We start from the raw sequence: 72,089 nt of genomic DNA on the forward strand, positions 1-72,089 counted from the left end.
GTGGCACGTTTTGCATGTGTGGTCTTCAAGATAAAATTTAAAACTTTTTGTTAAGTTCCATTTTCTCTCCCTTTCCATTTTTATTTCCTTGGCCAGAATTCTTGTTCTTCATATTTTTGTGTGTGTGTGTTCATTTCAATCTCAGAATCATTTGCACTTCTGAGCAAGACTCAAGGCTTTTGCTATTTCAAAGAACTACAGGCTCTCAGCTGGGAGGGGCTAGAGGCGTCAAGTATTTAGTTCTACCTCCTCATCAGCGTGTTATCCTCAATCATGAACTTGCTACAAGTCATTCAGATAGCTGGTTAAAGGCAAGTACAGTTGCGTATTGTTTTTATTTTATTTTTTATTAAAAATTTATTTATTTAGTTATGTATTTAATGGTATTTCAGGAAATTGATTTATTAGCATAGGTTTCAGAGCTTAAAGCCGGCATTGCTGAGACAACTCTAAAGAGTGTACCTGCAAACAAAGTCAAGGACTTGGTTCCAGAAGCAGGCAAGTGTATGAAAGCTGATTGGCAAACCCAGACCCAAAGGAACAAGAATCATTTACTTGTGAAATTTAATTGTAGTCAGTTGTTTTGGAATATTTTTGGTTTTTAAAATAATTTTTATTGGAGTATAGGTGATTTGCAATGTTGTGTTAGTTTCAGGTGTACGGTAAAGTTAACCAGTTGTACATATACATGTATCCACTCTTTTTTAGATTCTTTTCCCATATAGGCCATTACAGAGTATTGAGTAGAGTTCCCTGTGCTGTACAGCAAGTCCATATTAGTTATCTATTTTATATATAGTAGTGTGTATATGTCAATCCCAGTCTTCCCATTTATCCCTCCCCACCCTTACTCCCTGGTAACCATAAGTTTGTTTTCTACATCTGTGACTCGGTTTCTGTTTTGTAGATAAGTTCATTTGTACCTTTTAAAACTTGTTTTAATTGAAATGTAGTTGACATACAATATTAGTTTCAGGTGTACTACATAATGACTTGACATTTGCATACATTATGAAATGTTTCCCACAAGATAAGTCTTGTAACCATCTGGACCCATAAAATGTTATTACGATATTATTGACCACGTTCCTTATGCTATATATTCCCTTAACTTATTTATTATATAACTGAGGTTTGTACCTCTTAACCCCCTTCACCTATTTCACTGCTCCCCTTCTGGCAATCACCTGTTTGTTCTCTGTATCTGTGAATCTGTTTTCATTTTGTTTTGTTTGTTTGTTTGATTTTAGATTCCACATATAAGTGAGATCATGCGATACTTGTCTTTCTTTGTCTGACTCATTTCACTGAGCACAATACCCTCTAGATCCATCTAGATTGTCACAAATGGTAAGATTTCTATTGATAGACACTTAGGTTGCTTCCATACCTTGGCTATTGTAAATAGCGCTACAGTAAACATTGCAGTGTTTATATCTTTTTGAATTATATTTTCTTATATCTTCATCAGGTCAATACTCAGAAGTGAAATTGCTGGATCGTATGGCAGTTCTATTTAAATTTTTAAAGGAGGCTCCATACGGTTTTTCATAGTGGCTGCATCAATTTACAGTCCTACCAACAGTACACGAGGGTTCTAATTTCTCCACATCCTTGCCAACACTTGTCATTTGTTGTCTTTTTGATGATGGCCATTCTGACAGGTGTGAGGTTGTATCTCATTGTGGTTTTGATTTGCTGATTAACAGTATTGAGCATCTTTTCATGTACCTGTTGGTTTCTGTATGTTCTCTTTGAAAAAAAATGTCTATTCAGGTCCTCTGCCCATTTTAAAATCAGGTGTTTTTTTTTTTTTATGTTGAGTTGTATGAGTTCTTTGTGTATTTTGGATATTAATCTCTTATCAGATACATCATTTGCAAATATCTTCTTACACTTGGTAGGCTGCCTTTTCACTTGATTGATAGTTTCCTTTGCTGTACAAAAGCTTTCTAGTTTGATGTAGTCCCATTTTTAAAATTTTTGCTTTTGTTTCTCTTGCCTAAGGAGACATATCCAGAAAAATACTGCTAAGGCTGATGTCAAAGAGCTTACTGCCTCTGTTTCCTTCTAGGAGTTTTATGGTTTCAGGTCTTACATTTACAACTTTAATCCATTTTGAGTTCTTGTATATGGTGTGAGGAAGTAGTCTCGTTTAATTCTTTTGCACATAGCTGTTCAGTTTTCCCCAAACCATTTATTAAAGGGGCTGTCTTTTCCTCATCATATATTCTTGTCTCCTTCATTGTAGCTTAATTGACCATATAAGTGTGGTTTATTTCTGGATCCACTATTCTCTGTTCCTTTGATCTATTTTTTGTGCCAGTACCATACTGTTTAGATTACTGTAGCTTTGAAGTGTAGTTTGAAATCAGAGAGTGTGATACCTCCCACTTTGTTCTTCTTTCTCAAATTGCTTTGGCTCTTCAGGGTCTTTTGTGTTTCCATACAAATTTTAGAATTTGTTCTAGTTCTGTGATCAGTGTCTTGTACTTTTCTGAGTACAAGTATTTTCCCTCTTTGGTTAGATTTATTCTTATTTTATCCTTTTTGATGCAATTATAAGTGGAATTGTTTTCTTAATTGTTCTGATAGTTTGTTGTTAGTATATAGAAACATGACATTTCTTTATATTAATTTGTATCCTGCAACTTTATTGAATTCATTTATTAGCTCTAGTTATTTGGTAATGTCTCGAATTTTCTATGTGTAGTATCATGTCATCTGCAAACAGTGATAGTTTTATTTATTCCTTTCCAGTTTGGATTCCTTTTATTTCTTTTTTCTTTGTCTGACTGCTGTGACTAGAACTTCCAATACTATGTTGAATAAAAGTGGCAAGAATAAGCATCCTTGTCTTGTTCCTGATCTTGGAGGGAATGCTTTCAGCTTTTCATGCTTGAGTAAGATGTTGGCCGTAGGCTTGCCTTTATCGTGTAGAGGTATGTTCCCTCTATATCCACTTTGTTAATTCCATACTATTTTTAAAGAGGGGAAAAGTATTTGGTAGCAATCTTCCTTCCTCTTTCTGCTGCACCTTCACAAAAGTGGTTATGCATAACTGACCACTCCCTAAAGGAGGCTTAGCCTTTACCATCCATGACCACTAGAGGTCACAAAAGCACTTATTTTAGTCACTGAAACAACGGAATGCAGTCTGGGGCATTACAGATTACGCAAAAATGAACCCACACAGACTACCTTTAATTAAGGTGCTTCCTCAAAGGGGAATTGCAACTTCTCATAGCAGACCCATTGTCAACCTCACTCCCCTGTCCCCCACCCCTGCCAATACAGATGAACACAGTTAACAACTAGGTAGGTAGTTAAAACGAGGTTTCCATACATGAAACCAGCCTGAGATTCCCCCTAGTCTTTCATGCCCCTCTTTTTCCTTCAATTTCTATCATTATAGTAAACGCCGGGTGCAGAATACACACACACACACCTTCCTTTGGTTGCCCAATTTTTTGTTAAAGGAGGAAAAGTCATCTTTGTTTAAAATAATTTCCCCCCATTTCCATCGCTCAATTATTATGTGTTGAATGGAGAAAACTTAGAAACCAGAGAAACAAATAAACAAAAAGACATCAGTCACTAGTCATTCTGTCACTCGGAGATAGCCACTGCCACAGCCTGGGGCGGATAATATTGTGATGCAGTGTAGTCTGATTTCCTCACTTGGCTATGCCTGAACGTCTTTTCATGTCATCAAGTATTTATCTTCAACATGAATTTTAGTGACTTAGAAGAATCCCATCGTACAGACCCACCAGGGTTTACCTATGCATTGCTCTGTTTTGGGACATACACATTGTTTCTGTGTTTTCCATATTACAAACATTGTGGTATGTTATGAGAGAGCACTTATTCACCACTCCCTGAGGGTTTCTACCATTGTAACAGTCCTGGTCTTTTTCGGGCATACAGTGACTTACCTAATAGCCGTGGTGGGTGTGAGGATCTGGGCCTGTGTGGTTCATGCCTCTTTCTCCTGGGAGCCAGATCGTTACCAGAGAGCAGGGATGCCAGAAGGGGAGGCCTGTGATGCGGCCGTGAAGTCTGTCCACTTCTGGGCTTCAGTTTTAGGAACTGTATTGAGGCTGCATATCTAAGTTTTTTTCTCTAATGGTCCCAGCTGACATTTAGATTCTTATATATATCTGTGTCCTCTTATGACTTCCCCCTTTCTATAAATTTCAGAATTAGGACGTTTGGGGATCAAAGTGTACATCTTACGCCTTTTGTCACAAATGTTCATATTCTTCTCTAGAAAGTTTGTTCCAGTGTTGACTCCAACAAGCAGAATTTACCAGTTGATTGTCTTAAATTTTTTCTCCCAAAGATCTGTACCTTCAGTATTTATATACCTATGTAGGACAAGGTGAGATTATAGATCTATATATTATATCTAAAATATTATATGTATTATTTATGGGACACAGTTATATATCTACATTTAATATATAAAACATATGTTAATTTTATATTAATATTAAATACACATTATGTTCATATTAATATATTAAATACATAGATAAATTATATAAAATATATTTGAAATGTGATTTACGCAGAACAAATATTGGAAATGGAAGTTTGTGATATATTGATAACACGATTTACCTAGTTCCGAACCATCTGGGAAGCTTCATATGAAATAATTTTGGTCACTTTATGTATGGATGAATGTGTGTGTACATATATATGTTTACACTAGGTGATTTGAAAAGGAGTACTTGGTATAAGAAATAAAAATAGAAGTTTTAAAGATACATCATTTCCTTTATAGAATAAAAGAGTGTGTTGGTTAATTAATCAAAAAGGTCAGAATGACCTTCCAGAATATCAGCCAGACGCCCCCTTTTCCCCCTCACCCTAGGTTTAAATGATGACTGGGGGTCATTGTCTTGAGAAGCCGGACTTTTGCTTTCATGGGTCACAGATGTTGAAACTCCAGTGAAGTTTGCGTCATTTATTTTACATTGTGGTTTCCATGTTTTAACCAGGACTATGGTAGCATTGTAAATACCGACTTTTTTGCACAGATTTGAAATGAGGTGAAAAAAAAATTCCAGCCGTCCTCTGGGGACGTTTGATAGAAGCTCAGTCCTTCTCCTCCTTAGTACCGTGTGAAGTTGGCTGTGATGTGCTCGCAGTTGAAGGGTATGTAGTCAGCAACCCCTGGAAACAAGCAGAGAATAACACGAGGTGCCCACGGTGCCCATAACCACGCCACCCTCCCACAGGACCAGCCCATTAAATTGGTTAGAGAGACAAAATCGCCGTAGAGTTGATTAGTGTGAAGGGAGCATGGAACTGAGATTCAGGGGTCCTTGTTTCCAGGCTCTCAGTTGCCATGTGGAGCACGTCTTTGGCCAAGCCCCTTAGATTGTGCCAGCCTCCTTCCCTCATATACACTATTGTACTACTAGTATTTATGCTGAAGAATTATTTTCAGGATTAGAAATAATGATTGCCAAATGCCTCATACAGCATCTGACACATAATAAGTATGCGAGAAAGTAATTACTATTAAAAGGGCTTATGTAAGCCAAATTTAGAGCATTCAAGGTGGGAACTCATGTTCCTTTTAGAAGATTTTGTAAGAAGTGAGGAAGGGCGGTGGGTTGAGAATTCTCGTCTTTCTGGGCAGGAAGCCCAGATGATGACGTAATCGATGATTCGCTCTGAAGTAGCGAGGCATCAGAAAGCATGACAATTCCAGGCCCAGATCGTTCTGGATCTCAGAGGACTTGCTTTTCCCCAGAGTAGAAAAGTAACTGGCAGACATGAGAATTAGACTGATCTAAGTTCCCAGGGCAATTCTTGAGATGAAGGTGGTAAGAGAATTAATAACGATAGTGATTAGCATGTTTGAACAAATAGCATGCAAAAGGCACTGAATTTACTCATTTCAAACACATTATTTCTAATCCTCACAATAACCTAAGAAATGGTTACTGCTCTTTCCATATTATAGCTGTGGGCACTGTGCCTCAGAGAAGATTCATTATTTGCCTAGTGTAGCTAGAAAATAAGGGGTTTCAGGAATTCCCTGGTGGTGCAGTGGTTAGGACTCAGCGCTTTTACTGCCGGGCCCAGGTTTGATCCCTGGTCAGGGAACTAAGATCCTGCAAGCTGGATGGTGTGGGGGAAAAAAAAAAAAAAAGAGACAGAGACATTTATGTGACTCTAAGATCTTTCTTAAATGCTGCGCTGCAATTCCACAAATTCTGACTGGCCAGATTTTTTTGTCAAATCCATGGTAGGCTCTAGGAAAAACGTCTCTCTCATTGTAATCTTGGATAATGAAGCATCTTGACAAAGAAGGGTGACAATGAACATCAGGTTAACTAGGTAACATCATCCTTCGACAAAACCATAGACCAGTACTCTTTTTAAGTTGCAGGATGTTTTAGTATTTGTGCAAACATTTTAAAGATTGTTAAGGTTTTGCTGAAGTCTGAGTTTTATTCTTCCCACTTTCCCCACACAAACATTCTTCTTGCGATTTTTAACAACACTACAACAAAAGAAGGCGAAGAATGGATTTTGAGTGAAGCTGTGGTCTTGATTATCTGCTCTATCACATACTACATGTATGCCTTGGGCAAGTCCCTTTTTTGTTTGTGAGACTTAGTTTTTTTTTTTGTTGTAAAAAGAGTCACTAATGCCTAGAGTTGATGTATGAAATAAGATAACATTACTACATTAACAGATGTTATCTTATCCCTCTCATTTATTTCCCACTGGCTATGAATTCACTGTTCTTTTGCTTTACACATACGTGTTTAATTTTTTAACCCCAAATTGGCCATCTTCTTAGATCACACACTTAAAAAAAAAAAAATCTTTCTCACATCTGCTTTTTCCTTCTTTAGCTCTTACTACGTTTGGTCAATCCACTTTTCTTGTTCACTGGATATTTTCCCACTGACTCGGGGTGGAGTTAGGATTCTTGATTTTTTCAAAAGCTATTTTAGAGAGCTACCCATCTGTTCTATCTATCCATCTATCTATCTGTCAACACTGTATATATATTCATAATATATCTGTGTATGTACATACGTATGTAACAGCTATATGTACAATTATTGTATACACATAGAGTCTCACAATTATTTATCGATTAAATAAATGAATAAATTAAATATGGAAATGAAAGAATTAGCCTTCAAACGATGGAGAAAATGCCCACATTCCTTTTCTTCTCTCACCTTCATTTAAAGGTGTTTTGCCGCTCAGGAACTGCCAATACGTCTTGTGATTAACATTTTCAGCGATATTGTTAATAGAAGAGACCATAAGTCCCCAGGATGTCATTGTGGTTTCAAATCTGTAAGAATAAAATCATATACGATTAATACCTCACTTTAAGTCAGGCAATAAGAAGTTAAGATGAAGGGACAGAGACCTTCTAAATGCTTTAAAGATCAGAAAAAATCATGTTTCAAAGAGAAAATGCAAATGACTAATGAACATAAAATTACTTCACTTGGAAATAAATAAAAATAAGATGAACAGATTTTTAAAAAACCTATCAATAAGCAGATTTTTAAAATGTAAATGTCCAACAATGGGCAAAAAAATTAGGTGAGAGATGGAATGAATATCCAAGATTGACTCTTTTGCAGTTATGAAAATCATATTTTTCAGTATTTTTCAGTGAAATGGGAAAATGCTTATGCAATAATATTAAGTGAAAATGTGGGATACACATTGTATCAGAAATATCTATCTCGTTAATTATGGATCACAACTATTTGTAATATGCATGGAGAAAATACCTATAAAATTATAAAAAATATCAACAGTGATTATATTACAGATAGACTATACATGTTTTGTTTTCTTCTTTATGCTTCCTCCCCTCAGAATTTCTCCTATGTGTATTTATTACATTTATAGTTAGGAAAAGTTAAATCAGGTAAAATTAAAGCTAAGCTTAGAGAAGAAGTAAAGTACATTCAGCAGGTTGTTGGAAAATTAAGTATTCTCGAAATGCGATCTTTATCTTGACCTGTTCTACAGAAGTTAGGGAAGTGATGGAGCTGGTCTGTGGGCAGCAGACACGTGTACTTATCCTAACCCTGGAGAATAGATCCCACGTCACTCGTCCATTCCTTGGCCTTTGTCAGTCTTTCTCCTGGACAGCTCTCTGCAGAATTTGGATTGGGCCATTTTTCCTTTGAAAGTATCTCCTCTTTTCCTTTCCATGACCTGGCATCTTCCCCCTCCTCCTCCTATAGCTTAGGCTTCTCCATATTTGTCTACTGTTCCCTCGTTTTGCAAACCATAAACATTCCCCAAAGTTTAATGTTCTCCTTTGTGATTTATTTCTATATTTTTCCCTTTCCCAACTGGGTAGTAGAAAGAACATAAGAGTCAGTCAAATCTGTGTTCAGATCTCAATTCCTATAGTTTGCATGTTATGTGATCTTCAGAATATTACTTAACCATTTTGGGCCTACGTGGTTCTGTCTGTAAAATGGGAACAATTATATCTGTCTCATGGTTTTTTGGAAGCATTGTATCTGCCACCTACTACACTGTCCCTAACTTCAGTCATCAACTCTATCAGATGACTACCCAATCTCTTTTTCTTGTCCTGACCTCTTTTTCTAGGACTTCCTTTATACCTCCAAAAGCTTCCTAATGTTTCTGTTTTGAATGCCAACAATTAATCATCTAAAGGAATTAGGTTTTTCTCTGAAGGACATTCTTTCTTCCTGACAGTCCTACCAATACTTTTGAAGCGTCTTGCTCTTGACCCCCACGTGCAGTCACTCATGAGCCCTGGGGCATCTTCCTTGGTATGAGTACATTTCTCCTAGATGAAGTCCTCATCGGTTTACAGCTTCATTTCTGTAGTCACGCCCTAGCTTTCCTCCTTGTCACTCATTCCCCAAACCAATGAACATTTTACAACATGACTTTTCTTACTCAAAAAGTTTCAGTGCTTCTCTGCAACATGACGTTCGAATTCCTTAGCCTGGTATTTCAGGCTTTCTACAATATCACCCAATGTATCCTTCCAGACATCATTCATTTAATTCAGTCCTGTATTCTCTTGTCTAGTCAAGCTGGTCTACTCATTGACCCTAAATTCCTTGCTCAGTCCTGTGTCGAATGCTTTGTCCTCACCATCCCCCTCTTCCTAGAATACCATCCTTCCATATCTTCCTGTATGGTACCTATTCTTTGAATGTGGTCCAAAGCCACCAGCCTTCCTTGACTCTTCTAATCCACACTGTGCTCTCTCTCCTTTGAATTCCTGTTTTAAAAACTCCATCTTATATTGACTTGAATGATTTAATTTTTATGAGAGCCTTGCCTGGTTACTAGATCGCAGGCTCCTCAGGGGGCTGTTAAATAAAGATCTGTTACATGATCAGAAGGGAAAAAAGCAAGAAAATGAAGGAAGAAGAGAGAGAATGGGAATTCAGGTTGGGCTTGGGAGGAATGGTGAATGTCACTTGTAACACTCACTTGAATGTGGGGTTTTTGCGCTGTGCTTCCTCTAGGACAACAAGTAGCACTGATCCTCCTTTTACACTAACATTGATGGTCTCATTGAAGTGAAGCTCCACACCCCTCAGCTGGTTATTTATGGTGTATTTGACGGTGATATTGGATGCTGAGGTGGGAACACGGCTAGGATGGCTAGGTAGAGTTGGTTGCACCTCATGACCTGGGAAGAGCAAAGAGGCCAAATTTGTTAAAGATTATGGGGTTTGTAGTATAGGTACAAAATCTCTGTTATTGGCAGCTTATCCCAGAACACATTTCAAGAGATGACAGTGGTTTTGTGTCCTTTGTGGATTGTTCTGAAGAACTGGTATGACCTATGAAGCTCTCATTTCCATCCTAGAGAATTGATCGTAGCTGAAGAACTGACAGCTAGCTTAATAACGAACGTTTATTTTGTTAAAAGGATTTGTCAACTGAAGGGAGGGTTGTGAGCCCTAAGTCATGTATTTTACATGGTGCTCACTGTTCTCTTGGGGTTTTTTGCTAACCCGAAGAATCTGGAAGCAAAGGTAGTAAGTTTCAGACCATTTAACAAAATACCTGGGCACCTAGTGCAGAATCCTAGGAAGGACTCCATGGCCACCTTGTTCAAGTTGGGAAATCTTTGGGAAGCAGCCTAAGGAGTTAGTGAATGTGGCTATGTTTGGTATGATTGTGGTCAGGTTGCTTAATTGTGGTCTCTATAGATTCTGTACTGAGATAGACAAGGAGCTTACTAATCTCTGCTTATCTCAGGAAGTCCATGCAACATAAGATGAATCATACTTTATGTTAGTATTTGATTAGAAAGAAGAGTTGGAGGAATCTATACCAAAGACACTGGGGTGATAAATTTTTTTGCAGGACTCTACTTTCTAGATGTATATTTCTGCCATGCTTGAATTTTAAGTATCTCTGTATTATATTTGTAAATGGATAAAATAAAGATATTTCAAATAAAAAGGTAACGTGCCAGATTTCCACCCCATCCCTTTGGTGTGCTGTGAGCACATTTTTATATCTCCAAGTCTTGGCTGAAACGTCAACTCTGTTCTTCTCCTAAGGCTCCCAAACTCAATGATTGGTCATATACTTTCTTTGCTTTTGCACTGTATATGGCTTCTATTTCTGTTTAATACTTAGTTCATTCTTCCAAATATTGTAGTTTTTGTCTACATACCATCTCCTGACTCTGTAAAGAGCACATATGATAAGATATTGCCTAGTGTTTGGTGCATTTGTCAAATAAATGAATGATGTCATATGTTACTTGACTGTTAGGACCATGGATCTTCTCTCTCCACAAGCATCCAACAAAATGATTTACCTATAGTAGGTGCTCAGTAAATGTGTGTTGAATGGAGTGGATGTGGGAGCAGAATTCTGAGGACAGGACAGCATGGCTGTGTGCTAACACACAACTCTTGGGAACTGGCCCTGCCTACATGGCAGTCATGTATATAACAAGACCTTATGCCACTTAAAATTGGTCCACGTATCATTCCTGGCATAAGTTGCCACTTTATAGGGAGAGACAGATGTTAAAGAGTTCTTACCAGGGCTGCAAGACACGTGGGGCACATCTAGGTATGTCTTGCCTTTTAGGGAAGGGAGGATTTGGGCAATGGACATGGGGTTGTGGAATTTCCCCTCCTTAATCTCATCCAATACAGAATCCGTGGTCTGCTGGCAGTTCCACTCCTTCTTAGGTGGTTCAGGTGTCACGGAGAGAGCCTGGGGCCGGGGTGGGGGTGGGGGGTGGGTAGAGAGAGAGAGACAGATTAGGTATAGCTGAGAGTTGGCCTTTATTAACCTTATAAGGGACAGACTTGATCACTAATCTTTGTGATCAACCAGAGTCCAAAACCGAAGCTGCACGAGGTTCAGGACAACATCTGTCTTATTCACGGCTGTGTCCCCACTGCTTAGTTCAATGTCTGTCACGTAGCAGTCACACAATAAATATCTGAGCTACACTCAATTTCAGGGAGTGCTATTAGGGCTGCAGTATTTACTAACAGTTCTTGCATGTAGAAGGAGGATGAGAGCTGGCAAAGCAAGCTCCTGGGGAAGCTTTATTGTAGGACAACCTGGCCATCTAACGGTAGTAGACTTCTCTTGTTTTTTGTTGTTCTACACACCCTTTGGTGGACTCTTCCCACATTCTTTGATCATGTCAGTACTGTCAGCTAGAGGCTCCACGATCCTGGCCACAAGGATGGACTCGTGGGCTGGGCTAATCGTAGAGTACTATCCTCTTGGTGACAGTGATTGATGGACACATGCACGAATCAGAGTCCTTCCATGATACACAGACATTGGGAGAGAGAAACATTTCTTCCCCCTTGCTGGGGTTAGTAATCATGGAGGTGCTGGTGACCATCTTTCTCAGCCACTCTGAAGAAGCCATACAGCAGGAGACAGTGAGAAAAACCATGGCTGAGAGATGATGAAACAGTGATCCCTGATGTGATTTGAGCCCTTTATTCTGATTAATCCTGAAATCACCTAATTGAGCCCTGGATCCCCCAGTTTCTGTGAAATAGTAAATCTCCATTTTTTTTTCTTAAGCAAAAATTATTTGGGTTTCTGTTGTTTGCAAAATGAGTCTTGATGAATACACCAAGCAAGTCACTCTACTTTGCTGAGTTTTCTGTCTCACGGGTAAAATAGAAATCATAGCTCCTGCCTACCTTTGGGGCAGTCATTGGAGGTTCAGATGGGATGCTGTGCAAAAGCATTTTGTAATGGTGTGTTGCGGAAGCTGTCCTTAGCACCTCTCTGCCTTTACGGTTGTGCTGACTCATCCACTCATTAGCAACCCCAGAGCATGTTAATGGTCTGGGGTTGCTGATGACCCATTCACTTGAAGCTTTGAATGGGAAATGGGTGAAGGGAGGGGAACCAGAAATGGCTGTGAGCTAGAGGCAGTACTGTGAGCAACTAGGCAGTTTTGACAGGCTCTGTTAACCTCCGTAACCATGACAATGGCTCTTCCCAGAGGCCCCTTTACAGGGCAGTTTGGTTAAAGGGCATCAGTCAGGCTTTCCCAGCAATCATATCTGTATCTTGTCCACTTGCCATATTCATATCCCAAATCCCACTAAGTGAGATGTATCCCCTTGGGATAAAACATCACAGCACCAACTCTTTAGAAAGGAGTAATGCATTAGCCAGTTAGACGTCAATAATAACTTCGCATGAAGAAGTTTATGTCCCCAAGTTAGGTTCTTGTCAGAGGAACCTTGAAAGCGTTGGAATATTTATGGAAGAAAGAGGAGGAAATGCCTCTGGGAAACAATGTGGGTGGCCTAGGTCACTTGAAGGGCACTGACAGCTGGCAGAGGGTGAGTGAAGGCTGCAAAGGAAGCTAAATATCAGGTCTCTTCCACTGGGAGAGATCACAAATAATTATTAAATGCCACATTGCGCCTGTGACTCTTTTTATACCTTTGCTATCATGGGGAAAATGAAATTCCAGGAAATTCAATATTTGCCCAATATTGGCCAATATTGTGGCCAATCTGGGAGGCAAACCCAAGTTGTTACAGCCTTAGAAACCCTTTGTTTTTGACACCAGAACATTTTAGATTAGAAAAAGTTTATATAGTAGATATCTGGTGATTTCAGACCTCGGACTGCCTGGGTAAACTCTGGCATAAGGCGGGTAGGGAGAGGTTATGTATCCTAACTGACAAGTAATCCACGTGGCCTTTGCTATCTGGATATGGGTGAGGTCCTGCCTTTTTCCAAGGAAAAACTTTAATTCCCAGGTACAGCTTTTCACGTGTACTCTGCAGGTGCTAAAATCCCAAATAGAATTCACAAACCAAATTAGCAAAAGCAAACACTTCTCCGTCTGGCTCTAAGGTGAGCAAGGTTATTTTAAGTGAGTCATGAATAAAACTTGCCTTAGATTTCTTCAAGACTTCCTTTGTTCCCCCACAAAGCTTTCTAGACCTGAGGCCTGGGAAAGCTTTTGTATGATTCAGCCATAAAAACAAACAGTGTTTTGCTCTCTGACAAAATTTTATTGACCACGACATGATGTAGAAACTGACTTTATTTTCATTAGTTGGTCCTACGGCACATTGGAGTGGGGACTTTGTATTTACTCTTATGTTTAACGTGAACAAATTTCTAGTCTATTTATGCCTTTTGCTCATTTTTTAATCTTAATTTTAAAAAATATTTTAAAAATTGAGATGTAATTGACATATAACATTATATTTGTTTCAGGTGTAGTAACAAATGATTTGATATTTCTATATATTGTCAAATGATCACAGTAAGTCTAGTTAACATTCATCACCACACATAGTTTCACATTTTTTATATTGTGATGAGAACTTTTAAGATTTACTCTCTTAGTAACTTTCAAATATATAATACAGTATTATTAACAATAGTCACCACGCTGTACATTACGTCACTAATTTTTAATGTATAGAATATCAGACCAGTCTCCAACCCCCTGCACTAGTTCAGAGCTAAATTAGGTTTAGGGTGGGCATTGTAACTCCATGGTTCTGTTTCTTTATTTTTTATTGATGTATAGTTGATTTACAATATTATTTTAGTTTCAGGCATATGGTATAGTGATTCAGTATTTTTGCAGATTATACTCCATTATAGATTATTACAAGATAATGGCTATAATTCTCTGTGCTATACAGTATATCCTCGTTGCTTATCTATTTTATACATAGTAGTTTGTACCTGTTAGTCCCATACCCCTAATTTGTCCCTCCCGCCTTCCCTCTCCCCTTCGGTAACCACAAGTTTGTATATCGGTGATATCATGCAGCATTTATCTTTCTTTGCTTGATTTAATTCACTAAGCATGATATTATGATTCTCTGTTTCTTGGGATTTCCAAGTTGGGAAGGTCATGATGTAGTTTTTCTATTAATCCCATGGGGCATTTTGAGACTCTGGAGCATAAATTTCTTAGTTTGGACTACAGGATTTGGCCACAGATGACCCTTTAATTTTTGATTCTAGTTGGTTCTCTCTCCCCATGATTATTGGTGTGTTTTCCGGTGGAAAGTGTTGCCCTAATCAACAGAAGGGGAGGGGTGTGTGTGTGTGTGTGTGTGTGTGTGTGTGTGTGTGTGTGTGTGTGTGGTTGTATTTGGAGCTATATCAAGCAGCATCTTATAGAGTCCAAGCCTGAGACTCTATACTAGAGAAGCCTAGGACTGAGCATAGATTTGATGACCAGACACATCTGGCGCTGACATATATTAGGGATCTTTGTGAGGTTGAACTGAGACTGAGATAGTAAAAGACCTTGACAAAGATTAGATGTCCAGGCAGTTTTAGATTACTTTCATTAATCATTTTGAATACAATCCCACCTTTTCTTGGATCAAGGTAAAGATCTGATAGAAGAACACTTGACTGGCAGCATGGAATCAGAAGATTCAATATTTTTTGAGGACCTCCTTGAATATCGTTATTTTCTAATACACCAAACTTTCAACTGTCTATAATTATTATGAACAAACTGATCATTATTCATAATAAACCAATACATTTCTTGGATCTATTTATTTATTTATTTCCATGGAAGGGAAAAGAGTTCATGCATATTTGATTTTATACTTTACCTGTGAGGTAGGGATGAATTAACACGTACCTGTATTTCACCAGTAGAGAAACTGAGGCACAGGTGCCGTAAGGAATCTACCTGTAGTCACAGTAGCTGGTCCTCCACAGAGATACTACCAGAAGCCTGGTCTCTTGGTCCTACAATCCAGGCTTAGGGACATGGACCCAGCGAAGGGCATCAATGACGCATTTACCTGCATGGCAAGGCCAGTGCTGTAGATGTTTCCGATGATGCCATCGTCTAGGATCCTCATGCTGATATTCTCCACAGTGTTCTTTAGCACCTGACTGAACAGGGCTCTGTAACCTTCCTCTGAACCTATGGGGATCTTGTTGTACATACAGGTCAGAGCCAAGGTCACCACTGCTCCTGTGTCTGAGAATCACAGCACGGGATAAGACAACCACCACCACCACAATATGAACAGCTAACAGTTGTGTGCTTATTGTGTTCAGGTTCATTATCTCCTTTACCCTTCAGGACAATCTGTGAAATAGGACCCATAATTATCCCCATTTAGGGGATGAGGAAATGGAGGCTCAGAGAGGCTAGGTAACTGCCCAAGGCCACACACCTGAATGCAGATGTGTATGACTCCACAGCTCATGCTTTGAATGAAAGTCGACTAGCAACATTTTCAATCCCACTTCTCTTGTCCCAATGTTTATCTTTCAAGATGTCAGCAGTTGGTGAAGGTCCAGCCATCACCACCTCTCACTGAAGTCCTCTCTGTCAATCCAGAAGAGAGACTACACTACAACAAGTGTAGTCTCTTTTCGGGATTGCTTTAGCATTTGTTGTTTGTACCTGTTTTGCAGTCTCAGCACCGTCTGCTGTTAACTGTGCCCTGTGAGTTCTCAGATGGGGGGAGGGCGGGGATTTTCATCTCCCATAGTACCCAGCACAAGGGCTTTTTTCATTATTTCATTCTTATTATGTGCGAACTGAATGGGCAAAAACTCTGGCATGACGAGACCAGAAGAAATCAAAGACTTGCCAGATGGCATTTTTTTCATCGATCTTTCCCTCCCCACCCTAATCTCCACCCAAAATTTCATCACCTCATTAAGGATGAAAATGTTGGCAAGGAAGCCCCAATTTCCTGAACTGGCAGAGAGGCCCCAGCAATGCATGAGGTCCCAGATGGGAAACAGAGGCCAGTGTGTGTTTGACCCGTGGGGAGGGTACTTGAGTAAATACCTACCTGTGTGCTGGTCTGATAAAGCCTGAAAAGAGAGAGGTTGCTGCTGCGGCACGTATAAGGGGTGAAAACCTGAGATAATCCTGTTGCTTAGACAGTGGTAGAGGAGAAAAGATGACCACCAATGAGGGACATAACAGTGGCCCCCACAGAGGGCATCATACAGAGAAGGGATCGTTATGTGCAGAAGAAGGACATGGTGTGGTAGAGGATAGAGCTTCCATTCACAAGCAGCCACGTGCTTGCAGGATGAAGGAATAAGATGGTTCCAGTGCATCCTTGAAGGGGAGCATTATGGGTTTAGTGTTCAGAGGGTAGCTGTTTAGTATAAAGAGAATATTTGGGGACTTCCCTGGTGGGGCAGTGGTTAAGAATCCGCCTGCCAACGCAGGGAACATGGGTTCAAGCCCTGGTCCGGGAAGACCCCACGTGCCGCGGAGCAACGAAGCCCGTGCACCACAACTACTGAGCCTGTGCTCTAGAGCCCACGAGCCACAACTACTGAAGCCCGCGTGCTGCAACTACCAAAGTCCATGCACCTAGAGCCCATGCTCCAACCCCACTCACCACAACTAGAGAAAGCCCTCAAACAGCAACAAAGACCCAACACAGCCAAAAAGAAAAAGAGAATATTTGGATGTAGTAAGGAGAAGCATCGAGAAGAATAGAGTGTGAAAGCATCAGCAGCGACTAAAGAGGAGGTTCAGGGTGGGACTGAGTCCAGACACTGATTTAATAATTTAATCACTCGTCTGGGAGCAACTCCTGACTTGGGTGACATATTTATTGTTCTCAGTGGAGATTCTGATTTGTCTGTAACTGTCAGACATGGCAAGTATTGTCCTGGTTTCTGTTTTATTTTCTCTCTTTCATTTATACCTTAATTCACATGTCCAACAAATATTTGCCAAGTATCTCTCATCTACAGACATTTTCATGGTCCTCAGCTCCTCTTCCATGGAAAGCTCCCCCCCTCCCACTTTCCCTCCAGCTCTACCCTTCAGTGACCTTGATGTTCCCAGCTCAGGGCACTGTGTGAAAGTGGTAACCTACTCACCCACGTTGAAGGGAGAGGAATTGGCCAGCAGGCTCTTGGCAAAGCGGGCTGCTATGGGTAGGGTCGTTGCCGGGTGTTTCTGGCACAGCGCCAAGATCGCCAGACTGGGCCCATAGAAGGATGAAGCATCGGTATTGAGGCCTTGGAAAGGGATAGAGGGCCTTCATAAGACTAACATTCACCGTAAAGAAGATATTTGTGAAAAAGGAAAAGCCAAACCTTTTAAAGAGACATTGCTAGAACACCTGTCCAAAAGGAAAGATACCATATGGCAAGAGATAACTTCCATGTGTCTCAGAATAAGACTGTCATCTGGCATGAGAACAGAATAAGAGGGATGCTGCTGTCTTCAATGATGGCATAGAACTGTTTCCCTGGGATAGCGGTCTTTTCTGGTTCATTGGATTGGAAGTGGAGATCTCACTTGTGGGATCATCAGAGGTACTTTGTGTCTCTTGCCTAAACTTCCACTCTCCCTTCCTTTTTCTTTATAGATTTAAAATTCTCAGGAAAGGCCATTTGCCTCACTTCCCCCTCCCTTCTGATGAGGTCTTACTGGAAGGTGCCCAGTTCTCCATTTGTCTCTGTAGAATCGATACTTTGTTCCCAGGGTCATGGCAGGAGGAGGTGAGGGCCATAATGGTGAGGGCAAGCTGACCAATGGTAAGGTCTGTAGAAGAGAGAACAATATAGTTAAACAAAGGCGTTCTCAGGGGAGAGCACCAGAGGCCAGGCTGAGCTCTCTGCTTCTTTCCAGATCATTTCGATTTTTTAAATAATGTGATTAGTTTTTTGATCTTTCTCAAGGAAAGAAGTATGGAAAAACATTGAAGAAGTATGGAAAAACATTAAATAGGCCATTAATCTAGTGGCCTCTATGTGACTTGACAACCCCATCATGAATTTCTGGTATCTGTTTAGAAAAGCAGCAAGAATACCCATACAAATTCATATATAAAAAAAATGTATAGTTACAAGATAATTTTAACTTTACTCAAGTTTATCTAATTTGAACCTCAAGGCAACTCCTGTGAGGTAGGCAGAACAGAGATTTTATTATTATTGTTATTGTTGTTATTGCTATTAGTGTTATTGTTATTAGAATTATTTGCATTTCGCAAATGACGACCGTGTGGTTGATGGGGATCTGTGACTAGTTCAAGGTCACAGAATTAGTAAGTGGCAGAGCCAGACCTGGAAATCCGCTCTTTTACATTTAATCTAGAGCTCTTTCTGCTTTGCTGCCCTCCTGTGTGAATGCCCTGACTTCACACATGAGTCCTTCCAGGTATGCAGGGAAAGGTGTTTGGGTGATTCAGGTACCATCACAGGTAGCACTGGGGTGGGGGGACATGGAGGTGGGCCCTGGGGATGGAGATTCAGGGAGCGGGCAGAGGGGCCCTGGCTTCTCACCAGCTGTGTCACTGTCCATGAGCTTGAAAGTCAGGTTCTTCTGGGCCTCCAAGTTGTAGGCTCCGGCCAGGTTCATGGCAATCAGGATGCTGGGGTTTGGGAAGGCAGAGTTGACCACGGAGCTCTCCATGAGCACTTGGATGCCATTAACCAAGGGCTGCTCTGCTAAGGGAACAGCTGCAAGGGACAAAGCCGTTTACCAAACCCCTCATCCTCATTCCCTCTTCTCAGAAACATGTTTCCTGTGTCTCTTAGGAGAAGACAGGATTAGCCTTGGTATCCTCAGGGATGCTCCCTTTGGGCTGATTATTAAAGAGCAATGGAGAAAACACTGGGCTTTTTCTTTGAAGGCCAATTAGTCCCTACATCTTCCCAAATAACCCTTACCTTTAAGAAAGTGATTTTTCACTTAGTAACATCGAGCACTATGGCTCACAGACATTTCATGCTATTTCTAGCATGTTCCTAGAAGTCACTGATTTCCTTGCATCCATTTTTTTCTCCCTCTTACATGAAAAATATGAAAGATTTGGGATATGACCTATCCTCAGCAAGTACCCAACATTCTCACTAATAGTGGTACCTGGTCAGAACAGCCACTGAAGATCTTTCTCTGTATCATCAACCATCATTCCTGCAATGATATTTCAATTTCTCTTAAGGTAAAATGCATAGACTCGCCTCTCAAAGAACTCATGCTGTTAAGTCAGGAAAGATGAACCACACACACTCACACCCTGACTCGCCCGCTTTGGAACTCCTAGAGTGATCACTGTTTTCAGGCACTGTCTCATGAGCAGACTTCAGTGTCTGAGGTTTCTGCCTATCCCCAGGGTAACTGCTTCCCTGACCTTGGAAAAAAATGCTCTACTCACAGCATGAGCTTCGGGTCTGGGTGCTGGTCCCAGTCATAGCCCAGAGAAGGGTCAGGAGTTGGAGGGTGACCCGGGTCATCCCACTGTCTCCTGTCCACATCTCCCGTTCACAAGTCCCAGTGTTTGCAAGTAGAGTATTTCTCTACTCTTTCTTATATATGCTTCTCTTTGTAAAACAGTCTGCTCTCCTCCCCCATCCTCCAGACACTCCTAACCACTTATGCTGACTGCACTCTCCAAGATAAAACTAATTTCCATTTGCTTATCTAAGTTTACCTACTATAGAGCCTCCAAGGTGCCTGAAGGTCACATGTAGGCCGCACAGTCATAGGAGACACTCAGGGCTTAATATGCGGTGAAGGCAGCGATGACCAAGTGTCCTTTACTAAAATCCTGGCAGGCTGGCTAATGTGCGAATTTAACGGAGACCTTCTCCTAAGCCTTTGCACACCCAGACCGCCTCTTGGCTGTTTATCGGCAACCACTTCATTGAGGTTTGGGGGATTCCTAAGGCACCACCTCACAGTCTGAGGCACTTGCTTTACAATAAGCCCTCTTGGCTCTCAGGTGAGCATCAGCCAGGTGAGGTCTGGCTTTATGCAATGAATTAAATTGACATGACCTGGGTTCCGGCCTAGGCTCTTTGAAGTTGTTTGATGTTGGGAAAGCAATGGGCCATAAATGGTTTTGTTTGATTTCTCTTTCCTTATCTGGGGATGAAAGCAGTTTCAAACACCCTGGGCTTTCAGATATTATCTTTGAAAGTAAGTAATTGCAAAACGTGAGCTCAATGAACTATATTAAGTGATATGTATATATTAAAGATGTTTTTAGAATTGTAGCTGTATAATAAAGCAAAGTATATCTCCCCCTCACACAGAGAACTGGAAATAATGAGATTATGAAGGAGGGGGCTACTTTGTTTTCTAACCACCGCATTTTAAGTAGCTCCTTTTAGGAGGCCATTCTCAGTGACTCCCAGCTTAGAGTAACGCAACATTGTAAATCAACTTATACTCCGATAAAAATTGAAAAAATATACCATATGATGAAAAAGCAAAAAAAAAATTCAAATTCCTTTTAACGACCTCCAGGCCCTGTAAGATCTGGCATCTGGTTTCCTTCTGGACTTCACCTCCACCCACTTTCTCCTTTGTTCACTCTGTTCCAGCAGCACTTCTTGTTCCTTGAACCCATCAGCCACCTTTGCTCTTGCTGTCCTCTCTGCCTGGGAAATCCTTACTCCAAATACTCTCATGGTGGCTCCCTCACTTCTTTCATGTCTCTGCTCAAAGGTCAGCTTTTAGAGAAGCCTTCCAGACCATTACATATGAGACAGCCTCACCCCCCTGACACCCACCGTGCCCCTTACCTGCTCTAGCGCCTCACCCTCTGTCATACTCTACGTGTAGTTCACTTACTGTATGTCTCCTTCCCCACTAGCATGTCTGCTCCAAAGGGGCAGGAGCTTAATCTATTTTGTTCACTGCTTTGTCCCAGGTACTTGAGACACTACCCAGCTCACGGTAGGAATCAAATGAATACTTTAAAAATTATTTATTTATTTTTTCATTTCATTTCATTTATTTCATTTCATTTTTTAGTTTCTGGTGTACAGCAGAGTGATTCAGTTATATATTCTTTTTCATATTCTTTTCCATTTTGTTTACTACAGGATATTGAATATAGTTCCCTGTGCTATACAGTAGGACCTTGTTGTTTATCTATTTTATATATAGTAGTTTGTATCTGCTAATCCCCAAATCCTAATTTATCCCTCCCCCACCCCCTTTCCCCTTTGGTAACCATAGTTTGTTTTCTATGTCTGTGAGTCTGTTTCTGTGTTGTAAATCAGTTCATTTGTGTCATATTTTAGATTCCACATGTGAGTATCTTATGGTATTTGTCTCTCTCTGTCTGACTTCATTTAGTATGATAATCTCTAGGTCCATCCATGTTGCTGCAAGTGGCATTATCAAATGAATACTTTTTGAACGAGTGAATTAATGAACAAATATATAGCATGGGTGATAAAAAAAAAGCATTTTTTTTCTTTCTTGGACTAATTTGGTGGTTTCATAGGTGAGAACACAGGATACGTATTGGGGTGTGCTAGACAGCTTCTAACATCGACCCATGTTCCCACCTCCTGGCATTCATGCTCTTATGTAATTAATCCCCTTCTCTAGCGTGTGGGCTGGCCTTGCCTCTAATAAATGTAATACAGCAAAAGTGATGGGATGAGGTTGCAGTAGACTGGCTCCGTCTTGCTTGCAGCCTCTCCGGCTCTTCTTGCTTTTTGCTCTGAGGAAGCAGCTGCCATGCTGTAAGCTGCCTTATGGAGGGGCTGGTGCAGTGAAGAACTGAGAGCAGCTTCTATCCCACAGCCAGGGAGGAAAGAATCCTGCCAAGGGTCACGAGAATGAGCTTGAAAGCGGATCCTTCCTCAGTTGAGCTTTGAGATGTAAGCAGCCCCAGCCGATATCTTGATTGTAGCCTCATGAAAGACCATGAGCTAGAGGACCCAGGTAACCTGTCCCTGGATTCCTCACCCATAGAAACTGTGAGATAATAAGTGTTGTTGTTTTAAGCCATTAAGCTTTAGGGTGACTTGTTATACAGCCATATATCACTAATACACAGCATTTGGTGGGGGATGAAGCCAGAAAGACAGTTTTGGTCTGCATGGTAGAGAGCCTTGTATGCCATATGAAGGAGTAGAATAATTCCCCCACCTCCAAGACGTCCATATCCTAATCTCTGGAATCTGTGAATATGCTAAGTTACATGGTAAAGGTGAGACAGGCTGGGACCTGGGACCCTTTGTGCAGTGCTGCAACGCTTGAACCTGGACAAACGTCTCCTTGAGCAACAAAATACAAAGAAACTATAAGGGTCTAAAAATAACTTCATGAATGTGCAGTTGGGGCAAATTCTGGACAAAAAGACCAAACAAGCTCAACTGGCACCTCTGAAGAGCTGGGAGCAAAAGCAGGGAGTTGGGAGCAAAACCAGGGTACTGTGCATGCCTCCTGTGCACAATACCGCCAAAGGGGTGGGCAGACCACCTAGCCACCCCCCCGGCCCGAGCCCCAGACACATCCCTACCTTCACCCCCACGTAAGGAACCAGCTTGTTCCTGCTCGGGGAGTGAGCTAGCAAGGGAACATGATACTTCTTCTTGCTGCCCCCTGCTGTAGCAGGGGTCCCAATAAAGCCTTGCCTGAATTTCTTGTCTGGCCTCTGATCAATTTCTACTGACTAAGGAGTCCAAAAACCCTGGTCGATAACAAAGGGAATTAAGGTCATTATTAAAATGACTTTAAAATAGGAAGACTATTGTAGATTATCTCGATGGACCCAATATAATCACAGGGGTCCATAAGTGAAAGAGGGAGGCGGGAGACTTAGAGTCAGAGAAGGAGATGTGATGAAGGAAGCAGAGGTCAGCATGATACAATTGCTGGCCTTGAAGGCAGCGGGGCCATGAGCTTAGGAGCGCAGGATTCCTCCAGAAGCTGGAACACACAAGGAAATGGATTCTCCCCCGAGAAGCTCTTGAAGAACACAGCCCTTTCAACACTTTGATTTTAGCCCAGTGAGTCCCAGTTCAGACTGCTGACCTCCAGAAGTGTAGGAGAACCTATCTATCTTTGTTTTAAGCCAGTACATTTGTGCTAATTTGTTAGAGCAGCAGTAAGAATCTAATACAGGATTAGGAACCAGCATGGTGCTGACCTTGGGTTCCAGAGCCTGCTTATAACCATCCTGAGATAACCCGTGCACACCTGGTGTGCCTGCTCTTTGAACATACACTTTCTTGTAAATTACCTTACAGCCATGGTATTGCTTCAAGACTAATGTTGACACAGTTCTTTCCATTAGCAAATAACTTTCAGAACAGGAACCCCAGAGGCTATACTTTCTTTTTTTAAAATTTAATTTAGTTTATTTTTTTATACAGCAGGTTCTTATTAGTCATCCATTTTATGCACATCAGTGTATACATGTCAATGCCAATCGCCCAGTTCATCCCCCCACCCCCCCCACCCCCGCCGCTTTCCCCCCTTGGTGTCCATGTGTTTTCTCTACTTCTGTATCTCAATTTCTGCTCTGCAAACCGGTTCAGCTGTACCATTTTCTAGGTTCCACATATATGCATTAATATACGATATTTGTTTTTCTCTTTCTGACTTACTTCTCTCTGTATGACAGTCTCTAGATGCATCCACGTCTCTACAAATGACCCAGTTTAGTTCCTTTTTATGGCTGAGTAATATTCCATTGTATATGTGTACCACATCTTCTTTATCCATTCGTCTGTCTGTGGACATTTAGGTTACTTCCATGACCTGGCTATTGTAAACAGTGCTGCAATGAACATTGGGGTGCATGTGTCTTTTTGAATTATGGTTTTCTCTGGATATAGGCCCAGTAGTGGGATTGCTGGGTCATATGATAATTCTATTTTTAGTTTTTTAAGGAACCACCATACTGTTCTCCATAGTGGCTGTACAAACTTACATTCCCACCAATAGTGCAAGAGGGTTCCCTTTTCTCCACACGCTCTCCAGCATTTGTTGTTTGTAGATGTTCTGATGAAGCCCATTCTAACTGCTGTGAGGTGGTACCTCATTGTAGGTTTGATTTTCATTTCTCTAATAATTAGTGATGTTGAGCAGCTTTTCATGTGTTTCTTGGCCATCTGTATGTCGTCTTCGGAGAAATGTCTATTTAGGTCTTCTGCCCAATTTTGGATTGGGTTGTTTGTTTTTTTACTATTGAGCTGCATGAGCTGTTTATATATTTTGGAGATTAACCCTTTGTCCATTGATTCATTGGCAAATATTTTCTCCCATTCTGAGGGTTGTCTTTTCGTCTTGTTTATGGTTTCCTTTGCTGTGCAAAAGCTTTGAAGTTTCATTAGGTCCCATTTGTTCATTTTTGTTTTTATTTCCATTACTCTAGGAGACAGATCAAAAAATATCTTGCTGTGATTTATGTCAAAGAGTGTTCCTCCTATGTTTTCCTCTAAGAGTTTTATAGTGCCCAGTCTTACATTTAGGTCTCTAATCCATTTTGAGTTTATTTTTGTGTATGGTGTTAGGGAGTGTTCTAATTTCATTCTTTTACATGCAGCTGTCCAGTTTTCCCATCACCACTTACTGAAGAGACTGTCTTTTCTCCATTGTGTATCCTTGCCTCCTTTGTCATAGATTAGTTGACCATAGGTGCGTGAGTTTATCTCTGGGCTTTCTATCCTGTTCCATTGATCTATATGTCTGTTTTTGTGCCAGTACCATATTCTCTTGATTACTGTAGCTTTGTAGTGTAGTCTAAAGTCAGGGAGTCTGATTCCTCCAGCTCCATTTATTTCCCTCAAGACTGCTTTGGCTATTCAGGGTTTTTTGTGTCTCCATACAAATTTTAAGATTTTCTGTTCTAGTTTTGTAAAAAATGCCATTGGTAATTTGATAAGGATTGCATTGAATCTGTAGATTGCTTTGGGTAGTATAGTCATTTTCACAATGTTGATTCTTCCAAGCCGAGAACATGGTATATCTCTCCATCTGTTGGTATTGTCTTTAATTTCTTTCATCAGTGTCTTATCGTTTTCTGCATACAGGTCTTTTGTTTCCCTAGGTAGGTTTATTCCTTGGTATTTTATTCTTTCTGTTGCAGTGGTAAATGGGAGTGTTTCCTTAATTTCTTTTTCAGATTTTTCCTCATTAGTGTATAGGAATGCAAGAGATTTCTGTGCATTAATTTTGTATCCTGCTACTTTACCAAATTCATTGATTAGCTCTAATAGTTTTCTGGTGGCATCTTTAGGATTCTTTATGTATGGTATCATGTCATCTGCAAACAGTGACAGCTTTACTTCTTCTTTTCCGATTTGTATTCCTTTTATTTCTTTCGCTTCTCTGATTGCCATGACTAGGACTTCCAAAACTATGTTGAATAATGGTGGTGAGAGTGGACATCCTTGTCTTGCTCCTGATCTTAGAGGAAATGCTTTCAGTTTTTCACCATTGAGAATGATGTTTGCTGTGGGTTTGTCATATATGGCCTTTATTATGTTGAGGTAGGTTCCCTGTATGCCCACTTTCTGGAGAGCTTTTATCATAACTGGGTGTTGAATTTTGTCAAAAGCTTTTTCTGCATCTATTGAGATGATCATATGGTTTTTCTTCTTCTATTTGTTAATATGATGTATCACATTGATTGATTTGCGTATATTGAAGAATCCTTGCATCCCTGGGATAAATCCCACGTGATCATGGTGTATGATCCTTTTAATGTGTTGTTGGATTCTGTTTGCTAGTATTTTGTTGAGGATTTTTGCATCTATATTCATCAGTGATATTGGTCTGTAATTTTCTTTTGTTTGTAATTTTCTTTTAGTAACCTTGTCTGATTTTGGCATCAGGGTGTTGGTGGCCTCATACAATGAGTTTGGGAGTGTTCTTTCCTCTGCAATTTTTTGGAAGAGTTTGAGAAGGATGGGTGTTAGCTCTTCTCTAAATGTTTGATAGAATTCATCTGTGAAGCCATCTGGTACTGGACTTTTGTTTGTTGGAAGATTTTTAATCACAGTTTCAGTTTCATTACTTGTGATTGGTCTCTTCATATTTTCTATTTCTTCCTGGTTCAGTCTTGCAAGGTTATACCTTGCTAAGCATTTGTCCATTTCTTCCAGGTTGTCCATTTTATTGGCATAGAGTTGCTTGTAGCAGTCTCTTAGGATGCTTTGTATTTCTGTGCTGTCTGTTGTAACTTCTCCTTTTTCATTTCTAACTTTATTGATTTGAGTCCTCTCCCTCTGTTGCTTGATGAGTCTGGCTAATGGTTTATCAATTTTGTTCATCTACTCAAAGAACCAGCTTTTAGTTTTATTGATCTTTGTTATTGTTTTGTTTCTATTTCATTTATTTCTGCTCAGATCTTTATGATTTCTTTCTTTCTGCTAACTTTGGGTTTTGTTTGTTCTTCTTTCTCTAGTTCCTTTAGGTGTAAGCTTAGATTGTTTATTTGAGATTTTTCTTGTTTCTTGAGGTAGGCTTGTATAGCTATCAACTTCCCTCTTAGAACTGCTTTTGCTGCATCCCATAGGTTTTGGATTGTCGTGTTTTCATTGTCATTTGTCTCGGTATTTTTTGATTTCCTCTTTGATTTCTTCAGTGATCTCTTGGTTATTTAGTAACGTATTGTTTAGCCTCCATGTGTTTGTGTTTTTTTATGTTTTTTTCCCCTGCAATTCATTTCTAATCTCATAGCGTTGTGGTCAGAAAAGATGCTTGATATGATTTCAATTTTCTTAAATTTACTGAGGCTTGATTTGTGACCCAAGATATGATCTATCCTAGAGAATGTTCCATGCACACTTGAGAAGAAAGTATAATTTGCTGTTTTGGGATGGAATGTCCTATAAATATCAATTACATCTATCTGGTCTACTGTGTCATTTAAAGCTTGTGTTTCCTTATTAATTTTCTGTTTGGATGATCTGTCCATTGGTGTAAGTGAGGTGTTAAAGTCCCCCACTATTATTGTGTTATTGTCAATTTCCTCTTTTAGAGCTGTTAGCAGTTGCCTTGTGTATTGAGGTGCTCCTATGTTGGGTATTTATATACTTATAATTGTTATATCTTCTTCTTGGATCGATCCCTTGATCATTATGTAGTGTCCTTCCTTGTCTCTTGTAACAGTCTTTATTTTAAAGTCTATTTTATCTGATATGAGTATTGCTACTCCAGTTTTCTTTTGATTTCCATTTGCATGGAATATCTTTTTCCATCCCCTCACTTTCAGTCTGTATGTGTCCCTAGATCTGAAGTGGGTCTCTTGTAGACAGCATATATATATGGGTCTTGTTTTTGTATCCATTCAGCAAGCCTGTGTCTTTTGGTTGGAGCATTTAATCCATTCAAGTTTAGGGTAATTATCGATATGTATGTTCCTGTGACCACTTTCTTAATTGTTTTGGGTTTGTTTTTGTATGTCCTTTTCTTCTCTTGTGTTTCCCACTTAGAGAAGTTCCTTTAGCATTTGTTGTACAGCTGGTTTGGTGGTGCTGAATTCTCTTAGCTTTTGCTTGTCTGTAAAGCTTTTGATTTCTCCATCAAATCTGAATGAGATCCTTGCCAGGTAGAGTAACCTTGGCTGTAGGTTCCTCCCTTTCATCACTTTAAGTATATTATGCCACACCCTTCTGGCTTGTAGAGTTTCTGCTGAGAAGTCAGCTGTTAACCTTATGGGAGTTCTCTTGTATGTTATTTGTCGTTTTTCCCTAGCTGCTTTCAATAATTTTTCTTTGCCTTTAATATTTGCCAATTTGATTACTATGTGTCTCGGTGTGTTTCTCCTTGGGTTTAACCTGTATGGGACTCTCTGTGCTTCCTGGACTTGCGTGGCTATTTCCTTTCCCACGTTAGGGAAGTTTTCGACTATGATCTCTTCAGATATTTTCTCGGGTCCTTTCTCTCTCTCTTCTCCTTCTGGGACCCCTATAATGTGAATGTTGTTGCATTTAATGTTGTCCCAGAGGTCTCTTAGGCTGTCTTCATTACTTTTCATTCTTTTTTCTTTAGTCTGTTCCACAGCAGTGAATTCCACCATTCTGTCTTCCAGGTCACTTATCCATTCTTCTGCCTCAGTTATTCTGCTATTGATTCCTTCTAGTGTAGTTTTCATTTCAGTTATTGTGTTGTTCATCTCTGTTTGTTTGTTCTTTAATTCTTCTAGGTCCTTTTTAAACATTTCTTGCATCATCTCGATCTTTGCCTCCATTCTTTTTCTGAGGTCCTGGATCATCTTCACTGTCATCATTCTGAACTGTTTTTCTGGAAGATTGCCTATCTCCACTTCATTTAGTTGTTTTTCTGGGGTTTTATCTTGTTCCTTCATCTGGAACGTAGCCCTCTGCCTTTTCATCTTGTCTATCTTTCTGTGAATGTGGTTTTTGTTCCACAGGCTGCAGGATTGTAGTTCTTCTTGCTTCTGCTGTGTGCCCTCTGGTGGATGAGACTATCTAAGAGGGTTGTGGAAGTTTCCTGATGGGAGGGACTGGTGGTGGGTAGAGGTGACTGTTGCTCTGGTGGGCAGAGCTCAGTAAAACTTTAATCCACTTGTCTGCTGATGGGTGGGGCCGGGTTCCCTCTCTGTTGGTTGTTTGGCCTGAGGCGACCCAACACTGGAGTCTAGCGGGGCTCCTTGGTGGAGCTAATGGCGGACTCTGGGAGGGCTCACGCCAAGGAGTACTTCCCAGAACTTCTGCTGCCAGTGTCCTTGTCCCCACGGTGAGGCACAGCCACCCCCCGCCTCTGCAGAAGACCCTCCAACACTAGCAGGTAGGTCTGGTTCAGTCTCCTATGGGGTCACTGCTCCTTCCCCGGGTCCCGATGCACACACTACTTTGTGTGTGCCCTCCAAGAGTGGAGTCTCTGTTACCCCCAGTCCTGTCAAAGTCCTGCAGTCAAATCCCACTAGCCTTCAAAGTCTGATTCTCTAGGACTTCCTCCTCCCGTTGCCGGACCCCCAGGTTCGGTAGCCTGACGTGGGGCTCAGAACCTTCACTCCAGTGGGTGGACTTCTGTGGTATAAGTGTTCTCCAGTTTGTGCGTCACCCACCCAGCAGTTGTGGGATTTGATTTTATTGTGATTGCGCCCCCTGTACCGTCTCACTGCAGCTTCTCCTTTGTCTTTGGATGTGGGGTATCTTTTTTGGTGAGTTCCAGTGTCTTCCTGTCGATGATTGTTCAGCAGTTAGTTGTGATTCCGGTGTTCTTGAAAGAGGGAGTGAGAGCACGTCCTTCTACTCCGCCATCTTGAACCAATCTCCTCTATAGTTTCTTAAAGCGTATGTTTTGATAGTCTTTGGTTAACTCTTGACTGGACTTATTGATTTATTTCCTTGTTTGTTTTTTCCTGTGCCTCATTTTCTGGTATCAAAGCACTGAGATTCTCTCTGGACATCTGAAAGGTTTATTTGTGTTGATTACTTCTTTGCAGCTGTAAGTTTCTCCCCTCAGACTCAGTCTAGGTTCTGACATAATCTCAAGCCATAGGATCTTCTCAGAATGCAAGTGTGGCCAGAGCTAGGTTTCACTGGCCAATGTTAGTGGAATGCTAAAGAAACGTTATTCCATTGACCTTCATATCTGTTTCAGAGATTGAAGGCATTCCTATCAGACTACAGTGTTACTACCTTCTACTTAAAGACCATGGGCTGGGAGAAACTCATCTTTCTCCATCAGAAACGGAGGTTAGCAGTGCTAGAGGGGAGTGTTGGAAAACATAGTGGCATAAAGTGAGGTTTGATATTTAATCCAATCAGAATTAAATGAGAATTGAAAAGAAAATGATTTTAGTGTTGTGATGGCATGTTACTTGACTCCATGTTGGTATACCAATGAGTTTAATTTCTTGTACCACATTTGGGAAAATAGGTCTAACATAAATTGGGTGCTTTACTGGTATTGACTGAATATTACAGAAAATGAGCTAGAATCATTGAGAGAGAGTTAGGGATGTTGGAGAGACCCATTCCAACTTTGTTACATTGAGATTCAGTTTCATTGGTTATTTCAGGGGCAATATTTCCTGTTATTTTGACATATTTGTGTATATATATATATATATATATATTTTTTTTTTTTTTGCAATACGTGGGCCTCTCACTGTTGTGGCCTCTCCCGTTGCGGAGCACAGGCTCTGGACGCGCAGGCTCAGTGGCCATGGCTCACGGACCCAGCCGTTCCATGGCATGTGGGATCCTCCCGGACCGTGGCACGAACCCATGTCCCCTGCATCAGCAGGCAGACTCTCAACCACTGCGCCACCAGGGAAGCCCCTGTGTTTATATTTTTTGCTTGAGCTTCCTTTATGGACAACATTGACCATATGTTCTGGTTTTCCCAGGATAGTCGCAGTTTTTAATCTGTTTTTTTTTTCTGAGTATATTTATTAATAATGTTCACTTTCACTCTTAACAGAGTTATGGTTGGATGATAAACTGTATGGTCACACTGTGATGGACAGCAATGCCAGTCCTAATAGTTTGCATATTTGTGACCTAAACCATTATCCTTCAATTTCACATAGATTGTATAGTCTACAAATAGATCTGACAGCTGGGACTGCATGCTCACAGCACCGTGGAGACCCCCCTGTCTCTAATTTAGCTTTCGAGATGTGACACAGACCCAAGAGGATGGAATCCCTTGCTGTGTAGTTGTGAAGGCATCTGTCACACCCGGTTAATGAAGGCCAGGGCAGAGCTGAACCTGAGAGTTGAAGATCGGTGCCAGAAAGCAGTGTGTAGGAAGAGGGTTACTGTGTGTAGGAATCAAGGTTACTGGTGGAGGGGGAGAAGAGAAGAGTATCATGAAAACACAAGGAGCAATGAGAAAGACATTTTTGAAATAAGTTAACTAATTCTACCTAAAGGGCTCTTTCTTTTGGAGGTGATTTTAAATGGATTACTTTATGCTTTATCTGAAGCACCTTTTGTCCTCCGGCTTCTTAAAGGCACTTCTGGTTCCGGACTGAATGTGCACACATAGCTCAGGTACTCAGTAAGAGGTGTAACCCAGCTCATGCTAAGACACGATTCAACTTTTTCTTTAAAGTGAATTCTGCTGAAATAAACATTGGAGTCATTTTTTTTTACATGTGTATTTTGATGATATGACTATAAGGGTGATTTTTATGGTGAAATGAAAGGAAAATAAATGTGGGAGAACAAGTGGGACCCAGGGGAGGCAGCTGGAGGAGGGGATGAAAGTGTTCCTCAGACGTTGTGGACTGACTTTTATGTGTAAGCCTCGCATTTCTCCCTTTCTCCAGGGCAATATTTTTCTCTCTACCCACTGCCTGTATGAGGCCAATATGTCCACTCAGTTCCTCCCTTGCATCTGGGTCTCAGAAAGCTCAGTCTCCCTATGTATGAACTTTCTCCTTGATCTCATTGGTTGCTGCTGCACCATTAAACCTAGAACTTTATCTCCATTTTCCCCAGTTGCCCAAGGTCACCCAGATAGTTAGCAGGGAAACCTTGAGTAGAACTCAGTTTATTAGACAAGTGGGTCTAATCTCTTTCACTTTGTTTCCTCCTGAGGTAGTCTTCTCTCTAATAGTAATTCCCTTTTGCTATGAAATTATTAGAACATGCTCTTTTTGTATAGTTGTTGATCTTTTATTGAACATGCGAAGTGAGAATTAGAGGTTATTGACTATGCTATTGGGGTCGAGATAAGTGAAAAGGGAGGTGTAAGATCAATTTCCACATGGAATCTCACTACAAATGGGTTAGACCCAGCTGAGGATGGTTTGGGTTTATTAGTATGTGCTCCAACGAACCTCCAAATATTCTCCATTTTTGACAACATAACTCCCAGCTCCTGAAAAGGAAGAAGAAGGAGAAGTGGGTCAAATGATTTGACCACCAAATCATCAGATAATGGATATGGCTCTCCCAGCTCCTTGGCATGTTCCCCGCCAAACCTTACCCCCTCACACCTGAATGCTTTGGGCATCTCACTCTGTAGCGTTGTTTGTCGTACTCTCCCTTACCTTGGCTCAGCGGTTGGCCATTGCTGAGAAGTTGCCAGTAGGTTCTGTCATTATTGTTGGCGCTTATGTTCTGAACAGAGGTGATGTAGGGCCCCCATGGGCTGTCCTCCATTTCGAAACTGTGGGGGACAGTGAATGGGTTACAGGAACTTAGAATGGTCGAAGGCAACTCTCCATGGGCGTTTCTCAAACTTTAACTACTACGAATCACTTGAAGATGCTTCAGAATACGCAGATCTCCTGGCCCTATCCCCAGACACCTTGATTCTGTCTGTCTGGGCTGGGACCAGGAATCTGCACATTTTATAAACATTCCAGGTCATTCTGATGCAGGCCCTCTACAATCCATGCAAAATTAGAGAAGTGATTCCCCTGGTCTCTGCCCCTCCTCCCTGCCATAGTAGATACTTTGCCATCAACAATTTCGAATCTTCTACCCAAGACAGTAACCGATGAAGACACCAAATCAGTACAAGAAAGTGTTAATTGGTTGTCCTAGAGACACTGAGGAAAGAGGAACAGGAAAGGGTAATTTAGTAATTCATACCTGTTTATTAAAAAGTGACATAGTCAATGTCTTTTTCACATTCTTTACTCACATTTCTCTACCTTCCTGGGAACACTTGAAAGCAGGCTTTATGGGGTTATATATATACACATAGACATATATTTTCATATATATACGATTTTCTCTGTCGCATCTTACAGCATGTTATTAAACACAGTAAGCTATTGTCAGTTAGGTTTAAGGAGCCAAATAAGCCATATTTTTCAGAGGCAGAGTCAATATCTTAATTTTAATATTTGAACTCTCTAGGTCAGGGAACCTTAATCTAGGAGTCCATGAACCTCCTGAAAGGTGGGGGAGGCATTTGTAAAACCTCTGATTTAAATAATAAGTTTTGGGGACTTCCCTGCTGGTGCAGTGGTTAAGAATCTGCCTGCCAGTGCAGGGGACACAGGTTCAAGCCCTGGTCCGGGAAGATCCCACATGCCGCGGAGCAACTAAGCCGGTGTGTCACAACTAACGAGCCTGTGCTCTAGAGCCCACGAGCCACAACTGCTGAGCCTACCTGCCACAACTGCTGAAGCCCGCGCACCTAGAGCCCATGCTCCGCAACAAGAGAAGCCACTGCAATGAGAAGCCAGCACACTGCAACGAAGAGAAACCCCCACCTGACGGAACTAGAGAAAGACTGCATGCAGCAATGAAGACCCAACGCAGCCAAAAAAAAAAAAAATTAATTAATTAAAAAAACCGCACATGTAAAAAAACCATAAATGACAAGTTTTGTACTCACAGACTTAGAGAATTAACTTACGGTTACCAGGGGTAAAGGGTAAAGGGTAGCGGGGGTGGGGGATAGATTGGGAGTTTGGGATTGACATGTACACACTACTATATTTAAAATAGATAACCAACAGAGACCTACTGTATAGCACAGGGAACTCAGCTCAATATTCTATAATAACCTAAATGGGAAAACAATTTAAAAGAATGGACACTTTTATGGGTATAACTGAATCACTTTGCTGTACACCTGTAACTAACACATCATTGTTAATCAACTATACTCCAATATAAAATAAAATTTTTTTAAAAATGACACATTTTGTGTGTATATTCCTTTTTCTGGGATGAGAATCCCACTCATCTGACTTTCAAAGGGGTCAGTGATTCAAAAATAGTTAAGAACCACTGTTCCAGACACAAAATGTCTGACTTAAGAGGTTCTATTTATTGAAGGAGTTTAACTGACAGAATAGGGATCCCTGGTTCTTACTTATCTATTCAGTGAGCAATAATTTAATACTTGCTACATGCTAGAGGAGGAAAAATTTCACATCCCTTTTTTTAACCCCGGCTGTGCGATGTTGGTGAACAGCAAAAGTACTCACTGGGAGGTGTTTTAAATGTACATTGTATTCAGGTGAAGATGTATTCTTGCTGAGTAATAATCACATTAAATTCCTTAACCTTAAGTTATGTACAGACATACCAAAATGCAGCCTTATTTTGTTTCTGAGCTGCCATCATCACATCAAGGAAGACAGAACCCTTTCTCACGGTGACTTTGGTGGAATTGAAAATTTTATTGATTTGCACAGAGTAGTTGACTGAAATATTCGAGGGTGAGATAGTAGGTGTCACAGGTACAGGCTTATCAGTGGAGATGTTGAATTTATCTGGCAGAGACAGAAAGGCAGAGAAGAATTATTATAAGGAATAATAAAAATGAGGTTAGAGTCTGCACACCTATCCAAGCCCTATGCAACGATTCTTTCCCTTTATGCAGAGGAAGGTTTGTACAAGGAGCGAGGGTCAGCAATCGAGGGGCAGATCTCTCATATGACTAAAGCACAAATTAAAACCACACACTCACCGGCTTGTGCAGGCTCGTGCCTGCGCCAACTTCCAGCTGTCTCAGCAATCCAATTACCCCATCTCCCATTTCCCACAGAGGCTCCTGTTTTGTTTTGTTTTTTTGCTTTGGTACAGCATACAGCAATGCTTCCCACCCCCTTTTTTTTTTGCCTTTTAATTTTTTTATTGAAGTATAGTTGACATACAATATTATGTTAGTTTCAGGTGTAAAACAATGATTCGACATGTATATTCATTACGAACTGATCACCATGGAAAGTCTAGTAGCCATCTGTCACCATACAAAGTTATTACAATATTATTGACCATATTCTCTATGCTGTACTTTATATTCCCATGAATTATTTATTTTACAACAGGAAGTTTGTATCTCTTAGTGCCCTTCCCCTATTTTTTCCCAATCCCTGGCCTTTTTATTTCTTAACATTTATTGAAAACATTATGTGCCAGGCACTGTACTAATAATTTTACAGGGATTTCCTCCTTCAGTCCTTGCAAATACCTATGTTACATACTATTATCATTTGCATTTCTTATAGTAGAAAACTGAAGCTTAGAAGTTAAACATTTTGTCTAAGATCCCTAAACCTACATGCGCCTGAACCAGAAATGAACAAGATAGATAGAAGGAAAAGTCTTCTTTCTTTGTACCTTGTTGCAAAATCAGTTGTTTGATTAATGATTCATGCTGCAATTTTCTTATAATACTGCCATATTCTTTCCACATTAATGTCTTATGTCTCTGAGGGACCACTCATCGAGCATAATGAAAAGTCAGAGACACCATACTTTTTAGGATGGGAATGATGCTCAGAAAATCTCTGTATCCAGCAGTCAGAAAACATCCCTTTGGAGATAGACGTCCTTTAATAAAGTCTACCTTGTTCCTCAGTGTTTGAACCAAGAACAGCATCTACTACTCTGTTAAGGACAAATCCTCCGGTGGTTATGATCACATATGGAGGACTGAGTTCTATCTGGGAACTGTTATGCTTCAGAGGTTTAACTGGTCACTTTTGGTCCCTGAGGAAACCTAAGTCCCATACACTTTGGGTGTTATGCTGAAAGGCAAAACAGTTTGCTCATTAGTGCTATACCTGGACTGCAGGCACAAGAACAATTTTTGTTGACATCCAAGTAGGTCTTTCCCATCAGGGCAGGTAAGATCTGGGCTGCAGCAATTGGCAGACGGAATGCTCCCTGAAAGATGTTGTGAAGTACTGTGTGCAGAGTTTCTTGGCAATTCCGTTTATTTTTGTAATAGTTTGATGAGACAAACAGAGCCTAACGTGAGAGAGAGAGAGAGAGAGAGAATGAGAATAAATGAGAGAAACTTCACATAACGGGAAAGCCTGCATCTAACTAATTTAGTAAATCTTTATTGGACATTGACTACATAGGAACCACCTTAGACCACTAAAATACCTTTCCCGCCATCAAGAAGCTTATAAGCTAGTTTGGGTGGGGAGGTGGAAATTGTTAAATCACACGAACTCTCATAGCGTCAATGAGAACAGACTTTCTCTACCGTATTTACTCTTGTACCACTGATGCTGAAACAGTACTTGTCATATAGGAGGCAATCCATAAACAGTGTGAACAGATTCTTGTAAAAGAGTCCCTAAGATGAATGCCCTAATAGAAGCATCTAGCGGCATGGCCGTTCCAAAGAGGAAGAGCTCCTAAACATTTAGTGAGACTGAGGAAAGGCTTGGTGGAGAAGGCAGTACTTGAATAGGCTTGGTGGTATGATGGCATTTCAGTAGGTGACATGAGGAGGCAACAACCTGACCAAAGGGGATAAAGTAGGAATGGCCAGAGCCTGGCCTGGCCATGATGAGAGTATATGCGTTTTAGTAAAATCCCCAGAGGATTCCTCCTGGCTTAGGAGAACTGGTGTAGAGGGAACACTCAGGGCAATTGTGGAAGGACAGCCCGGAGAAGGAGGTTGGGACCAGATTGGTAGACTCTTGAATTTCACGGTGCGGTGTCTGCCATCATTTGCTCGACAGTGGGAAGTCTTAACAGGTTCTTGAACAGAAACTATCCAGGCAGCAGATATAAACTGGACTGAAGGGGCAGAATTACAGGGTAGGAAAAATTAAGAGGGTATTAGAGTGAGTGAGACAAGGACTAAAATGGACTAAACTTGAAGATGTTGCTCTGTGGTTTCTCAAGGAAGGACAGTTCTCCTTTTCATTTTTTCTTGAAGTCTCTTAAAGATAACCAAGTAGTCAACCAGCATTTGTGGGATATTAAAAAAAAAAAACTCATCATATTTTATCTTCTCTTATAAACTGTCTGGTAGGTAAGCAGCTCTTGGTCCTGCTGTGAATGAATACCACCTGTAGGGTTTTTAAACAAGACCAAAGCCCATGCTCCACCCCTAAATTTCTGTATTAACTGGTTGGTGTGGGGTGTAAACATTAGTATTTTATAAAAGCTCCTCCAGGTGATTCAGATGTGCAGCCAGAATGGGAAACCACGGTTTTATATTAATTTCCAACTTATCAAGTGTGAACAGTAACAACAGTATGAACACCTCTGTGATTGGACCCTTGCTTACATCATCAGCCTTGTCTTGTAATTTTTCCCGAGCACCTTGTGCTGAACATCTTGATCTCCTAAAATATGGAACGTCCTTTTGTACCTTTGTCCTTGTTGCTTCTCTCCCTTTGAAAGTCCTCTCACCCTGAGTCAGCCTAGCAGACCCGAATTCATACCAAAGACTCGGTGAAATCTTTTTTTTTTTCTATAAACCTTTCTTCATCTCCTCTTGTATAACCCCTTAGAGTTGAGGAGATCAGTGAGTAAATGCAGGAATAAATTCTCAGTCTTCAAGGAACATATACAGGATAGTGTTGGCATTGAGTATGAGTTTTGAAACCAGTTATTTCAGTCCTATCGCGATCTGCATCGCTCTTTGGCTTTGTACTGTTAGGCAAGTTACCGGTACTCCATGATTCACACTCATTATTATTACTTCCTAGGAAATAGAGATAATAATTCTTTCTTCACCGGGTGGTTGTGCATTAATGACTTAATGTCAATAATTACCAGCTGCCACTACCACTTATTATTTCCATACCAGTAAGCTAATTTGGGAGGTAAGGTGAAACGCCAAACAATGGTATATGGTAAAGTGTGAAACTGCATGTGATAAAACAACAAGATAGATTGTAACAGGCTGTAGAATTTCTTAAATGGAGTCAGGAAGAGCTTCATAGAAGCATCGGATATGGAAAGGTAAAGGAGAGGAGAATACATTTCAGGCAGGGGAGGGGAATCACATGAGTAAGGTCAAAGTCAGTATAGGAAACAGAATGGATAATAAGTCTTTAGGAGGCCAGTAAGGGAGGATGAAGACGTTGCTTTTCTCTGTGAATCCCTTCCCTGTCTCCTGGTTTACGCTCTGACTTACCTGCATAGATTCTCCTGTGCTAAATATGTTTCCAAAGAGACCATCATTTTTTGCAGACAGAATCTTATTTACCAGGGATGTTATATAAACATTGGTTTTGTTTAAATCCTTTATATCTGCTTCAATCTCCTCCTTTTCTATTCTCCTCTTCACACAGGTTAGAGCAAGAACAGCCATTGCTCCAGTATCTGTCAGGAAGCAAAACACCGGTGATAGGGTGACTAACCATCCTGGTTCACCCTGGACTGAGTAGTTTCCTGGTATGTGGGACTTTCAGTACTAACAACAGGACAAATCTGGGCAAACTGGGATGGTTGGTCATGCTCGTTAATGATGGGAGAGAAGAATTTCAAGGTACAGCAGTCATCCCTCTGGCACTAGCCTCTCAAATATTGCAAGATTCTTTCCTTATGTTGAATAGCCATGTACCCTGTACTCAGAAACTCACATCTTGGTCATAGAAACACATATGGATTTGTAGGTGCAAACACATGAATGGTCTGCTTTTACATACTGGTTGTTCTCATCTTTTTTTATCTTTTAGCCATATTGGCAAAGAAATTGAGAAAACCCAGGATAATACTCCAAACAAATATGTCTTTGTAAAGTTCCAAGGTTTCCATTAGACTGATTAAGAAATAGCGCTTGAGAGCAGTTTATTCAGTAAACCTTCTTAATGGGGAGGAGGAGGCAAGAGATTGGAAGGATGGAGGATAAGGTCTTTTTTTCCTGGCTCGTTACTTGGTTTCCTCTATGTTCTTTAGGCACGGTGCCTTCCCTCTCTCATAGAAGAAGGAGTATAAGAAGCTCACTTTCTCCTTACTATCCTGAGACACTGAATAGTGGTTTTCTTTGAACTTCGTGGAGAAAAATGAGCTTGTGGATCTGGGCCCCTAGGGCAACAACACTACTTGTCTTAAGGGGACTTCTTTTTGGATGTGTAAGCGGATCCAGTGGGAAATTTCTGGTCCTTCTCCATGGTGGATACGCACTTTATTGATCAAAATATTGGGCCTGACCACTGGAGAGGTTCTATTATTCAAGTAATCCCACACATCCAAATGGTCCCAATAGATGAGAGAAAGGTGCAGGGTTGAGATAAATGAATTCCACTGCATTCCCTTTCTCTAATATTTATACTTCCCAAGATGTCTTATCTGAAGAGTCTCATGATCTATCCTCATTTTAAAGATGGGAAAATTAAACTCAAGAGTTAACATCTGTTGGTTACTCAAAAGTGTGAGTAGGAACCACGTCTTTCTACTATACTGCACATCTATAAAGAGGCTTAAATACTATTCAATATCCATTCTTCTAAACAAAAATTCTCTTCTGAGGAGACTAGGGTAAAGAGGATAGAAAAAATTCAAGTACTTACTGGTAGAAAAATTCAAAGAGCAAGGCCTATTGGTGCCTATGTCCTTGAAACCAAGGGAATTGGGTTTAAATGACTCACCTACTGAGAACTGGCCACCAAAATAATAGTTTTTATTTTCAGGAGTGAAGTAAGGAATAACGTTGGTGATTGAGTGGTTCCCATTGGACAGACACAAGGCCAGGAGGGCCAGGCTGAGCTGGTAATAGTTAGTCAGCGGATTGTCACTGTGTGTTTCTGGCAGAGAGAAAAGAAATACCTTATTCACGGAAGTGGTACCGGAATAGTACATTTTTAACTTATTTCTACTTACTTTATCTCCATTTCTTTACATTTAAAGAGAGGTGAATAACAGAGGGGAGATATTGCTCATAGAATCGGCAAAGTTGAGAAATTTAAAGGTTCTTAAGGGCCACCAAATTCAACTCAACTCGTTTCATTTTATAACCGAGGAGGTTCAGCACTAAAGGTATAAAAAATACTCCCGGCAATCCCACTTCTAGGCATATATCCAGAAAAAAACATAATTTGAAAAGACACATGCACCCCAATGTTCACTGCAGCACTATTTACAATAGCCAGGACAGGGAAGCAGCCTACATGCCCATCAATGGAGGAATGGGAAAAGATGTGGTACATATATATAATGGAATATTACTCAGCCATAAAAAGAACAAAATAATGCCATTTGCAGCAACATGGATGGACCTAGAGATTGTCATACTGAGTGAAGTAAGTCAGACAGAGAAAGACAAATGTCATATGATATCGCTTATATGTGGAATCTAAAAAAAGGGTACAAATGAACTTATTTACAAAACAGAAGTAGAGTCACAGATGTGGAAAACAAACTTATGGCTACCAAGGAATAAGGGGGGGAGGGATAAATTGGGAGATTGGGATTGACATATACACACCACTATATATAAAATAGATAACTAATAAGAACCTACTGTATAGCACAGGGCAATACTCTGTAATGACCTATGTGGGAAAAAAATCTGAAAAAGAGTGGATATATGTATATGTATAACTGATTCACTTTGCTGTACACCTGAAACTAACACAACATTGTAAATCAACTATACTCCAATAAAAATTTAAAAAAAATACTATCCTGATGTTCAGGTGGTTACATAGTTAGGACTAGAATGCACAAATGTACCTCACTAGCAGCTGTGATGGTCAACCTATTTTTCCCAGTGATAAAGTACTTTTTGCCATCTTTAGCCCTTGTAATATTGTAGAATCATATGTATATGCTTTGATACTTATGACACGGTGTCTCGTATTGCTCAGCCGTTTCTGGTGTAATCTGTCTAAACGCCAAGCTTCTGGAGGACTAGAGAACTGTGACCTGTATGTCTGTGTGTTGGTGTGTGCATCCATCATCCTACGTAAGGTCAACGCTCAGTTGAACAGATTGGAAAAGAAAACTCAAGATGCGTGTTGAAAGAAGGAAGAAGGGAAAGTGATCTTCAAAGGTATAGTGGGATGAATGAAGTGAAGAGGAGATGGAAAAAATAGGGGGAAACTTCATACAGTTCTGAATCAGTAGAGGAAAAGACAAGGATGTCCAGGGTCTCTGAACATTTGATTCTCACCCATATTCTCAATTTCTGCTTTGAATTTCTCTCCTAGTTTGCTAACCAGATGAGCATCACGTATAAACACTTCACTAGAGTTTTTACACGCTCCCAAAGCCAGGATAGCCAAGGCAAGCTCTCCTGAGGTTATCTCTGGCTCTGAAAAGAAAAGTATTCAAGTTAAACAAGGTACATGCTTATAATTTTTTTGGCCTCCTGTCTTCCTGGAGACTTATATTGCTGTCACTCCTTTCTCCTGTTCTACTCTTTACTAATATTTTATTGTTCTCTTCTTTATCCCCAAAACAGAGCCTTTTCTAGCAGTACTGTATAAATGCAAGCGAGATCTTAATCTTTCCCATGAAATTATGGGTTCTTTTTGGAATCGTGTAATCCTTATAAAAATGAACAAAGAATAAAAACAGATAAATAATAAAGCCTTGGGATTTTCTCTCCTTGTGGGTGCCGTCTTTCCTGGATAGGAATAATTGACTTGTATGTTCTGCCTTAGAGAGTGTCCAAACTCTCAGGCTGCTCCTAATTCTCACAATAATACTGTTAGGTAGGTGGGGGTGGTGTATTTCCCCCTTATGCTCATTAGAAAGCTAAAGCTCGATATTGAAAAGAAAGGCTCAAAGTGGAATCTGGTCTCAAACCCAGTCCACATCTCTGTTGCTCTGTGGTTGCCTCTCTACTGTCAGCTTTCTTGGTTGTGGTCCACACCCTCTCTGGTCATGAACTCAACTATATCATATAACAGTCTTAATGGATGAGAATCTATAATTTCTTTTGCTTTTCCTTGTAACTTCTTGAAGGAATATGATTTTCAGGGCTCAAAGAAGGAAGGCCTAGCTCTAGAGTAAGTGGCAGGGGATTGATGTTTTGAGGTACCTTTGTGTCATCTCAAATTTTTTTTGAATTTCATGTGAACTTTATCAAAAAAAAACCCACTACATACTTGTGTTAGATTTTTTTTAAATTTAGGTAACATTGGTTTATAACATTAAATAAGTTTCATGTGTACTACATTTTATATCTACCCCTGTTCACCTCAAGTTTTCTACAGCTAAGATTGATGTATCAGGGATGTTTTGGACACACAGTTTTTAGAACTCACTGGAGATCATCTTTATAGATAGGTAAGTCTTTTCCTAACTCTTCTGGGGAATATAGGCACTCACCTCTTTTTTTTATATCTTCTTGAATTTGTTGAGTCAGCTGTTGTTCTAGCCTTTGGTTCTGAATCTGAACAAGTCTGAAGGTCAACAGGATGTTGGCACTTTGGATTCCTTTGGTATAGTTTGCATTTACCATTGTGTTTACTAGAGGATTTAGATAGGAGCAGTTTTCTCTGCTTACCTCTGTGGCAAGGGAGGGAGGAAATAAGAAACACACACTCATGAAATATTAGGGCTAGGAACAGGGATGATATTAAAAGATTTAGTAACAGATATGGCACAGGCATAGACCCTTCCAGTAGTCGCTGGCAGTGTTGCTGTAACAATACAAAGGTGGGTCTGGAGCCCCGCTCTGCCAGGTATTACTTTTTTTGCCAACCAGCATGGAAGTGTTAACTATTTTAACAACTATTCAGCCTTACCATTGTGTCCTGGCAGAATATAAGTCCTGCCTGGTAGATCTAGTACCGTTACCTAATTTGAGGCCTAGAGAAGGTATCCTTAAAGAGACCTTGGTAATTGGAGCCTAGCCCAATCTACTTTCTGGAGTCAGTTGTTTCCTTCTCCATCTTCTTCTAATTCACTTGGGTTAATGCTGAAGGGAAGAAGAGAGAAGAGAAAGAAGGCAAAAATTCTACGTGTCATTGGTGATTGAGTCCAAAGCTGCATTGTCTGATTGCCCAACTGGCCAGGCATCAAGATCGTTATTCAGCATTATGGACCCTTTGGAAAACCTTCTGTTTTTAGCCTAAGACGTGTCCAAATCCCAGGGGCAAGGATGGAGGGAGTCCCATTACATTGTGGAAATAAAAGGAGAATCCGGACCCCCCAGGAACTGGAGAATAAGAAGAGTTAACTATCACTGAAAACATTTCTAAATATTCTTTGACCATAATCTTAAGAAAATCCTACCCATCTCCAGATTATCTCATGGGTTTGTGGAATCGTGAGAAGAATATGAACGCTGAGTTCAGGCAGACCTTGGCTGGATTCTTTGCTCCTTAACTTATAACTGGGGGTAAGTTACGTAACTTTCTTTTGTTTTTTTTTAAATTTATTTATTTTTGGTTGCATTGGGTCTTCGTTTCTGCACGCGGACTTTCTCTAGTTGCGGCGAGCGGGGGCTACTCTTTGTTGCGGTGCACGGGCTTCTCACTGCGGTGGCTTCTCTTGTTGTGGAGCACGGGCTCTAGGCGCGCGGGCTTCAGTAGTTGTGGCGCACGGGCTTAGTTGCTCCGCGGCATGTGGGGTCTTCCCAGACCAGGGCTCGAACCTGTGCCCCCTGCATTGGCAGGAGGATTCTTAACCACTGCGCCGCCAGGGCAGTCCCAAGTTATGTAACTTTCTTGACTTCAGTTGAAATGGTGGATATTAACACCTACTCCATGGATATTGGACAAAAAAAACCCCACTAAGTAAACTATAAAATACTGTACATATTATTACCTCTAGCTCAACTCGAGTTTCTAAGGATCACTATACTTAGAGAGTCAAGGAAATGTTATTTTCCTTGCCCACCTTTCTTCACTTTAAAAGAGAGAGTCGGGAAGATCTGAATGGAGTGATTGTAGAAGGGTCATGGTTTGTTACAGGCACAACTGGACAATTGTGAGTCACCTCTGAGATTTCGTGGAAGCATCCAGTTTAGCGGATTTTCTGGTCCTGAAATAGACTTTTTAGTTCCTGGTCAACAGCTCAAATCAGCTTCCTTAACCACTAAAAACAAAGTTAATTATTTTGTACAATGAATGAAACTCCAAAGCCTCCATGGAGACCCCCTGTTCTTAGGATACAACAGAAGAAATGACAGGCCAGGAAGAACAATTAGAGCTGGCAGATTTGGAACTTTAGTGTTTCTGCCGTGCAATGGATTGCTTCTTGTGGGCTGTAGAGACCAGGAAGATGTAGCCGCAGCTGACACCACATTGTGGCACCATCTTTGGACTGGTTTGAAGCTCAATTCCAGGGTAAAGACTTATAATAGAGAAATCATGCACCTGTGAGCTATACCGGACTTTAAGAAATCACCTGCTTCAACACCTTTCCCTGATTATCCTCCATTTATAGACGAAGCTAAAAAAATTCAGAAACATTGGATCATTTGGCTATTAAGGGGTCAGAGTATACCTGAACCCAGTTTTTCTTTCTCTTAGTATTTTTGAAATAGAATCACATACTCTCTGGAGCCTACATGCAGAGGAGAGATGATGGGTTTCTGCCCACGTCCTGTGGGGAAGAGTTGAAAAGAAGAAGATGTGTAGCTTGGAATATCTGAACTCAATAATGACAAGAGAACAGTCTTCGTTATTTGAAAGAGATTATTAACATTATTTTTTTCTTTGTAGTTAAACAAGGAGTTAACCTAAAACCCATAGGCTGAACTTCAGAAAAATAGATTGCATCTCAGAATCAAAAGACACCTTTCCACGATCTTGAATAATTTCTGGGTCATGAATTTTCTATCACTGAAAATGAACAGGAATAGACAGCTACTGGGCAGGCCTGTTGTGGTAGAAAGGATCTTAGCATAGGAAGAAGGGTTAGGCAAGTTAATGTTGAATCTATGATCCCTCTTAAAACAACGTACATTGTGGAACTTTCCTCACCATCTCCTGCCACCCTTCACATTACTCATGGAGTCCAACAGCATACAGAATTGGAATAGGGTCTTTTCTCAGGTAACTCTACACAAAGCTCCCTGTCAATAGTCTTCAGACTATCATGCTAGAGCGATTTTAGGTCAAACCATACTCACCACAGATCTGGCATAGTTGACTTGGAATAAGAGAAAACAATAGCAACCCCAGTAGGCGCAGCTGGTGTGATGGTCTCATCTCTCCAGCAGTGTACAGGAATGGTGAGGACATGGCTGGCTGTTTACTGGGTGATGGACAGAGGGTAATGAGAGCTGCTCCTTCAGTTTGCCTCAGTCTTTTTCACTCAAGCAAGTATTGAGTAATGTCAGGAGGTGTGGTCAAGTGTGTTTGTCCAAATAACGTAATAAACCAGGAAGAAGACTTGAAAGGTATAGTCAGGGAGAATGAGGAAATAATTTTTCTTTGTTTCCTATCCCCAAACTTTAGGATTCATATTCCCTACTTGCCTTCAGCCCAATGAGAATAAGTTATGTGAATGACTGTTGTCAGTAATGTTCTCTCTTTCCCATTCCACTTTGGTTGTATTTTATTTATGTCTCCTGAGAGATTGGATTTGATGGGGGCAAGGGCTTACAACATATAAAAATGGAAGTAGAAGTTGTAAGTCTGAAGTTGGAACAGGCAGGATGGGGGAGCCTGGCACATGGGAAGGTCTTTGGCATAGTGTTTTTATTTATTTATTATTATTTTTTATTTTAAGCATAGTGGTTTTTGACCTATGATTTTTTCCTAAGATAGATGCCCTGAGAGTTTTCTAGCCCAGGAGGAAAACCATAGAGATATACATCAAATGTGGATTTGGGGTGTGCCAGGAAGGATGCTACATGCTACATGTAGGAAATGTTGTCTATCATAGTTCTTCCAAAAACTATTAGAGAATACTCTGTTTGGCTTTACAATGTTTGCTCTGGGTCAGCAAGATGGTGGAACAGGAGGTCTCTCGTATATAACCCCACAGCAACAGTAATCTTAGCAGCCATCCGTGGACAAAAGTTCCTATGTGGAAACTATGGGTTCCAGGTAGGAGGTTGTAAAACGCCAGTGGAGCCATCAAGCAGGACTGTATTGAGAAAGCAAACCAAAGGAAACAGACTTGTGTTCACAAAGAAGAAGGCAAACATGACACCACCAAATGAAACTAATAAGTAGACCTAACAGACATGTACCAAAAACATAGGGAGGAAGCTCCTTGACATTTGTCTTGGCAATGATTTTTTTTGTATATGAAACTGAGAGCATAAACAGCAAAAGCAAAAATAACAAACGGGACTATATCAAACTGAAAAGCTTCTTCTGCATAGCAAAGGAAACCATCAACAAAATAAAGAGGCAGCCTAGGGAATGGGAAAAAAATATTTATTAGATACCATATACCTGATAGGGTATTAACATCTAAAATACATAAGGAACTCCTACAGATCAATAGCGGAAAACCCAAATAATCCCACTGGAATATAGGCAAAGGACCTGAACAGATATTTTTCAAAGAAGATACACAAATGGCCAGTAAGTACATGCAAAGGTGCTCAACATCACTATCGTCAGGGAAATGCAAATCAAAACCACAGTGAGATGTCACCTCACGCCTGTTAGGATGGCTATTGTCAAAAAGAAAAGAGGTAACAAGTGTTGGTGAGGATTTGAAGGAAAGGGAACCCCTGTGCCATGTTGGTGGGAATGTAAATTGGTACAGTCATTATGAAAACGGTATGGCATTTTCTTAAGAAGTTGAAAACAGAACTATTTTTTGATTCAGCAATCTCAATTCTGGGTATATATCCAAAGGAAGTGAAATCTGTATTGTGATGGAACTCAGTTTCTGTTGCTTGTTGCTCAAGAAACCAACACTGAGAAACATGTGTTGGGTAAAGGAAAAGTAGCTTTATTTTAAGGAAGCAGACAACCTGGGGAGAAAGTGGACTACTGCCTGAAAGAACCAACTCCCAACTCTTCAAGTGTTAGCCAGGATTTATATAAGAAGGGAAGCAGGAAACGGCTGCAGGCTACTTGCTGGGGGTAGGCTGCTCTTCTGTTTTCGGAGATGTGTACACTAATCACGAGGTACCTTGCTGATATTAGAACTTGAATGTGGTCATTACATTGTCCAGATCAGCATATCTGTTCTATGGGTCAGTGGTCATATATTTCTGTAAAAACAAGAACAAAGGCAGAAACAGAGCAAAAACTCAAAGTGAAACAGGAACCAGTCCACCAAACCCCTGAGCTTTAATTATTAACCATTCTTTGGTTGAAAAACAAGCACAGTTACAGTATCTCAGAGATATCTGTACTCCTACATTCTTAGCAGCGTTGTTGCCAACAGCCAGGATTATGGCATCAATCTAAGTGTCCGTCAACTAATGAATGGATAAAGAAGACGTGGTATATATATACAATGTGGTATTATTCAGTCATGAGAAAGAAGGAAATCCTACTATTTGTGACTAAATGGATGGACCTTGAAGGCATTATGCTAAATGAGATAAATTAGAGAAAGACAAATACTGTATGATATCACTTATATGTGGCACCTAAAAAAAGTCAAAGTCATAGAAGCAGATGGTAGAATGGTGGTTGCCAGGGGTTGGGGATTGGGGGAAAAAGGGAAATGTTGGACAAAGGGTACAAACTTTCAGCTATAAGATGAATATATTCTGGGGACCTAATGTACAGCATAGTGCCTATAGTTAATAATGCTGTATTGTATGCTTGAAATTTGCTAAGAGTAGATCTTATGTGTTCTCCCCCCACATACAAAAAAATGGCATTATGTGAGATGATGGAAATGTTAATTAGGTTGATTATGGTGATCATTTCATAATATATATGTATATCAAATCGTCTTGTTGTTCACCTTTATATATATACAATTTTTGTCAGTTATATCTCAATAAAGTTGGGAAAAAAGAGAATATATCACCTTAGCTATGGGCTTAATTATGACATCTTTTCCTCCATTTTTTTTCCTCTGCTAATGCTAATATGTTGATCACTGATGGGTTTACCTCTGTTGTCCATTACAGTCGACAGATCCATTTATTGGTCACATTCTACTACCTCTAATTCATTGTCTGCATTACTTCCACAGTTTTCCAATCTAAGGGGGGGAGGGATAAATTGGGAGTTAGGGATTGACATATACACACTACTATATATAAAATAGATAACTAATAAGGATCTACTGTATAGCACAGGGAACTCTATTCAATACTCTGTAATGACCTATATGGGAAAAGAACCTAAAAAAAGACTGGATATATGTATAGCTGATTCACTTTGCTGTACACCTGAAACTAACACAACATTGTAAATCAACTATACTCCAATAAAAATTAGAAAAATTAAAAAATGTGTCATTTTTTTCCTAGTTATTATATCAGAAGCAATGTCCTGCAGCTAAAAACTGTTTTCTCATTTCTGGCTTAAAACTATTCTATTTAGACTTGAATACCCTCACCCTTTCGCTAAAACTGGTCTTATCAAGATCACAAGTCACTTCCACACTGCTGTTTTCATTGTGAATTTAAAATTCTCATTTACCTCACCTGGTGATTGATTGCTCTTTTCTTCTCAAATACTTACTTTACTTGGCTGGAACACCATCCTTTTATGGAGTTTTTGTTTTTGCGGTACGCGGGCCTCTCACTGTTGTGGCCTCTCCCGTTGCGGAGCACAGGCTCCAGACGCGTAGGCTCAGCGGCCATGGCTCACGGGCCCAGCCGCTCCGCGGCATGTGGGATCTTCCCGGACCGGGGCACGAACCCGCGTCCCCTGCATCGGCAGGCGGACTCTCAACCACTGTGCCACCAGGGAAGCCCTATGGAGTTTTTTTCCTGCCTTTCTGAGTGATCCTCTTTTCGTTTTCTCTTGCTGGTTCCTCGTAACGTGCCTGATTTTCTAAAAGTTGTAATATTCTAGGGTTCAGTTCCTGGATCTCGTTAAATCTCAAGGCTTTATGTGACACCTGTATACTAACATCTGTAAAATTTATATTTCCATACAGGAGATCTCCTTAATCCTAGACTTGACTTTGGGCTTGGTCATGTGACTTACTTGGGTCCATAGGAAGTTAGCAAATATGATGTAAGTGGAAGGTTGAAAGTTGCTTTTGCACTGAGTTCTGTTGTGTGAATCTGGAGACCCACCGTGTGTATGAACATGAGCTAGCCTGCTGGAAGGGCCATATTGTGGAGAACTGAGACAGTCTAGCTGTCAGCCTGCCAACCCCCGCCAAGGAGTGAGGTGATTCTAGATCATTTTGCATTAGTTTAGCCACCAGATGAATAAAATAACATGAATAACCCCAGGCAAAATTAATAGAATAACTATCCAGCTAAATCCAGCCCAAATTGATGACCCATAGATTTGTGAGAAAATGATTGTTAATCCACTAGGTTTTGGAGTGATTAGTTACACAGCAGTCGGTAACTGACATGTGATACTTAGAATTTTTTCCAGTTATATAGTTGAAGCAATACTTTTGTAAGCTGACCATCTATTTCATTTCTAGCTACCTCATTATTCATTAGCTGATGTCTATCAGTCAAAACACTTCTGTTGTCGCTCTGGTTCTCTTACCAGTTATAGTAATTGCTCCAACCTTATCTTTGATGGTTAAGTAGTGTCATCTAATCTTGGCTAATTTAGGATCACATCAGACTGACTGAGATAATTTCAGTGGTCAAGTCTCTCACTACCATTCTCATCCATTTCCCATCACTAGTTCATTTCTTAATGTCATAGTTAGGAGAGTATTCTCTGGACTTTCCCAAGGAAGAGAGAGGCTAGGTGAGTGGGTTGCACATGATATAAATTCTCTTCAACATTCCCATCTCCTTAAGCATTTGACAGTGCATTTCTGGCCTCTCATTCTTCCTAATGTAGGTCACTATTAAGTCCAGATTTCAACCAAGTAAAATGTTGGGGTCACTTCCTATAGCTAAAGTTAGCACAATTCATAGTCTCTGATAACTGCATCTACATTAATATTTCTCATAATCCAATATTATAATCTGTTTTCTTTGATCTAATATGCCAAGAATCCAATTCCAAATATCTTTCCTAGGTTTCTGCAAATGTAAATTAGAAAGATCTCGTAATTATTTTTGTGTTTAAGCTGTCTCCTGTTGGATCAAACTTTGCACTTGTCTTCCTGGGGCATAGTGGGATCTAACCCTAGTGATGGTTCCAGAGACAATGAGTGGTCATAGGTCTAGGGTTTAAGGAGAATAGCCATATCCTTGCAGAAAAACTGCCTCAACTTAGATAATTATAGGGTCTTTAAGCAAAGGAAGCCTAGGCTGTTCAGCCAGGATAGGAGAAGCTAATTCTTTTAACAAGAAAGTTTCAAATTGATTACATGAGTAAGATTCTCAGGTCCTTTCAAGTATATTCAAAATACCTATCTTGATTCTTAGGATCCCACTCCTTCCTAGTCAATGATCAAATCCTTACAACAGAGACTTTGGCGGGCTGTAAGCTATACTTGCATTATAATTCTGCAAGCTGTACAGTTAGCTCTTGGCATTAATTCTCAGCCTCCTCTGGCCTGTGGGTATAAGAAATAATGGCATCTTGTCAGGCTTGTATAGAAGTTCTCTGGTTTTCTGAACATAAGTCAAACAGAGAACTTAAGGTCTTGAACTTAAAATTTTATTCCTGTAAGCTGATCCATGATGTCAGAAGTAGCCATCTCACCCCATATTCTCCTAAATCATTACTGTTGCCATCACAGCCAACTGCAGAAGCTAACTGACCTTCAAAAATCTTGCCTTCAACTGGCTCATCGTAAGAAGCAATGGGTGACAAATTTAGTGTGATGCCACCACATGCCACAGATTATTAATATCTCATTTTCTGCTAATAACGAGGGGTTTTAGAAGAGCTGAAAGAGTAAATAGGAGAAGATGAGGCACCCCAGAGTTTAGCAACTGCAGACTGTCACTACCCTAGACTTGGAGGGGCCAACGGAAGCCATGGAACTGTGGACGGTAGGGCTGTCTGGCAGGGGTACCCTCACTGGAGATGTCTCATGAGGAGAGATTAAGGGGGAGAAATACCCTAGATCCTCCTTTTCTCCCACCCTCCAAACTCCTGCCAGCGATGTCTACTCTGCTCTACCAGCACCAGTGAGGTTGGATACAGATTCATGATCAAACTCATGAGGTACAGTAGGCTTCACCCAGGATCCAGTCTGCCTATAGCCACCTCAGACTGCAAAAGGGAAGGCCACGGTGCATGAAAAGTGCTTCCTTAAAATGGAAAAGGCATTACATTCTTACAATAAGGTATCCTGGGGGAGAGAGACCACATTCACCTACCATTTATTATAGTATGTTGTTATAATTGTTCTATTTTATTACTAGTTATTGTTCTTAATCTCTTATTGTGCCTAATTTATAAATTAAACTTTATTATAGCTATGTACGTATAGGGAAAACAGTATATATAGGGTTTGGTATTATCCTCTGTTTCAGGCATCCCTTGCGGTTAAGGGGAGCTGTACTTCCTCAGGGACACTCTCGTGGCACCTCCAGACTTGGTTATGTTCCTCTGTTATCTACACCCTTGGCACTCTGTACTTTCCTTTGTAGCACATACGAGAAAGGCAATTAGTTATTTGCAGAATTATCAATATTTCTTAACTGTGTTTGTTTATTGTTCGTTTCCCTGCCAGACAGTGAGCTCCTCAAAGGCAAGGGTCAATCTTCCTTGTTCACCATTGTATCTCCTACTGCACCATGCAGAATGCCTGCTACGTGAGAGGTTGTCAAATATTTGCTGAAAGGAACCGCCCCAGATGCTTAAACCAAATAATAAATTAATAACATGTATCGGCCTATAATCACACTGTGATAAATGTTAGAAGTTTACATAGGAAGAAACTAGAAAATAAAAGTAGAAGATTGAGGAGGTTTCCAGCAAGATTGAGAGAGAATTCAGGATTTAAGCATCCAGGGTCTGGAGTCAAGGTCACCCAACTATTAAGTACATTAGAGTCATCTATTATTCAGTATTTCTTTATCTAATCAGGTAAATGCACTATGAGATAATCTGTACTCCTTTTGTTTCACCTCTGTACATGCTGTTAAACACGACTTATGTAATTCCATTTATTTGCTTGATTTACTAGAGGTGAACATTGAGGGGTGAACCAGGAAATCTAGTAAAATCCAGATCCTTCAAGGTCGTTGGCTGAGCTAGACAAGGTCCTAAAAGCTTCCAAGGAGATCAGTAGATATGGCCCAGGACCAGCTACTCTGAGCTGAGCCCAAATGGCCCAGGTCCATTCCTATCCAGCATATATGGGGACAGGAGCAAGGGTACAAGTGGAGGCACATGTTCCAGATATCTTATAAAACTTATAAATCAATCAAAGAAACTGTTAAACAAGATATGTTCTGACCTCCTATTTTGACGAACCAACTTTCATAATGAGGTAGAAAGGCAGATTTTAATTTGGAATTTTCAGAGTCCTCAGAGTTCTGTGTTGGAACATTGCAATGTGGTGAGAGCCACCATCTATCTCCACTCCACTTCACTCTCCCACCCATAGCCTGTGGCCCAATTTCTCCTCTCTTCCCAATCCCACTCCAGTCTGTGTTGTGAGGGGCCCCACACACACGGAGAGCATGGGTGCGGACACTACAAATGACATGTCCAAGTTCTGGTCATATTTCTAGTAGGCAACTACCTTTTGGTCACCCACTGGGCCAAGGGGTACCCACACCAGGGAGGACAGACTCAGGGGAGAGACTCATGTGAGCCTTGGGTGTGAAATGAGGGCCATTTGGGTAGAAAATTCTGGAGGTTTGGGCTCTGGGTGGCTTGTCCTCTTGATCCAACACATCTTCTCCCCCAGGCAAAGGGCACAGTGGAGAAGGCCAGAGTGAAGCCCTCTAGAGCCTGAGTCGTGAGCAGAGGTCCTTCCTTCCCAGATCTGGAGGTGGTACAAAATGGCCTGGTGGCATGCTGATTTATCCCACCCCTTTTTTCCTATTATAATGTGTGGATGTCTAGAAGAAGCTACAGTTGGGAGGAGGGAAGTGCTGCCTTGGGTGAAGGTTTTTCTTCCCTCTTATGGAAAGACTTTGTTCAGATTGCCAATTCTGGAGTTAGGCCCAGTATCATGCTGGTTGGACTGGTCTCTCTGTTTTCTTTTAGATCATTCCAGATCCTCAAAAGAGCACAACTGCTAGCACAAATAACATAAATGTTTTACATTTGTAAATGTATAATTTTATAAATTTATAAAACATTTGTTTTACATTTATAGCATTTATATTATATAGGTGTTGGAAATACCAGGAGAATATATGAAGGGAAGTAGGATTTGGAATCCTACTTTTTTATTCCTCATTGACGTATCAAAGATGACATTTATGGAGCAACCTCTAGTCACATCTAGTGTCTAATTTAATATTAAGATCTTACACTTCAAAGGACATAGAGGATTTATAACGTTGGTGGTTAAAAAAAAAGGCTCTAATGTAAAACAGATGAAATGGAAATCACTGAAGGAGAACTGGAGGCCTCCCTCCCTCCCTCCCTCCCTCCCTCATCAGTAGTCCTGAGGACCTCTGCTCCAGGTTTCTCAAAGTATGAGCCTCCACGAATCACCTGGGGCAATTGTTAAAAATGCAGATTCCTGGGCCTTGTCCCTCTGGTTTAGACTCTAGAAATGTACATTTTTTCAGAAGAACCTGCAGTGATTCAGATGTACTCTAAAGCTTTCAGCTACAATTAGATCCCATTGGACTGGAGTGGAACTAAGACATCTACATTTTTTTTTTTTTTTTGCTGTATGTGGGCCTCTCGCTGTTGTGGCCTCTCCCGTTGCGGAGCACAGGCCGGACGCACAGGCTCAGTGGCCGTGGCTCACGGGCCTAGCCGCTCCGTGGCATGTGGGATCTTCTCAGACCGGGGCATGAACCCGTGTCCCCTGCATCGGCAGGTGGACTCTCAACCACTGCACCACCAGGGAAGCCCGACATGTACACTTTTAAATAACCCTCCTGATAATTTTGATAATTAACCTAAAGTTTGTGAGCCATTGAACTATGTGGTTCTCTAAAGTAATATTATCTGAGTCAGTGGTTCTCAAAGTGTGGTCCTGGGACCAGCACATCAGCATCACCTGGGACTTTCAGAAACATATTCTTAGGCCCCATGGCAGCCTCGAATTAGAATCTGGGGCACAGCCTAGCAATCTGTGTTTTAACAAGCCCTGCAGGTGATTCTGATCCTGCTAAGGTTGGACAACTACTGGCTTAAAATATCTCCCTAAATGTCATTCCCCAACAATTCAATAAACACACATTGACACGCTGATCATCTTCTCCCAGGAACTTCAGAGGGCCTGGAGAAGTCACATTCTCAAAGATTTGTGGTGGTACTTTCTTTGCATTCCTGATTTCTGTACTGGAGTGATCAGGAGAATGTCAAGTTTCAGGTGGTAGAAAGAAGTCTTTCTCTGAATATAAAAAATGGTGGCTTTTATAAAGAGTTTAATTTCGTGCTTTGTGCTTTCCCTATTTTCCAGATATTAAGCAATTTGAATCAGCAAAAACAATCCATATTCCTGGAAAATAAAATCAATCAGCACAAAGTGACTTGTAAATGCAGTCAGCTGGGTGTGGCATTGGCTATAAAAGTATTCAAAACAGGCCAGGTGCTACCGATTTCCTGTGTTTTTCCAGGGTCTTTGGTTGGGAGCTGACATCGTGAAGGCTTCTGTGGGGTTACGATCATCTTTACTTCTCTGCATAATTTCGGCGTTTTCTGAAGAAGAGTCAGGTACTAGAGCAGCCCTCATGTTTTGCTGAAGGTGTAGAGGTTGCTGGGTCTTTTGCTGTGTGCTGTTTTGAGTAGAAGTGATTTGCCATTTTATTTTCCTGACTTCTGTAGTGGTGTTGCTTCCTCTCGTTTGCCCTCTATCTCCGCACCCTCCCAAAGCAAGTGATTTATCTAGTTTATCCTCATGCTTGGGAGAAGAGCTATTTTTTTTTTAATTTTTGAATTTTATTTATTTACTTTTATACAGCAGGTTCTTATTAGTCATCAATTTTATAAACATCAGTGTATACATGTCAATCCCAATCGGCCAATTCAGCCCCCCCCCCGCCCCCCCCCGCGGCTTTCCCCCCTTGGTGTCCATACCTTTGTTCTCTATATGTGTGTCTCAATTTCTGCCCTGCAAACCAGTTCATCTGTACCATTATTCTAGGTTCCACATATATGTGTGTTAATATACAATATTTGTTTTTCTCTTTCTGACTTACTTCACTCTGTATGACAGTCTCTAGATCCATCCACGTCTCAACAAATGACCCAATTTCGTTCCTTTCTATGGCTGAGTAATATTCCATTGTATATATGTGCCACATCTTTATCCATTCGTCTGTTGATGGGCAGGTAGGTTGCTTCCATGACCTGGCTATTGTAAATAGTGCTGCAATGAACATTGGGGTGCATGTGTCTTTTTGAATTACGGTTTTCTCTGGGTATATGCCCAGTAATGGGATTGCTGGATCAGATGGTAATTTTATTTTTAGTTTTTTAAGGACCCTCCATACTGTTCTCCATAGTGGCTGTATTAATTTACATTCCCACCAACAGTGCAAGATGGTTTCCTTTTCTCCACACCCTCTCCAGCATTTGTTGTTTGTAGATTTTCTGATGATGCCCATTCTAACTGGTACTGAGGTGATACCTCATTGTAGTTTTGATTTGCATTTCTCTAATAATTAGTGATGTTGAGCAGCTTTTCATGTGCTTCTTGGCCATCTGTATGTCTTCTTTGGAGAAATGTCTATTTAGGTCTTCTGCCCATATTTGAATTGGGTCGTTTGTTTTTTTACTATTGAGCTGCATGAGCTATTTATATATTTTGGATATTAATCCTTTGTCCATTGATTCATTGGCAAATATTTTCTCCCATTCTGAGGGTTGTCTTTTCGTCTTGTTTATGGTTTCCTTTGCTGTGCAAAAGCTTTGAAGTTTCATTAGGTCCCATTTGTTTATTTTTGTTTTTATTTCCATTACTCTAGGAGATAGATCAAAAAATATCTTGCTGTGATTTATGTCAAAGAGTGTTCTTCCTATGTTTTCCTTTAAGAGTTTAATAGTGCCTGGTCTTACACTTAGGTCTCTAATCCATTTTGAGTTTATTTTTGTGTATGGTGTTAGGGAGTGCTCTAATTACATTCTTTTACATGTAGCTGTCCAGTTTTCCCAGAACCACTTATTGAAGAGACTGTCTTTTCTTCATTGTATATCCTTGCCTCCTTTGTCATAGGTTAGTTGACCATAGGTGCATGGGTTTATCTCTGGGCTTTCTATCCTGTTCCATTGATCTATATTTCTGTTTTTGTGCCAGTACCATATTCTCTTGATTACTGTAGCTTTGTAGTGTAGTCTGAAGTCAGGGAGTCTGATTCCTCCAGCTCCATTTTGTTCCCTCAAGACTGCTTTGGCTATTTGGGGTCTTGTGTGTCTCCATACAAATTTTAAGATTTTCTGTTCTAGTTTTGTAAAAAATGCCATTGGTAATTTGATAAGGATTGCATTGAATCTGTAGATTGCTTTGGGTAGTATAGTCATTTTCACAATGTTGATTCTTCCAATCCGAGAACATGGTATATCTCTCCATCTGTTGGTATCGTCTTTAATTTCTTTCATCAGTGTCTTATCGTTTTCTGCATACAGGTCTTTTGTCTCCCTAGGTAGGTTTATTCCTCGGTATTTTATTCTTTCTGTTGCAATGGTAAATGGGAGTGTTTCCTTAATTTCTTTTTCAGATTTTTCATCATTAGTGTATAGGAATGCAACAGATTTCTGTGCATTAATTTTGTATCCTGCTACTTTACCAAATTCATTGATTAGCTCTAGTAGTTTTCTGGTGGCATCTTTAGGATTCTTTATGTATGGTATCATGTCATCAGCAAACAGTGACTGTTTTATTTCTTCTTTTCCAATTTGTATTCCTTTTATTTCTTTTTTTCCTCTGATTGCCGTGGCTAGGACTTTCAAAACTATGTTGAATAATGGTGGTGAGAGTGGACATCCTTGTCTTGTTCCTGATCTTAGAGGAAATGCTTTCAGTTTTTCACCATTGAGAATGATGTTTGCTGTGGGTTTGTTGTATATGGCCTTTATTATGTTGAGGTAGGTTTCCTCTATGCCAACTTTTTGGAGAGTTTTTATATAAATGGGTGTTGAATTTTGTCAAAAGCTTTTTCTGCATCTATTGAGAGGATCATATGGTTTTTCTTCTTCAATTTGTTAATATGGTGTATCGCATTGATTGATTTGCGTATATTGAAGAATCCTTGCATCCTTGGGATAAATCCCACTGGATCATGGTGTATGATCCTTTTAATGTGTTGTTGGATTCTGTTTGCTAGTATTTTGTTGAGGATTTTTGCATCTATATTCATCAGTGATATTGGCCTGTAGTTTTCTTTTTTTTTAGTATCTTTGGTTTCGGTATAAGGGTGATGGTGGCCTCATAGAATGAGTTTGGGAGTGTTCCTTCTTCTGCAGTTTTTTGGAAGAGTTTGAGAATGATGGATGTTAGCTCGTCTCTAAATGTTTGATAGAATTCACCTGTGAAGCCATCTGGTCCTGGACTTTTGTTTATTGGAAGACTTTTCATCACAGTTTCAATTTCATTACTTGTGATTGGTCTCTTCATATTTTCTATTTCTTCCTGGTTCAGTTTTGGAAGGTTATACCTTGCTAAGCATTTGTCCATTTCTTCCAGGTTGTCCATTTTATTGGCCTAGAGTTGCTTGTAGTAGTCTCTTAGGATGCTTTGTATTTCTGCGGTGTCTGTTGTAACTTCTCCTTTTTCATTTCTGATTTTATTGATTTGAGTCTTCTCCCTCTTTTGCTTGATGTGTCTGGCTAATGGTTTATCAATTTTGGTTATCTTCTCAAAGAACCAGCTTTTAGTTTTATTGACCTTTGCTATTGTTTTCTTTGTTTCTATTTCATTTATTTCTGCTCTGATCTTTATGATTTCTTTCCTTCTGTTAACTTTGGGTTTTGTTTGTTCTTCTTTCTCTAGTTCCTTTAGGTGTAAGCTTAGATTTTTTATTTGGGATTTTTTCTTGTTTCTTGAGGTAGGATTGTATTTCTATAAACTTCCCTCTTAGAACTGCTTTTGCTGCATCCCATAGGTTTTGGATCGTCGTATTTTCATTGTCATTTTTCTCTAGGTATTTTTTGATTTCCTCTTTGATATCTTCAGTGATCTGGGTTATTTAGTAACCTCCATGTGTTGGCCTCCATGTGTTTGTGTTTTTTACATTTTTTCCCTGTAATTCATTTCTAATCTCATAGCGCTGTGGTCAGAATATATTTTTTATATGATTTCTGTTTTCTTAAATTTACTGAGGCTTGATTTGTGACCCAAGATGTGATCTATCCTGGAGAATGTTCCGTGCGCACTTGAGAAGAAAGTGTAATCTTTTGTTTTTGGGTGGAATGTCCTATAAATATCAATGAAATCTATCTGGTCTATTGTGTCATTTAAAGCTCTGTTTCCTTATTTATTTTCATTTTGGATGATCTGTCCATTGGTGAAAGTTGCCTTATGTATTGAGGTGCTCCTATGTTGGGTGCATATATATTTATAATTGTTATATCTTCTTCTTGGATTGATCCCTTGATCATTATGTAGTGTCCTTCCTTGTCTCTTGTAACATTCTTTATTTTAAATTCTATTTTATCTGATATGAGTATTGCTACTCTAGCTTTCTTTTGATTTCCATTATCATGGAATATCTTTTTCCATCCCCTCACTTTCAGTCTGTATGTGTCCCTAGGTCTGAAGTGGGTCTCTTGTAGACTGCATATATATGGGTCTTTTTTTGGTATCCATTCAGCAAGCCTGTGTCTTTTGGTTGGAGCATTTAATCCATTCAAGTTTAGGGTAATTATTGATATGTATGTTCCTGTGACCACTTTCTTAATTGTTTTGGGTTTGTTTTTGTATGTCCTTTTCTTCTCTTGTGTTTCCCACTTAGAGAAGTTCCTTTAGCATTTGTTGTAGAGCTGGTTTGGTGGTGCTGAATTCTCTTAGCTTTTGCTTGTCTGTAAAGCTTTTGATTTCTCCATCAAATCTGAATGAGATCCTTGCCAGGTAGAGTAATCTTGGCTGTAGGTTCCTCCCTTTCATCACTTTAAGTATATCATGCCACTCCCTTCTGGCTTGTAGAGTTTCTGCTGAGAAGTCAGCTGTTAACCTTATGGGAGTTCCCTTGTATGTTATTTGTCGTTTTTCCCTAGCTGCTTTCAATAATTTTTCTTTGTCTTTAATATTTGCCAATTTGATTACTATGTGTCTCAGCATGTTTCTCCTTGGGTTTATCCTGTATGGGACTCTCTGCACTTCCTGGACTTGGGTGGCTATTTCCTTTCCCATGTTAGGGAAGTTTTCGGCTATAATCTCTTCAGATATTTTCTCGGGTCCTTTCTCTCTCTCTTCTCCTTCTGGGACCCCTGTAATGCGAATGTTGGTGTGTTTAGTGTTGTCCCAGAGGTCTCTTAGGCTGTCTTCATTGCTTTTCATTCTTCTTTCTTTATTCTGTTCCGCAGCAGTGAATTCCACCATTCTGTCTTCCAGGTCACTTACCCGTTCTTCTGCCTCAGTTATTCTGCTATTGATTCCTTCTAGTGTAGTTTTCATTTCAGTTATTGTATTGTTCATCTCTGTTTGTTTGTTCTTTAATTCTTCTAGGTCTTTGTTACACATTTCTTGCATCTTCTCGATCTTTGTCTCCATTCTTTTTCTGAGGTCCTGGATCATCTTCACTATCATTATTCTGAATTCATTTTTTGGAAGGTTGCCTATCTCCACTTCATTTAGTTGTTTTTCTGGGGTTTTATCTTGTTCCTTCATCTGGTACATAGCCCTCTGCTTTTTCATCTTGTCTATCTTTCTGTGAATGTGGTTTTTGTTCCACAGCCTGCAGGATTGTAGTTCTTCTTGCTTCTGCTGTCTGCCCTCTGGTGGATGTCAAGAGCTATTTTTTATGTTTCCTTTTAGATGTAGGTATTTTCCACTGCACAGCTCTCCACCTCATTTCCCTGCCTTGCGGAAAAGATTTCCCTGCTTGAAGTTTCAGCTTTCTTTTCCATGTCCCATTCTGATCTACTCATTATCCAGCCCCCTATCTCTGGTCATCCCCTGTCCCCTTGTTTTTATTTATTTATTTATTTAAAAAATTTTTATTGGAGTATAGTTGATTTACAATGTTGTGTTAGTTTCAGGTGTACAGCAAAGTGAATCAGTTATACATATACATGTATCCACTCTTTTTTAGATTCTTTTCCCATATAGTTTATTACAGAGTATTGAGTAGTGTTCCTTGTGATATACAGCAGGTCCTTATTATCTAGTTTATATATAGTAGTGTGTGTATGTCAATCCCAATCTCCCAATTTATCCCCCCCAGCCCCTTACCCCCTGGTAACCATAAATTTGTTTTCTACATATGTAACTCTATTTGAGTGTTTGTGTGTTACTTCTAAATCGAGGCATGGAAACAAAGATCTTCATTTTTCTCTCCTCATTTATTTTTCCTAAGTCATAAAGTTATCTTTTATATCTGCTTAAAAATCTTTTATACTATTTTAAAGGTTACTTTCCATTTAATCAGTTATTATAAAATATTGGCTACATTCCCTGTGTTGTTTAATACAATCTTGAGCTTACTTTACACCCAATAGTTTATACCTCCCACTCTCCCACCCCTATAATGCACCCACCCCCAGTAACCGCTCGTTTGTTCTCTCTACCTGTGAGTCTGCTTCTTTTTGTTATATTCACTAGTTTGTTATATTTTTAGGTTCCACATATAAGTGATATGATACAGTGTTTACCTTTCTCTGTCTGACTTATTTCACTTAGCATAATGTCCTCCAAGTCCATCCATGTTGCTGCAAATGGCAAAATTTCAATCTTTTTTATGGCTGAGTAGTATTCCATTGTATATATGTATATGTGTGTACACACACACACACACACACACACACACACACCATGTCTGTTGATGGACATTTAGGTTGCTTCCATGACTTGGCAATTGTAAATAATGCTGCTATGAACATTGGGGTCCATGTATCTTTTTGAGTTAGTGGGGTTTTTTTCTTTTCTTTTCTTTTTTTTTTTTTTTTGGTAATATCTGTTGTTTTATTTGCAACCCACTTACTTTGTCCATGTGTCAGACCTATGGCTTACTTTACAGTCATTGTTTCTCACCTAAACTATATATCTCTTTCTTTATTAAAAAAGTCACTAGATAAGTTTACTTTCTATGTAGTACTTTAAACATTTTTTTATTTCTAGTATTTCCTTATCATGGAAATATAGTGATGGATAGCTTTATTTGTAAGAATGCCTGTACATCTCTATCTAAAGACTTCCTTAGGATATATTCCTTGTAGTAGAATTAATGAGGGCCCATGGCTGTGGATGATTCCATTTCACAGTCAGACTCACCAGACGCCAATAGGCTTTAATCTAAGACTATCTTCATTTTGCTTTATAGAAGGATACAGGGCAGGAGACACAGCAGGTACAGATCTTCATTACATTGGCAGAACCATATATTGCTCGAATATATGGTTTCCTTTGTCCCTCCACCCACAAAAGGTGTGTTTGGCTGCTTTAGAGGAGGGCCAGAGGCTACAGAGAAGCTGCTGTTTTCGTGTCCCACCCATCATTTACACTGGTTTTGTCATGTGGACCCAAGGCCATCGTACCAGCTTGAGGCTCCTCCAGTCTGGGGCCAATCCCACACAGCAAGTGAAGCGGAGACAGCATCCCACGTTTAGCTTAAGTCTGTAGTTTTTAGGGAAATGGTACTGGGTGAAGGAGATGGAGGATGTCTCCAGATAAGCCTGCAAGTCTGACCTGAGGTTAATTTTCACTCACAACTGTTATGACTTTATCTGAACAATCACACTGCATCTGTCAAGGGTGTTCTAAGGGGTATATATACATATGCATAGATATATATATGTATCTATATATATATTTTTTAATAAGAAGCTCCAATTTTCTTTCAATGTCCTCTAGGACAAAAATTTCTATCTGAATCTTTCTTTTTTGGATTCTTTCAACAGTGTCCATAGGGTGTACTTCTTCTACATTCTGGGCTGTTGTTCCACTGACTCTACTTGATCAAGGCCGCCTCTTGCATTCTGATGAAGTGTCTCTGAGAACTGGCTGTCCTGTCACCAGCCTAACTGAGAAGGGGTATGAGTTTAATTATCTTGTCATTGAGTGTGGGATTCAGAAAGAGGTAAGAGCTGTGACCATTTCACAATAACAAACTATGCCCCCCATCTTACCTTGCAGTGGCTGCTGTGCTTAGCTGCTGCAAGATGGGTGGAGTCAAGGTCAAAGCCAAAGGTGAAGAACCTGCTCATTTTTATGACACTTGAGTTTGATACTTTTAGAATAGAAAGACCAATGGGACCCAGGAATTGGCCTTGAAAAGCTCATGGCCCATTGGGGAGAATACATTGCCATATATTTTATTATGACTTTTCAACCACTCATACATCTTTGGTCCTTAGATCTCCTAAAGTCTAGAAACACTGAAAAGAACATATCATTCCCAGTTTTCATGTTAAGTAACTGAGGCTAAAAAGGCTAACAATTTACCCCAAGTCATGGAGCTGTCCAACAGAGGAAGGACTGAAGCTTAGATACTGGTAAATTGAGATTTACATCCTTCTTTGGAAGAAGGAGGCAATGGAAAATTGTGGATCGAAATGTTTGTCAGAGATAGAAAGCACTAGGGGGATTCAGAAGGAGAGATCTGAGAACGTTTGACGAGAGGTGAACTTGCTAGTACTTTGATAATTTTTACATCTCTGTCCGTGAATGAGTTTGGTCTATAATTGCCCTTTCAAATATACTCCTTGGAGTTATTGGCTAAGATTGTAATTTTTTGATCCTTGGTGGTAAAACCTCCTCTGTTTTTCATTTTTCTTTGTGGTTATATAGCTAGAGTGAAGTCAAGTCCAGGTAACTTGTCTAAGGTAATAGAACTAGGGAGCGGGAGAGCGGGAATGAATCTGGATTTTCTGACAGGAACTTTCAGGCAATTCAACATTGACCTTTGGTGGAGGAAGAAAAAGTGGACTTTGCACTTAACATGCAGTGGTTTTACAACATGAACTAAAAAAATATGTATGTAGAGAAACATTATATGGAGAATAACTCAACTATCTATTGAGAGGTGTGTGGTTTGTGAGTGATATAAACAATTCCAGTTTCCTTCAATTTACTACTTTACATCCACAAAACTTGCTAATTCAGCTTCTTTTTTGAAGTATGCATATTTCTAATTTCTTTTGCCTTCATGTACCTTTCTCATATTTCAAAGCATGACTTATTATGGGCATAAGGGAAAAAACAACAAAGGCTAAAAGATTGATAGCATGGCTTTACAAAGTTTATACAATTAAATAAGAGATAGTAAGAGCGATGCACAGAGATCAACTACAATGTTATTACAGGGACAGAAAACTATGAAATGAAACAATCCATCAGAGCTACAGATTTCTTTAAAGGTTATTTTCTTTTTTTCTTTTTTTTTTTAAAGAACAGGTTGGGGGTAGGAGTTAATTAATTAATTTTGCTGTATTGGGTCTTCGTTTCTGTGCGAGGGCTTTCTCTAGTTATGGCAAGCGGGGGCTACTCTTCATCGCATTGCGCGGGCTTCTCACTATCGCGGCCTCTCTTGTTGCGGGGCACAGGCTCCAGATGCGCAGGCTCAGTAGTTGTGGCTCACGGGCCTAGTTGCTCCACGGCATGTGGGATCTTCCCAGACCAGGGCTCAAACCCATGTCCCCTGCATTAGCAAGCAGACTCTCAACCACTGCGCCACCAGGGAAGCCCTAAAGTTTATTTTCTTAGGGCATGGAAACCATTTTTAAAGTTTTCAGTATTACAAGACCCTTTTGAAATTATACTTTCAAGGATAGATTTGTATGTGTGGAACAATTTGGTTTATGGTTTTGAAAATTCTCAAGTTCCAGGACTGGGTGGAGGGGTGGGGGAGGGGGATTTTGATTTAACACCTTACCAAGTCAGATTCTTTGAACAAGTTATATGGTACAAAGGATCTCTTCCTTGGTGGCTTCATTTCTTTCTCAGGTTTACTTTTATTTATTATGAAGATTTTCCATCAAAGGGTAGCATCTAGAATTCCATTAGTTAGCATTAAAAAAAAAAAAAAAAGCAGGGCTTTATCACTCAGTTTAACTACCTGTCATGGAGTAGGGAAAAATAGTTTATTTAAAAATTTTTAAAGTGTACAATATAGTGGTTTTAGTATATTTACAAAGATGTGCAATCATCATCACTATGTAATTCCAGAGTATTTTAATCACCCCCAAAAGGCACCTCATATCCATTAGCAGTCACTCCCCGGTCTGCTTTCCCCCAGCTCCTGGAAACCACTAATCTAACTTCTCTTTCTATAAATTAGCATATTCTCGACATTGCATATAAATGGAATCATGTAATGTGTAGCCTTCTGTGACTGAATTCTTTCACTTAACATGTTTTCAAAGTTTATCCATATTGTACTATATATCAATACTTAATTCCTTTTCATTGCTGAATAATAGTTCATTGTATGGATATACCACACTTGGGTTGTTTCCACTTTCTGGCTATTATGAATAGTGCTGCTATGCACATTTGTGCACAAGTTTTGAATTATCTTGGGTAAATATGTAGACGTTAAATTGCGGGGTCACGTGGTAACGCTACATTTTTGAGGAACTGCCAGACTTTCCCAAAGTGACTGTCGCATTTTACATGCAGTGTATGAGGGTCCAATTTTTCCACATCCTTGCCAATACTTGCTATTTTCTGTCTTTTGGATTCTGGTAACCTTAGGGGGTGTGAAATGGTATTATTGTAGTTTTGATTTGCATTTCCCTGGTGATTAATGGTATTGCGTATCTTTTAATGTACTTACTGGATGAATTTCTTTTTAAAAATTTTTATTGAGGTATAATTGACATATAACATTACATTAGTTTCAGGTGTACAACACAATGATTCAATATTTATATATAACAAAATGATCACCATGATAAGTCTAGTTAATATGCATCACCACACGTAGCTTCAAACTTTCATTTTTTTGTGATGAGAACTTTCAAGATATACTTAAAAGTATACTGAAAATATGCAATACAGTATTATTAACTAGAGTCACTATGTTGTCCATTACATCTCCATCACTTATTGATTCTGTAACCAGAAGTTTGTACCTTTTGACCCTCTTCGCCCATTTTGCCCACCCCCAATCCCTGCCTCTGGTAATCACCAGTCTGACCAGTCTGTTCTCTGTGTGAGCTTGGGTTTTTTTGTTTGTTTGTTTTTGCTTTTTAAGTATGTTATGTATACTTTCCATATATAAGTGAGATCATGCAGTATTTGTCTTTCTCTATCTGACTTATCTCACTTAGCATAATGCCCTCAAGGTCCATCCATGTTGTCGTGAATGGTGAGATTTTATTTTTTATCCTGGAATAATATTCTATTTGTGTGTGTGTGTGTGTGTGTGTGTGTGTATTTTCTTTATCCATTCATTCATCAGTAGACTCTTAGGTTGTTTCCATGTCTTGGCTATTGTAAACAATGCTGCAGTGAACATGGTGGGGTGCAGAAATTTTTTCGAATTGGTGTTTTCATTTTCTTCATATAAGTACCCAGAAGTGGAATTTCTGGATCATATGGTAACTCTATTTTTAATTTTTTTTGAGGAACTTCCATACTGATTTCCATAGTGGTTGCACCAATTTACATTCCCACCAACAGTGCACAGTTGTTCCCTTTTCTTCACGTCCTCACTGACACTTGTTATTTCTTGCCTTTTTGATAATAGCCATTTTAACAGGTGTGAGATGATATCTCATTGTGGTTTTGATTTGCATTTCCCTGATGATTGGGCATTTTTTCATGTACTTGGTGGCCATCTGCATGTTGTCTTTGGAAAAATGTCTATTCAGATCTTCTGCCTGTTTTTAAAAATTGGATTTTTTTTATTGAATTGTATATGAGTTCTTTACATATTTTGGATATTAACCCCTAATAAGATATATGATTTACAAATACTTTCTCCCATTCAGTAGGTTGCCTTTTAATTTTATTGATGACTTCCTTTGCTGTGCAGAAGTTTTTTAGTTTGATGTAGTTCACTTGTTTATTTTTACTTTTGTTGCCTTTGCTTTTGGAGTCAGATCCAAAACAAAACAAAAAAAACATTGCCAAGACCAGTGTCAAGAAATATATTGCCTATATTTTCCTCTAGGAGTTTTATGGCTTCAGATCTTATGTCCAAGTCTTTGATCCACTTTGGGTTAATTTTTATATATGGTGTAATATAGTGGTCCAGGTTCATTCTTTTGCATATGGCTGTCCAGTTTTCCCAATACTATTTATTGAAGAGACTCTACTTTCCCTAACGTGTATTCTTGGCTTGTCATAAATTAATTGACTATAATATGTAATAGTTTACTTCTGGGCTCTCCCTATTGTTTTCCATTTGTCTGTGTGTCACTTTTCTAGTATTTTATTAAGGAATTTCATATCTACATTCATACAGTATATTGGTCTGTAGTTCTTTTTGTGATGTCTGGTTTTGGTATCAGGGTAATACTGGCTTCATAGAATGAGTTGAGCAGTTTTGTCCTCTTCTATTTCTTGGGAGAGTTTGTGAAGCATTGGTATTAATTCTTTAAATGTTTGGTAGAATTCACCAGTGAAGCCATGTAGGCTTGGATTTTTTCTTTGTGGGTAGTGTTTAATTATTAATTCAATCTGCTTACTTGATCTAGGTCTATTCAAATTGAGCATATTTTGAGTTAAGTCAAATTAAGACCAGGATTTCAGGAAAACTTCCACAGAGCTCCAGTAATGACAATTCTCTGGGGATGGGATTTTAGGGAGCCCCAGACTGTTCTGTGTTCTTTGGGTTCTGCTAGGCTGTTGGTTTTCATGGCTACTATGGAGCTGGGGAGATAGGAATTGGCATAGAACAACTTAGAATGTCACAAAGCTCATTGTTCTTACTGAGATTCCACCGTTAGTCTTGAATACATGCTCCTTGGATGATTGCAAGCCTTAGGTTAATTTCTAGCATTGTGAGAAAGTTAAATTTGACATTTTCTGCCAGTTTTTTTTGTCTTTTATTTTTTAGAAAAGTGAATTTTTGTTTTTGTTTTTTGATTTTAATTGAAATATAATTGATTTACAACGTTGTTAGTTTCTGATGTACAGCAAAGGGATTCCGTTTTATATATATATATATATATATATATATATATATATTCTTTTCAGATTCTTTTCCATTGTAGTTATTACAAGATATTGAATCTAGTTCCCTGTACTATACAGCTGGACCTTGTTGTTTATCCATTTTGCATATGGTAGTTTGTGTCTGCTAATCCCAAACTCCTAATTTATCCATTACCCCACCTTTTCCTGCTCTGGCAACCATAAATTTGTTTTGTATGTCTGTGGGTCTATTTATGTTTTGTAAGTAAGTTCATCTGTATCATTTTGTAAACTTCACACATTAAGTGATACCGTATGATATTTGTCTTTCTCTGTCTGACTTACTTCACTTAGTATGATAATCCCTAGGTCTATCCATGTTGCTGCGAATGGCATTGTTTCATTCTTTTTTATGGCTGAGTAATATTCCACTGTGTGTATATACCCCATCTTCTTTATCCATTCATCTGTGGATGGACATTTAGGTTGCTTCCATGTCCTGGCTATTGTAAATAGTGCTGCTATGAACATTGGGGTGCATGTGTCTTTTTGAATTAGAGTTTTCTCTGGACATAAGCCTGGGAGTGGGAATCCTGGATGATATGGTAACTCTATTTTTAGTTTTTAAAGGAACCTCCATACTGTTCTCCGTAGTGGCTGCACCAATTTACATTCCCACCAACAGTGTAGGAGGGTTCCCTTTTGGAGAAGTGAATTTTTGGTGATCTTTATTCTGCTATACTGGAACTTACTATTGAATACATTTTTAATTAATAAGAGAAATAAGGAGCACGTAGTATCCATTTTCCATACTTTATATACAATTGATAGAATTTTGACTGAAATAACACATTTAATAGCAACACATGTTACTGAATGTTATATGCCTATGAAATGTCCTTGGAAATATTTTATTTACATGAGAATATTTATTGTATAAATTAACAGGTTGAAAAATGGTAATCCAGTATGACAATTTAAAAATGAGTAACAGCAAAAGTATACACCTAAATGTGTTTACAGAGGTTGTCCCTGTGTTAGGATTATGGAAATTTTTATTTTGCCATAACACAGTGTTTTTGAATGTCTCCCCAATAAGCACGTAGTCAGAAGACACAAAACTCCAATTATGGCTTTAAATAAAAGTGCTTCTCTGTAATCTTTCTAGCACTGTGGTAATGTTGAAAGCCAAATCTCCAGAGTAAAATTATTAAGTAGAAGCTGTAGCCTTTGTTTCTAGCCTGGCCATTCATCATTTCAATTTCACAATTTCAGTCTCCAGAAATGCTAACTGGTGGCACCGATGGTCCAGAGCCTGAGTTGGCATTTTCTTAGTGGTCTTTGTGGAAACAGTCTCTTCAGAATCCATGGGAAGAGACTTTAATGTAAAGATTTTACATCTTGAATTGATCTGTTTCTTGTTCCAATTTCATTAAAACTTCTGTGTGAGATGGTATACTTCAATTAAAAAGGTCTTTTTTTGGGCTTCCCTGGTGGCGCAGTGGTTGAGAGTCTGCCTGCCTCCCTCTTGCATCTCCCTCCCACCCTCCCTACCCCACCCCTCTAGGTGGTCACAAAGCACTGAAGCTGATCTCCCTGTGCTATAAACATTTTACTTTTAACAAGTAGTTCATAGAAAGTAAAATGAGAACCAGCTGGCCTGTGACACTCACCAGAAAACAATACCCTTAAAGGAATTTTTCCAGTGACCTCTTTCTGCATTATGTTACAACAGAGAACTGAATAAAAAATCACTCCCCTGGAGAAAACCTAACGGGACAAAAAAGACATTTTTTTTTTTTTTTTTCGGTACGCGGGCCTCTCACTGTTGTGGCCTCTCGCGTCCCGGAGGCTCAGCGGCCATGGCTCACAGGCCCAGCCGCTCCACGGCATGTGGGATCTTCCCGGACCGGGGCACGAGCCCGTGTCCCCTGCATCGGCAGGTGGACTTTCAACCACTGCGCCACCAGGGAAGCCCTCATTGTCCACTCTTTAAGGCCAAACATTTAGAAGAAATTAAATCCTGACTTCAGTTTATAATTCTTTATTCTATACAAGACCTAATGTTTTACAATTTTGGTAACTTAGATAAATCCTGTACACCCGAATGCACATAATTGGATTGAAAAAGTTTTTTTTCTAAAAGGGAATTCGGGTGCTTGTTTAATATAGATACCATGACCCTATGGCTTTTGGGAAAAAGTCCTCAACTTTTTTTGTTGTTTTTTTTTTGCGGTACGCGGGCCTCTCACTGCTGCGGCCTCTCCCGTTGCGGAGCACAGGCTCCGGACGCGCAGGCTCAGCGGCCATGGCTCACGGGCCCAGCCGCTCCGCAGCATGTGGGATCTTCCCGGACCGGGGCACGAACCCGTGTCCCCTGCATCGGCAGGCAGACTCTCAACCACTGCGCCACCAGGTAGGCCCCCCCTAAACTTTTTTTTTCTATTTTAAGGATCAATGAAATAACCCTTTTACTGTTCTAGTATTTTATGAGTGGAAAATTTAAAAGATCTAGGACTCTTACTTTATGCTAGTGAGAGCTGTCTTTGGATAACTTCTTCATAAGGCTATCAGAGCTAACATTCTCTATATTGGGGAATAGATTCTTCAATAGCGGGTCATTGGGAGGCGGAGGTGGAATTCTTAATAGTGTTATTCCCACTCCCCCTTCCCCCAAATCAACGTTGTCACAAATGTCAAATTTTCATTCTTTTTTATGCCTAATATTCCATTGTATATATATATACCACATCTCCTTTGTCCATTATCTGTTGATGCGTGGACTCTGCAAAATACAACAAACATAAAACAGACTCACGAAGACAGAGAACAAACTAGTGGTTACCAAAGGGGAGGGAGTGGGAGGTGGGGCAACATAGGTGAAGGGGATTAAGAGGTGCAAACTACAAGGTATAATGTAATTTACGAGGATATAATGCGCAGCACAGGGAAATAGTCAATATTTCATAACAACTTTTTATGGAGTATAATCTAGAAAAATATGCAATTTTTAATAGATTGTACACCTAAAACTAATACAATATCGTAAGTCAGCTACACTTCAATAAAATTTTTTAAAAATCCAGTAGGGGCAGCGTGGTGGTGGTCTTGAACCTATGACTATTAAAGTAGGGTGGACAGCAATGAGTCAAGCCAAAATGAGACTCGATGGTTTATTTTTAAGTGTAACCTGACGTGCAGATTTTCTCTTCTTTAAAACTTGTAGCTCATCATTTTTGGATGCCACTCCAAGCACTATCCACAACAGTCTTACAAAGTTCAAAAATGATATTCCCTCCACCAGTCCTTGTTCTTCCTGGAACTTAACCAACCCTTACCTGTTTGAATTGCCTTGGATTCCATACTTCCAACACTCCTCGGGGAGGATCCTTAGAACAGGCAGCAGGTGCTGGGGTTGATATAAGGAAAGAAAAAGCCCAAAGCTCTGCTAATTAGTGTTTTGGTTTTGGTTTTTTTGGTTTTTGTTTTAAATGGTGTCTACGTGATGTCTTACATTAATTACAATCATGTTTGGGGAAAAAAATGCTATTTCCATGTGTTTATATATGTTCTGGTCTTATTGATAAATCTTCCCTCACCCCAGTTATCATGTCAGATTCATTAAATCTCCAGTCTGGTTTAAACATAATCTGATAAGCAAACCATTCACTTTAAATAGCTTTTACTGGGATAAAAACTGTCAAGTGTCTCAATCTCCTCAACCATTCCCTCTGACGACCGGCACATAGTAGATGCTCAATATTCAGTGGTCAGAGTGTTAGTCAGTGTGTTTTCTGTACTGAGTGTGTCAGCAACTACATTGCAGCTGTTTATTAACTCCCTGTCTTTTTATTCTGCTGGCAAAGCCATCCCATCAGTCACTTCCACTTAAAATGCCTCATTCTTTAGTTCATGAGAGTGCAAATGTGGTTCTGTTCTAGGTTATTCTGTGGCAATCTTGATAACTCTGTTACGATAGCATTCTTTAATTTTAAAACCCATCAATATAGATTTTGGAACTTTTCTGTGCCACGTCCTGAGAGGTCATCTAGAAGTTAGGGTTCAGGTAGTGCCTAATGCTTTATATGTTTTAAAAAAGTGTTTCTTATAAACAAGTGGCAATGTAGCCGTTGCATATTCTCTTATGATAAGATATATATAAATATATAATTTTTATGGAGAGATGATTTTACAAATAAAACATGCTGTGTCTTTGTGGCTATGCTTCTTGATGTCTGAATAATTAACCTCAAAACAGGGCCTAAGCTGGGAGGCTGGTGTGGAAGGGTCATTGTCACCCACACAGCTGTTAGTAGCATTCAATAAACCACTGACAGAGGTACTGGTAGTTTGTCTGGTAACGCATTCAAATTCTTTTAGTTTGACTTCTTATGGTGAGTGAAGATGAAGCTGGAAAAGATAGAGTTGATAAAGGACTTTCAGAAAGGTGCGTGGTTCCACCTGTCACTTAATTAAGCACACCTGCCCACCAGGAACCCTCCTCAATATTAGCTATTGTATTACTGTGCTCCTTTTGAACCAGTCTTGAGCTTTGAACTCTTATCTCAGAGTCTGATCCTATGCAGATTACATGCCACTTACTAGCTGTGTGACTCGGGGCAGGTTATTTAATTCCTCCATGTATCACTTGATCATCTGTATAATGGGAGGAAAATAATATCTACCTCCTAGGGCTGTTTTAATGACTAAATGAATGAATTTATGGAAAACTTTGAGAACAACATATGTTCAAACTTTAAGTCCTATGTAGCAGATACAATGAATAAGCCATAGGTCTGTCAGTTTTATACTCTTAGAGATGAGCTGCAGAATATTTTTAGCATGACCTCACTTGTAAAGCTTTAAAAATATGCAAATGTGCTATATTTGTAAAACGAACGCTACCTATATATACTCATTCAGTA

General features: G+C 39.8%; 2 protein-coding genes across 2 annotated transcripts; both read right to left on the reverse strand.

Moving 5' to 3' along the window:
* Positions 1 to 4,961: 4,961 nt before the first annotated feature.
* On the reverse strand, positions 4,962 to 19,791 carry CBLIF (cobalamin binding intrinsic factor). The gene is made up of 9 exons (XM_029209093.1): positions 19,674 to 19,791; positions 18,799 to 18,975; positions 17,942 to 18,055; positions 17,386 to 17,526; positions 15,321 to 15,502; positions 11,070 to 11,247; positions 9,493 to 9,694; positions 7,221 to 7,339; positions 4,962 to 5,184 (listed from the first exon to the last, which is right to left on the reverse strand). The coding sequence occupies exons 1-9, from the start codon at positions 19,771 to 19,773 to the stop codon at positions 5,123 to 5,125; spliced, it is 1,275 nt and encodes a 424-aa protein (XP_029064926.1). The 5' UTR covers positions 19,774 to 19,791; the 3' UTR covers positions 4,962 to 5,122.
* Positions 19,792 to 31,924: 12,133 nt separating this feature from the next.
* Positions 31,925 to 45,059, reverse strand: TCN1 (transcobalamin 1). Its single transcript, XM_029209582.1, has 9 exons — positions 44,948 to 45,059; positions 42,196 to 42,375; positions 41,033 to 41,173; positions 39,510 to 39,665; positions 38,054 to 38,241; positions 35,730 to 35,916; positions 34,247 to 34,433; positions 32,247 to 32,365; positions 31,925 to 32,074 (listed from the first exon to the last, which is right to left on the reverse strand). The coding sequence occupies exons 1-9, from the start codon at positions 45,057 to 45,059 to the stop codon at positions 32,013 to 32,015; spliced, it is 1,332 nt and encodes a 443-aa protein (XP_029065415.1). The 3' UTR covers positions 31,925 to 32,012.
* Positions 45,060 to 72,089: the final 27,030 nt, after the last annotated feature.

Source organism: Monodon monoceros, unplaced genomic scaffold (assembly GCF_005190385.1).
Source record: "Monodon monoceros isolate NGI ecotype Baffin Bay Population unplaced genomic scaffold, NGI_Narwhal_1 Super_Scaffold_7, whole genome shotgun sequence".
In the NCBI taxonomy this organism is placed as follows: domain Eukaryota; kingdom Metazoa; phylum Chordata; class Mammalia; order Artiodactyla; family Monodontidae; genus Monodon; species Monodon monoceros.

Excerpts from the sequence above, each read along its gene's own strand:
- TCN1 (XM_029209582.1), bottom strand. The coding sequence starts at position 45,059 with ATGTCCTCACCATTCCTGTACACTGCTGGAGAGATGAGACCATCACAC. Across the intron at positions 32,366-34,246 it reads CAAAATAAGGCTGCATTTTG|TTTCGAAATGGAGGACAGCC; the intron begins GTATGTCTGTAC and ends TGTCCCCCACAG. Across the intron at positions 32,075-32,246 it reads TGGCCAACCGCTGAGCCAAG|GAGCTGGGAGTTATGTTGTC; the intron begins GTAAGGGAGAGT and ends CTTCCTTTTCAG.
- CBLIF (XM_029209093.1), bottom strand. The coding sequence starts at position 19,773 with ATGTGGACAGGAGACAGTGGGATGACCCGGGTCACCCTCCAACTCCTG. Across the intron at positions 18,056-18,798 it reads CATGGACAGTGACACAGCTG|ACCTTACCATTGGTCAGCTT; the intron begins GTGAGAAGCCAG and ends TCTCTTCTACAG. Across the intron at positions 9,695-11,069 it reads CCACGTGTCTTGCAGCCCTG|GTCATGAGGTGCAACCAACT; the intron begins GTAAGAACTCTT and ends TGCTCTTCCCAG.